The sequence below is a fragment of the Choloepus didactylus genome, chromosome 1 (assembly GCF_015220235.1).
Source record: "Choloepus didactylus isolate mChoDid1 chromosome 1, mChoDid1.pri, whole genome shotgun sequence".
In the NCBI taxonomy this organism is placed as follows: Eukaryota; Metazoa; Chordata; class Mammalia; order Pilosa; family Megalonychidae; genus Choloepus; species Choloepus didactylus.
In genome coordinates this window covers 124,943,983-125,016,071 of record NC_051307.1, presented here as the reverse complement: position 1 = coordinate 125,016,071, position 72,089 = coordinate 124,943,983, and positions in this window count along the sequence as shown.

The window sequence follows — 72,089 nt, the reverse complement described above, 5'->3', positions numbered from 1 at the left end:
CTCACCAGACCTCAATATTTACTAACTGACATAAAAACCTTTCCTGGTGAAAACTGTTATTCTGAGTTGTTTTCAAAACCTGTAGGTGGAGTAGATCTTTTCAGAGCATGGTAATTATATGTTCTTCATAAAAAAAGTGTATTTTAGGATGAGACTTCTCTATTTTTTCCTAGGAAAGCAATCTTTTCTATTTATATGATTTTTTCTCAGAGGCCCTCAAAACTCTTTATAGAATTAGCACATTCATGGTGTGCTATGAATGACCTATCATTATCTTGTGATTAGATATTGGAAAATTCCAAATGCAGCATGGTTAAATAAAACTCCTCAAGATTATCAAGCAACACATAATATAGTTGAACTTAAAATTACATACTTATTTAAAGTATATTTTCCCTAACAAGTAAATAATGATTGCCTGCTACCTATGCAGAACTACAGGGGTCATTGACTTTTTTCAAGTTACTGTAGTTAAAAGTTGCTCGTACTTGCATCAGGGACTCAAAATCTTGGCTTACTTCTAGGAACTGGGTGAATGGGAATGGCTGGAAACCACTAATCTGTTCTCCCACATTGGAGTTTATATTTTTAAGAATGTGATATAAATGGAATCACACAGTATGTATTATTTTGAGAGTATTATCTTGCTCACCATAATGCCTGTGAGATTCATCTAAGTTCTTGCTCATATCAATAATTTGCCTCTTCTTCTGCTGAGTACTATTCCATGGTATGGATGTACCACAGTTATTTTATCCATCCATGCACTGAAGGACATTTTGGGTTGTTTACAGATTATTAACGAACTGCTATAAACATTTGTATACAGGTTTTTGCGTGAACATACGTTTTCATAAATCTTTGATAAATACCTGGGGAGGGATATTAGGATCATATGTAAGTGTACAGTTAAAATTATAAGAAAATGTCAAACTGGTATTCAGAGTAGCTATAACACAAGTTATTGGGAGACATTTGTGTTTTGAAGAAAAGGTGGAAATCCAGAATTTTATGAAAAAAGCTTCTCAATTTTTAAAACATTTTGAAAGTCAAATCCCGTAAGTCAGCAGACCACCAGTTTTGCCAAACTTGACGTAGTTCAATATCTATATAAATGATCGAAAAAAAACCCTGAGGATGGAAGACATGAAATAATTTCCTGAAGATCACACAGTCATTAAATGTCAGGTCTTCCAACTTCAAATTTTGTATACTTTCTATTTCATACTGCCTTTCTCAAGAAAATATCACTCTTCCGTTAAATAGACCATACTGACTATCATATTACTTTCTCTATATATATGGTGTTTGTCTTAGTTTCCTAAGCCTGCTATAACAAATTACCAAAAGTTGGATGGCTCAGAAAAACAAAAATTTACTGTCTCACAGTTCTGGAGTCTGGAATTCCACGCTCAAGGTGTCAGCAGAACCATTCTCCCTCTGAAACCTGTAGGGGAGAATCTTTCCTTGCCTCTTCTAGCTTCCAGTATTTGTGGGCAATCCTTGGTGTTGCCTAGCTTGTATATGTATCTCTGCAATCTCTGCCTCCTCCATCTGACATGACCTTCTCCTCATTGCCTGTCTATGTCAAATATCCTCTTCTTATAAGGAAACCAGTCATATTGGATTAAGGTCCATCTTAATCTGAGTTTTCTGAATGAAAAAACTCTAAATTTCGCTCCCTCTAAAACTTTGTAACAAGAACCCTACTGTATTAATATGCGGTTTAGTAAATAAAACAAAACAAACAACACAGAATCCTCACTATCTAAAACTCCATGAAATTTGTTTGTCTATAACATGATAGACTGTTGGACATCATAGACAGACACAGTTTTTAATTCATCTTCTTACTCTTACTAGATCTGTTATCTTAGGCAAGTCTTTTAACCTTCCCAAGCCTCATTTTTCTAATCAGTTAAACAAAATCTTAATGTCACTTGTAAAATTTCTTGGAATAATTAGATTAACAAGTATGTAAGATACGTTGTGCAGTATAGGTATTCAAATAAATGTACTTATTATAACTTCATTTAATTACAATTATATCATTCCAAAAAAATTTTTTTAAATGAATGCAAGAGTATATCTGAACTTCAGGTACAAATGCAGTCTCAAAGAGTAAACATTATACAGTAGAAAATACACTCGTTTGGGAAATCTGTCTTTTAATTCCAACAGTGTTGTAAATGATATTAGAGAAGTAACACCATCTCAACAGACCTCACTTTTCTCCTTTAGAAATGGACAAAGGTTGACTTGATGGCATCTAAGATACCCATTATGATTCTTAAATACTTTAAAATGCCTCTTTATAAGAATGGCATTGACAAACATAGGTAAGAAAAAATTCTCAATTCTATATTGTAAAGATACATATATATGTATACCTCCACCACCATAGCCATAATTTGAAATATGTCTACCTAAAAAGGAACTGTTAGTAAAACATGAAAAACATCAGTCTTCTTCATTATTTGAATCTTCCCTTCAGCTTGTCATTTTTCTCAGTCCTAAACTAGCTGTTTATAAACCCAAAGGGGTTCTTGTTTTCAACAATAAATTGATTACCATAATCCTTCTTTTGTTTATTCAGTCATTCAAGACTTATTTTTGAACATCTGTTATGAGCTGGATAATGCCAGCTGATGAGGGTGCAGCGGGATTGAACGCCATGATAAGGATGTGCCCTGGGTGTTGTGGGAGTGCAGAGGGTTGCTACTACCCACAGGGGCTGGGCATGGGGGGATGATTTCTGGCACTATCATAGATATCTAGGCAGTCTGAATGATGATGGATACTTTCAAGGAGTGCCACAATCCCAAATGGCCATATGCTTTCTCATCTTTCTTTTTCCAAAGGATTCACAAGAATGGGTGGAAAAGAACCAATGTAGACAGTCTCAGTGAAAAGAGCAATGCATATGCAGAACCAAAGATGCCAACATAAAAATAGAAGTCAGAGTATCTAAATTCTTATGTTTAACGTGATTTGAAAACATGCTTTTATTTCTCTTCTCCTCACTTAGAAAAAGTGATGATAATGCCTGTGCACTCAGGACAAATGCATTCATATGCTGAGGCTGATACCTACCAACATACCCCAAATTAGTAGCATGTGCCTGGATTGGCAAATCTCTTTTCAAAGTGATTTTCATGTACTGTTAAAGTTGATTAGCACACCAAAATGGCATTAGTTTTTTATGCAAACCTTGTTCCGATGCTGTTTTTTAAACAGCATTTTCATGTACTAATAACACCTATACAGGACAGATAATAATATACCATCAGTTCAGGTACTGAAATGTCATTTGACAAGCAATCTATGTGCCTTCTGACCATTGCTTTAGTACACATATCTTTGATCTGCTGAAAATACAGGGATTTTGCAGAGGTAATTGCACTTTGAGATAAGTGTTTAAAACTACTAATGGACTCATCATTACCTTCCTGCATCACTTAGTTGTCAACTTAACATTATTTATAGGTTTATTAGTACTTTGATATGTTATAAGCACTTACAGTGATTAATAGTCCTAAAAATATATATAAAAGTGAAACTTTTACTTTTATATGTGTAGAGTGTTGATAAATTTCCAATAAAGTTTATCATCCTCCTGAGAGAGAGTACTGTTGTTGACATATACTCCAGTTACTCTGTTACACTAATTCTGTCTTGTGCTTGTTTTGGAAAGGGGTTGAATTGGAAATTGTCAATAGCTGTGTAAAGGACAATGGTGGTTTTTCCCATCACTGTGAACACAAAATTGGTGGGCCCCACTGTAACCATGTAACCATGGACACCTGCTTGATTCAGATGAAAAACATGCATAGGTAATGTATGGTACATGCCATTTTCATTCAGAGGTTGCCTTGGATTTATTTAGCCTTTTCCTTCCTAATACTTATTGCTGCAATGTGAGCCACATCCTTCAAACTGAAAGAATAAGTAGATTGACAGCATCTCTAGTTCCTGGATAAATGTAAAAGAAATATTTCTTTGGCAAAAGATGTCAGGACATTTAAATATTTACCTGGAAGTTAAAGGAGATATAAAACAATTGAAATAAATATATGGACTTAATAGATTTATTTAAGGAAAATATTCTAAGGCCTATCTAACCTTCTAATATAATTTGTGATTCAAACAACAAATGTTTTCTCATGTACTGCACTTCTTCAGACTTCAAGCAGAAATTAAATCAGGTGCTTTTTTTTTCAACTTGGTAGTGATTTCATGCGTATTCAACTTTTGTATGGCAATTAACTATATTCTAAAAGAAAACTTTAAAAAATAAATTGTTCTTTGGAAATCACAGTTCAAATTCACTTTTTAAATTCAGTTTATTGAGATACATTTACATACCATATAGTCATCCACAGTGTACAATCAGTTGTTCACAGTACCATCATATAGTTGTGCATTCATCACAACCAATTTTTGAACATTTTCATTACTTCAAAAAAATAAAAATAGGAATTAAAACAAAAATTGAAAAGAACACCCAAAATATCCTGTCCCCCCTATTATTCATTTAATTATTGTCCCCATTTTTCTACTTATTTGTCCATATATTGGATAAAGGGAGTATGAGCCACAAGGTCAAACTCATTTTTAATGGATAGTTTTTCCAGCTTATTATCAGAAATTGTATTATTTGGGGCAATAAGAAGAATAAAGTCCAACCTAGACTTGCTACATAATGAAATGCTTAATCTAGAGACAGAGAAAAACAAATATCTGCCATAAATAGGGATAGTGAATGTGCCAGTTTGGATATATTATGTCCCCCCAAAAGCCATATTCTTTAATGCAATCTTGTGAGGGCAGACATATTAGTGTTGATTAGGTTAGAATCTTTTGATTGAGTGTTTCCAGAGAGATGTGATTCTATGGACTATGAGTGAAGAATTTGATTAAATTATTTCTATGGAGATAAGGACCCCACCCATTCAGGGGAGGTCTTGATTTAATCGCTAGAGTCCTATAAAAGAGCTCACAAACAGAAGCAGTGCAAAGCAGCTGAAAGGAACATTTTGGAGAAAGCTAAGAGCTGACACCGATACTGACACTGGAGATGCTTGGAGACATTTGGAGATGCTATCCCAGAGTTTGCTCTGGAGAAGCTAAGAAAGGACCCCAATGCTTAGATGCACAGGAGCCGAAGAAGCTGAGAGACCCAGAGACATTTTGGAAAAAGGCATTTTGAAACACAACCTGGGAGCAAAGAAACAGCAGATGCCAGCCAGAGGTTTTCCAGACGCCATCAGCCATTCTTCACTGAAGGTATCATTTTGTTGGTGCCTTAGTTTTATACTTTTATGGCCTCAGAACTGTAAACTTGTAACTTAATAAATCCCCTTTGTAAAAGCCAATCCATTTCTGGTATTTTGCATATTCTCTCTCTTAAGAATTTTAATGTGAATACCAAACAATCTTTGGTCCATTTCATGATACTCAATTTGTTTAAAGAAAACTCAGAGTATTGTAAATCACAAGAGGTGAATTTCAATGCTATAAGTATTAGGGAATTTTTTTATTTTGGCAATGTGATGAGACAGAGTGAACATCAAGAAATTTTGCTGTATTCTGGTTTCAAAAATTATTGAAGCCAAAACAATGTCATTACTTGTATTTCTTGAAACAACATTGCCTTCTGGATTGCTTTCAGAGTCTGCAGTGGTCAATTTATTGAAACCAAATTCTTTCCTTGCCTCTTTTTTTATAATGAAAAATATCTTTACATTTTTTGTGCCTTGCTAACTTTTGTATCTATGGAAAAAATTCTTTGTTTCTTTTGTTTTTTCATTCAGTCATTCATTCATTCTTTTGTTCTTTAATTCTGTCTGTCTTCCCTAAAAAATTCTTTGTTTCTTTTGTTTTTTCATTCAGTCATTCATTCATTCTTTTGTTCTTTAATTCTGTCTGTCTTCCCTTTTGACTGTTGGATAAAAGAAATTGGAATTTTGCTAAACCTTATCTTTGTAACTTGAAATTTGTTATCTTTCCTTATTCTTTGGAAAGTGCAATTCAGTAAAGTGCCCAGCTCTCTATCAACTATTTAGGAAGCTATGAATGCAGCTGTAAGAAAAGCTTTTGAATCAGTCTTGAGGGTTGTGGATGTGATGGTAAACTCAGATCTAGCGTAAAATGAATGCTGTCACGGGACCATCAAAGGAGGATGAGGATTCTGAGGCAGATGGCTAGGGTGGGAAAAGAGATGGCTTGGACCCTAAAGAAGCCTTGATTTCTATGTGATTCTGTGATTTACTATCGTATGAACTTGGGTGACTCTTTGAACTGCTCTGAGTCTCAGATCCCCATCAGTAAAATAAAGACAATAATAGGCTTAGTGTGTATATTAAGGAAAGTAAAAGTTTCAAAATGCTTAATACAGTGGTTGACATGAAGGAATCACTTAACCAGAAGTCGCTATTATTATTATTATTATTATATTTGGCCCATAATCCCTTTCAGCTAATTTAATATGTGTAGGCAAATGAGATATTCTGGCAGGCCACAACAAACTGCTATTGGAATTACCACTGGCAAGCTTGACTAGCATTAGAAAGTCAATTATGAAAGGTATTTTCAATATGCTCTTTAATTAGAGAGCAGTAACAAAAGGATTACCAGTTTGTGAGCTCAGTCCTAACCTATACCAGTGAACCCCTTATATATGTGATGTTAATATGGCTAATGTAAGTTTTAAGATGAGTCATATTATAATTTTTTAATTTATTTGTTAAATTGTGTTAACTTCCCTGTCAGATGATTTCTAGTTTATGCATGTTTTAAAAATATCACAAGAAAGTTTGAATTCAGTGAGAATTAATTGACTTTTATATCATTAAGAATACCTTATGGAAATCATTGCTGTGATTTACTTTGAAAAGTATGTGTTACAATGAGATATCATCTCACACCCACTAGAATGACCATTATCAAAAAAACAGAACATTACAAGTGCTGGAGAGGATATGGAGAAAGAGGCACATTTATTCACTGTTGGGGGAAATGTAGAATGGTGCAGCCACTCTGGAAGGCAGTGTGGCAGTTCCTCAGGAAGCTGAGTATAGAATTGCCATATGATCCAGCAATTCCATTGCTAGGCGTATACTCAGAGGAACTGAAAGCTAAGACACGAATGGACATTTGTAAACCAATGTTTATAACAGCTTTATTCACAATAGCCAAGAGATGGAAACAGCCCAAATGCCCATCAATGGATGAGTGGATAAACAAACTGTGGTATATACATAGGATGGAATATTACACAGCTGTAAGACACAATAAAGTCACAGAGCATATAACAACATGGATGTACCTTGGGGACGTTATGTTTGAGAGAAGTTAGCCAGAAACAAATATGAACTAACATTAATGAGCAAACTTTGAGAGTTAAAGATGAGAACACAGGTTTTCAGGAGACAGAAAGAGGGTAGAGATCAGGCATTTGATGCTGACGGAGTATAGAATGTTCAGCAGGATTGATTGTATAGATCCAGAAGTGGATAGCACAATATTGGGTAATGGTAGCACAATATTGTAAGTATACTGAACAAAGATGACTGTGAGTATAGCTGAAAGAGGAAGGCTAGGAACATGTATGACACCAGAAGGAGAGATAGAAGATAATGATTGGGACTGTATAACTTAGTGAAACCTAGAGTGGTCAGTGATGGCGATTAAATGTACAAATATAAGAATGTTTTTACATGTGGGAGAACAAATGAATGTCAACATTGCAAGGTGTTGAAAATGAGATGGTATTGGGGAAAATATAGTCAATGAAAACTAGAGTATATAGTTAACAGTAACATTGTAATATGCTCCCATTAATTGTAACAAAGGCAATATACCAAAGCTAAATGTCTATAAGAGAGGGTTATAAGGGAGAGGTATGGGATTCTTTGTGGTATTGTCTGATGTTTCTATTTTATTTTATTTTATTTTTTATTTTTTAGATTTGTTTTAAATTTTTTTTTTTTTTTTTTGAGTATTGAATGTGTTCAAGGGCTGATTGTGGTAATGAATGCACAACTATATGATGATACTGTGAACAATTGATTATACACAATAGATGATTGTATGGTAGGGAACATATCTCTATAAAATTGCAGGAGAAAAGTAAGCAGAGGGATACAAGTGCTGGAGAAAATGTAGAGAGAGGAATGTACCTATTCACTGTTGATGGGGAAGTAGAATGGTGCAGCCCATCTGTAGAGCAGTGTGGTGGTTCCACAAGAAGCTAAGTACGGGGTTGCCGTAAAATCCTGCAACCTCATTATTGGGTATATACTTGGAAGAACTGAGAGCAGGAACATTTGCACACTGGTGTTTATGGCAGCAGTATCACAATTTACATTGGATGGAGACAGCCTAAAGTACGTTGTCAACTGATGAACAGAATGGTGAACTGTGGTGTATGCAAACAATAGAATACTGAGTGACTACAAGAAGGAATGAAGTTGTGAGGCTTGCAACTAGGTGAATGGATCTTCAGGATGACATTTAGAGTGCAATAAGCCAGAAACAAAAAGACAAACATTATAATGGCTCACTAATACTCTGAGAATTGAATCTTGAAAGCTCTTGCAGCAGTTAAATCTATTCCTGAGTTGTAATGGTTACCTCTAAACTCTGAGATCCTGAGCTTTCTGTATAAAACCTGGTCAGTCCCTGGAACTTTGAGTATCTGTGTGTCACCTGAGACTCAGAGCTAGAGTATGCAGCTATGAATGTCAGTCTTACCTCATACAGCAACTGTTAAAAAAGCTGAAAAAGAGTTCAGACTTCAATTAGTGATATGAATGAAGTGGATCTGGTTAGGACTGAGGCAAATAAGACTAATTGGTAAAGAGCGAAATTGACTGTGTTTTAAAACTTCAACTTCTATGTGAGACCAGGGGAAGAGATGTTTATTTGGTGCAAAATCTATATTTTTTGTAGCACACTAAATAATTTAACCGTATGATAAGTTTATTCAAACACCATAATTACACGGAACTTTGAATACAGAGTGAGACCTGGTTGGTTTGTACAGGTTACTGTGAAATCCTGATACATCCCAATGTAATTTGGGCAGAGAATAAAAATGTATTTGCAAAGCTCCCCTGAGGGACTGGGGGAAAATGTGGAAATATTAACCATACCCACCTGAGTTATTACTGATATTCTCACAAGCATTGGAGACTACCAATTTAGAAGGCCAAGACCTTGGTCTTGAAGCTTGCCCTTATGAAGCCTGTTACCACAAAGAAGAGGCTGAGGCTATTTATAACTGTGCCTAAGAATCTCCCCCAGAGAACCCCTTTTGTTGCTTATATGTGGCCTCTCTCTCTTGAAGCCATTCGGCAGGTAAACTCACTGCCCTCCCCGCTACATGGGACATGAGGGGAGTAAATCTCCCTGGCAATGTGGGACATGACTCCTGGGGATGAGCCTTGATCTGGCATTGTAGGATTGAGAAAGCCTTCTGGACCAAAAGGGGAAGGAAAATGAAACAAAACAAAGTTTCAGAGGCTGAGAGATTTCAAATGGAGTTGAGAGGTCATACTGGAGTCCATTCTTAAGTGTTATATAGATATCCCTTTTTAGTTTTTAGTGCATTGGGATAGCTAGAAGGAAATACCTGAAACTGTGGAACTGCAATCCAGTAGCCCTGTTTCTTAAAGATGATTGTATAACTACGTAGCTTATATGGTATGACTGTCTGTTTATCCCTGTATCCAGTGTATGGACAGATGAATTTAAATGACAGACAGAAATTAAATGAATAGAAGAGGGATAGGGGAATGGGATGTTTTGAGTGTTCTTTACTTATATTTTTATTCTTTTATTTATTTATTTATTTATTTATTTATTTATTTAAAGAAATGAAAATGTTCAAAAATCGATTTTGGTGATGAATGTACAACTGTATGATAGTACTGTGGACAAATGATTGTACACTGTGGATGATTGTAAGGTATGTGAATTTATCTCAATAAAACTGAATTGAAAATAAAAGTTTTTGTTAAATATATAATCTTTAAATTTTCATTTTTTACAATTATTACCATTTTTTGAATCATATTTTTGCAATCAAAGCAAATATTAGAAGATTGATATTTAATCTGGTAACAGTCAAATTATATAAGAAATGCCTCAGAGAAAATTGTCTTCTTTGCTTATAGAAACAAATTCCTGAATTCTGTTGAGGATGATAGGTGTGTTTCTTTGTGTAGATAGCCAAACTCTCCAGCCTTGCAATGTCGATAATAGCAAAGAACACAAAACTATGAAATGTATATAGTCTAAACACAGTCCAGCATATTATCATTTACCACATTCCATCCAATTACCCAAGCCAGAAAAAAACAAGCTCAAAAATCTGAATTTCATGTACCATCTGCTCTTAAGTAGGGTGAGCCAAGAAAAGATTGTATGGCGTGAATGTACACACTTGGGTACATGCATCCAAATGGAAAAAGTAACCACAATCCAAGGATTATCTTAGATGCTCTGCTTCATGTATGAACTTACAGCATCACAAGCACATAGACCTAAGTCTGAATTCAGACTTGGACATACCAGTAAGTAAGCCACATGAGATCAAGGCCTATGATTCTTTCATCTCTAAAATTCTCCACAAAACCTTGTACAGAATTATGCGTGGAATAAGTGCTCTATCATATATATTGAAAAGTCAAGAATGAATGAACATTCTGAGAAATGGTACACAGCCTGAGTCTATTTAACTCATTTTAAGTTTCAAGTGCTCATCAAAACCTCATGAACTCTAGGTTTAAAAAGATCTTGCCAGTGTAAATGAGCTATGGTAAACTTGGAAATGTGGGAAAGAAAAACAATTGTCCAGTTTGTACTTCAGAAAGCATTCAAGGCTACACTTTCTATAGGATAGTGCATTACTATTGTTATAGCATAGGAAATGCAAGTCACAAAAGGAATATGCATATGCCCATCAGTTCATAATGTCTATTGTATCGCTTAATGACTAAAAGCAGATATCTCTTAAATTTTCCTAGATGTGTACGAGTGTCTGGATGTCAGCGTAGTCTGTGACCAACTATGTATTAATTCTGTGGGAACATATGACTGTCCTTGTGAAGAAGGCTACACAACTGGAAGTGACAGAAAAACTTTCATCTGTAAGTCACTGTGAAGAATTTATTTTATCTCTTCTAAACTATTTCTTAGCTCTTCTAATCTACTTCAACCCTTGTCCTGTTCTTACAGGAGCAATGGAGAATACATGTTCCTTAACTCATCTGGTCCATCCTTTTCTGTTTTCACAGACTGAGATCGTTTTTCTTTCTTTCCTTTTTGTTCTCCCTGCTTTATGCTTGCTACTTCTCACCTTCTTTTCAATAGACTTTTTGAAATGGCCTTCTCAAAGAGTTTTACCTTTTGGTCTCCCCTTGCCTTTGCTGTCTATTTCAAACTCTCCCATTTTGCTCATCAACCCTTGCGCAGTTTTCCCTTCTTTTAACCAGCATGTTGAATTCAGGCATTTTCCTCTGTGGTCTTAGCTTTAGATGATGATGAGCTAGAGAAGGAGGAAGAGGAATAAATTGTGAGGTTTCAGGCCTTCTGTTCAAGAGACCACCTTGGCTGCTTCATGACATTGCCACCTGTCCACCTCCCACTGATGAAGACAAGGAGGGCGAGGAGAAGAGGGAAAAGATGGTGAGTAAAAGAGTTCACCTCATTACTCTCACCTTTTTTCTTTATTTTTACATAATTCATATAAACTCTTTATGAGCAATTTTATTATCATTTAATGCCATCAAATATTCTAACATGATGTTAGCAAGAAAAATGGTGCCAAAAGAGCTTCATCTACGCTTCCTATCATGTTCACCATCTTTTATCATTCTTCCCTTTGCACAATAAAGGGATGCTTTGTAGGTGTGTGTAGAAGTGGGGATGCAGGAAAATGGAACTGAGAGATGTCTTTAAATTAGCACAATGAGAAGGATTTGGATCTTTTCATTCTTCTAATTATTAAGACCCCACTAGAAGTCTCTTTAATATTTATTTAATATTTATCTTAAATAACCTTAAAATTCTAGCCCCTTTCTAGATTATAAAATACACAGAATCAATTGTCCAATATGCTTATGTAGGCCAAGAAAATATCTTCAAAACTGTGAGCAGTCTTTCTTATATAGCCAAGCAACAGAATTCATGCTTCAAATCACTTCTGAGCAAAATAAATTAGCATAACCTCTCTCAAAAGTAACAGTTTGCAGCCAGTCTGCAGCCTCTTTTTCTTGGCCTTGTAAAACAGAGCTGCTCTTTTTGTTCTCCTTTAATGATTGTATTTTAACAGTATTGAAGCTTAATCATTGCTTTAGAAAGCACTCAGTAAAATGGCAGAAACCATTTATGTACCCTGGTCAATGATAATAATAATATCAAGAGATGCTTGATGCTTTAATGTTTCTTGAACTCCTAATACTATGGCTACTCAAAATCAGGGAAGAAAGAGTTCAGGGATGTAAAGGCATTCAAGACTTGAGTGGCTAAAAGTACCTGCTGTATACACAACGTGTGTGAGTCTCACAAATGTTAGGTTCGGAGCCGTTCGAGGATTCATACAACACAGAGAGTCAAAGTTTAAGTATAAAGTTTAAAATTTATTAGAGGAAGAAAGCAGGTGGGAGCCAGCAGAAAAGAAGAAAAAGATAATGGCTCCCGCTCTCTATCTGAGAGCAGCATTCTTTAATGAAAAAAGGGATCCACATTGGGTAGAGTGTCTGCTGTGATGTTCTGTGCCTTGCTTGGGTGAGTGCCTGTCTAGTTTTGGGCTGATTGGTTGGTAGGATTCTGAGGCAATATTCTTTTTAGGAAAGCAGCTGCATTATCTAGCTAGGGAGAGCAGGCCTTCTTGGTTGTTTATTTTATGGGCATCTCTGACCTTGCCTTACCTGTCTTTGAGGGGCTACTGTGGCTGGAATGGCCTTGAACAGCTTTGAACAGCCTTCATTCTTTAGTCTATGGGGCACCTGTTTTCTTGTGAGATAAGCTGTGGGGCCCCTGAGTTAGAAACTCCTTCTACATGTTAGTTTCTTCTTCTGGGATCTAACGACAAACAGATCATCAAGTGAAAGAAACTGGACATCAAATAGTATATATTTACAATTCCATTCACATAAAGTTCAAAAAATGTGGAAAAATAATCTATGGTGATAGAAATCAGAAAAGCGTTTAATTCACGAGGAAGCATCAAGTCAACTTTGGGCTTTTTAGGGTGCTGGTAATGTTGTATATTTTGATCTGAGTGGTATTTACATGGGGATGTTTACACTGTAAAAAAAACTTTGAAGTATACAGTGGAAATTTGTGCACTTTTCTGCATGTTTATTAATTTCAATTAAAAGGTTTACTTGAAAAAAAATACCTGTGCATAAAAAAAAGTCTAGAGGCAAAGACCAAAGTGACATGAACATTGATTATTTTTTGTGTTCTGGAATCAATGGTAATTTATTTTCACCTTTTTATTTTCCTAAATATTCTTTTGGGACTACGTGCTTCTTTTAATCATTGCAAAAAATAAAATAAGCTCTTGGCAACAAATATCACTTTGCTGTTTTCCTTTTCTGGGACTCTAGGAAGTGTGTTAAGGATCGTGGTTTCTTTGGGAAGTTAAGGGTTTCATTTGCATTTTTAGTTAGTAGAGCTTTTATGAGCCAACTAAGATGGTATCACATTCCAGTCTGTTTAGATCACACCCTTGGCCATGATTGCATTTGAGCCATGAGGACTGCATGGATGGAGGCAAACACCAGGAAGGAAAGTGTGGGTGCTCCTGTCCGGTTGGCTGGGTTGGGGGCAGGGGACATTCATTGTAGCAAAAGTGACACCTGGAGAACTCGAACTGGCATACAAAACGCAGCAACGATGCTCCTTTAGTAAGTTCTCCCTAAAATGTTTTGATGAGATAAGATATGAAATGAGTGAAAAACCAATTTATTTGTTGTGCTTAAAGAATGGCTAGCGAGCACTGAGTTTTTAAACTGAACATGTGATTACAAAGGGACATTACATGTTCCCTGGGAAACTTGATGTGCTGTCTCTTGTTTATCCATGAACTGTAAAAGTTAATAAAGGATTCTAATATTCTAGGCCTACAAAAATCCGTCCATTTAAATAAATCATTAGGCCCCAGCAAGTTATTCCCAGTGAAGGAAAAAAAAGCATTTGTGCTATGAAGTGCAGTTAAATGGAATTGCACTACTGTTTGCTGCTTGTTTTGGTTTGTGTTGGTTTTTTTTCTTTTTTTAAAAATGTTAGCACTGCCAATGACGTTTTTGGAAATTTTATACATCTCTCATGAGAAAATATGAGGCTTAAAAATGATACTAATCCTGAGCAAGGGCTTGCTGCCTGACATGCACAGAGGCCAATACTATAACATTGGGACTTTGAGAAAAGAAGGAGCTTTAATGCAAGGTCAGCTGGCATGGAGACAGCAGGCCAGACTCAAGTCCATCTCCCTGATCTTAGAATTCAGGGAGATTTTATGTGAATGGAAGTGTGTGTGGGGGGCGGGGGGGAGTAGAAGTGGAGAAGTTTGATTTGGCATAGTCCAATTGGTTAATTATAGACCTGTGTTCATATGTGGTAGAGTGCATTTTAGATGGAGCTTCCTTACTGAAGGACCTCTAAACTTTGATTTGCTTCTGATGTCTCCCTGTCCTTGTAATCTTGGTTCCAAGGGAGGTGTCCCTTGTTCCTGGTGTCTCAAAGGTCATCTGAAGGACAAGAGTCAGTGTTTTCTGTGCATTCTCAGGTTGTATACTCTGCAGTTAAACAAGCTCAGAAAAAAAGGTTATAGGAACACAAACCAGCTTTTCCTGCCCAGGGTTTCAATACCCTTCCAGAATATTTTTCTTTATATTTTGAATGAAAGTACCCTTTCAAGAATTAAAACTGCTGAGTGATAAAATATATTGAATGTCTTTGTTTCCTCTTTCTCTTTTCAAAGTTTATTTTATAAATTGTTTCATGGAAGGGTTTGTCCTAGTCTTTGTGATTTGCTTGGAAGATGATATAAGTAGATTTTCTTTTGAGCCTCCTGCATATGGGAAGAACAAGTACAAATATTATTTCTATTAAGATATAGATGCATGACGTGAGACATTAAATTGTGAGTCATTAAACCAAAATATTAGAGTTTTGAGGACCTTCCTCTGAACACATTTCTCTGTTGTTCAAAAAGCTAAGAGTGTCCCATTTCCTATCATAAAAAAGGGCACACTTACTATCTAGTCATTGGCAACCACCTAAAATCAAGCCTCATAAACATATTTCTTTCATCCTACCCATAACTCTGTGTCCAGCAGATTGTTTCCAGCAAACTACTTAATACCTTGCAGTTTTCAGCTTGTGTGCCTTTTGTTAAACTGATTTTTCCTTCCTTTGTATCACAAAGAAGAGGTTACTCTGCTTGTTTAACTTCTCTATTTTCTTTAAAGTTTGCTACCCAGAGAGCAGTGGGAAAGCATGTGGCTGCATCAGTAATGGTCTGAATGGAGGCTTCTGTGATCCTATGACTGGACAGTGCCAGTGCCCCCAGGAGTTCATGGAAAAACCTGTGAAGACGATGCGAATACCTGTTGCAAGGCATGTGAGACAACTCTTTAAGTCCTTGAAGGTTCTAATGGGGGAAAAAAAAAAAACGAAGTGAAAATTACATCTGTATTTTTCAAAGGTGAACTCTTCTGAAGAAGTAAAGACCATGTCTATATACAGCAGTGTAGTTGTTTTGACAGATGGTGTGTTACAGAACAAAACAAGTGATACTTTAAAACTCCAACTTTGATCTAAGCAGGATGAATCCTGATACAGAAAAGCCCCTTTGCTTCTGTTAAGCAAAAAGTTGAGTTTGTGTGTGCAGGTTTGGACATAGGTGCTGGGGAGGATTTATTTGCCCTGAATAATAAAAGGAAGACGAAATGAATCTCCTTGGACAAACCAGGATGGGAAAGAGAACATCAGAGAAGGAAAGGAGGGGTAGGGAGAGAAAGAGAGAAGAGAAATGCTGGATGAAAACTCACAAAATACATGTGAACATTGTGTGTAGATTTTTCATGAAAACCAGTGAAGAGGCCATGGGTTCATAAAGCACATTCATACTCACAAGTAGCTTGTAGAGCACAAGAGCTGAAAGCAGAGTCAATAAAGATATAAATCCCCAGAGATTGGCAGAAATCATGGAGAATTTATTAGATTCTCACAGATTATGGACTGGGGGGAGAAGGAAATCAAATTTATTTCATTCTCTGAGGTGAAGAAAGTTCTCTGGTGACATCCCAGTTACTTATCCCAGTGAGGATGTTTATTCATGTATTCAAAAAATATACACTGTGTTTGCAAGGCACTGTGCCAGGCATTATGATATGGTAACAATAAAGAAAAAAAAAATCCCTGATCCTTTAATATAGAATTACAATCTTGTTCAGGACAGAAGTTGATTATAAATGTTGGAAAGTATTAAAAAATACACATTAACGTGTATTTGGAGGTAAGACCATGAAGACAGTGCAGACTCTGTGAGCCCCAAGAAACTTCTGGAGAAATGACACTTAAGCAGAAGCCCACAGAATGAGAAGTGAAACAGAGGAAGAGTGAGGGAAGAACTTTCCAGACTGAGGGAGGCACCCCTGGCCAAGCTCTGACATGAGAAAGAGTGTGATGCATTGGAGGAAACAGAAGGTGGTCAATGTGGAGAAGCAAAAGTCAGTTGGGAAGATAACGATTCAACATGAGGCCAGCTGGTGTAGGTACTTACATGTCTTGTTAAGTTTGGGGTCTTTAGCCTGCCAGTAATGACAAGTCGTTGGAAGATTTTAATCAGAGGATAAAGAATCATATTTGTGGATTTAAAAGATCTCCGTAGCTTCTCTTCAACCAGATTGCAAGTAACATCTCATCTCTTGCAAGTTCCTTATTTTGTATAACAACAGCTATAGCCAATTTTGCATGTGGATTAATATTTGCTTTGTTTGTCCTTCCACTCTCCAGGATGCACAAAAGGATTCTTTAGGAAGACCTGCAAAAAGAAAATTCAAATGCACCAGCAATAGCCTTTGCCACACAGTGTATGGGGCCTGCCTGTGCGAGCCAGGGCACCAGGGGTGGTTTTGCCATCTCAGTAAGTCACAGGCTTTCAGTTCATTCTCTGCGTGAAGCGTGAAGGTTCAGAAAAGTACAGTGAATATATTATACAAAAGAAGAGTGTGACAGCATAAAACATTTTATACGGGCATGTCATAGATGATGATTATGTCCTGGTCTTCATTAAGATGACTCTTATAGTCTGGATTTTGATGAATGAAAAAAAATTCTAAATTCTTTAAATTGTTTTCTAGTCAGTGTTTACTTCAATTTTTGAGAGGATTGTTAAGTTGATATTTGACACTTTACGGGAGTTGAAAATCAACGCTGATAAGTTTCATTTCTTTCTGGTTTCTAGCACAAAGCAAAATCATTCACTTACATTTCTAAACGTGCTCTTCTTTTTTTGCACTTTGACCATCAATCACCTTTTGCAAAAGATGCAAGAAAACAGAATCAGCAAAAATTTTAGCCCATGGGTAACTTTTAGAAATTCTTCAATGGGATAGCTCTGGGAGCTTACCATCCCACCTTGAAGCCATGCAAGTCTGAAATGATCTCCACCTTGCCTGTTCCATATTCTCTCCCCACTGAAGGGCCAGATCCTCTAAAAATCCTTTGTGAGTGAACCTCACTAATTCCATGATCCATCCATTCTTAACAGAACCTTTAGAGCCTTTTACTGTACTTTTAGTTGACTGTCCATGGGTCTTACCTATTTTATAAAATACATTTACCTTGAAGACACATACTAAATTGTGACTACTCCAACTAAGTGAGCCAGGGAAGGCATCGTGGAAATGGAATCTGATCTTGTGGGAAGGTTAGGCTTCAACAAGTGAAAAAGAAGGGGAAGGCATGGACAAATGTGAGCAGTGGAAGTGCCGATGGTATGTTCAGGAGCAGTGGATATCTCCCAGAACGTGCCGAGGGAAGAAGACTGACCCAGAAACAGAGATAACATCATTTCTATTATTTTTCTTCTAGTGTAAAAGACAAGCTGTTTTCAGAAATAACTTTTGAATATTTTATACGGTAATGACAGATGTCATAGCAAATAACATTTAAATTGTTATTGATCTGGTAAAAAAATTAAAGTGCTAATTTTTTTTAGAAACATGAAATTGGAAGTGTTCAGAGAATTTGCAATTGGAAAGTCATGGAAAATGTGATAGAGTGATTGGATAAGTTATCCTCCAAATTAGACAATTTTAAGAGTGAAAAGGGGCCCTTTAGTGATACTGTTCTGCTTTAGTAGTAATTCTGGATTGTCCATGGCAACTGGGACTAGAGTCACCCTACCTGGTGGCATTGCAACCACCGCCTTAAATTTTCTGCATTAATTTCCCTTTCCATCCACTATAAAGGGGAATTGTGTACTTTGTTCTCTCCAAGCAGCTTTATAGAGCAAAGCCTTTATTGGCATACAATATTATTACCTCGAACCAGGAGGGCACTTGAAGGATCTTTCATTTGATAAGTATCTTGCACATCTGTAATAGGAGAGACAAAAAAAAAAAAAACAGTCAGAGGTATATTTTGGAATAGGAATTGAATTACTCTAAGTAACTGCTTAAGGAGAGATCTATGGGTATGTTTTCCTGCATGTCAAGATAGGACTTTTACAAATCAGAATTACTGTGCTGGCCACCATCCATAGAACTCAATGGCATGGGGGAAAATAATGAAGGAAAGGCAAGCACCATTTGCCAAAGATGTGGCCAAGATAACTCTGCTGTCACGATGAAATCTGTGTGTTATCTGCATGATGTAAAATTATTTCCAATTATTGGATAGTCAGAGGGAGTGAAAGCAATGGAAAGCCTTCACATAAATGCTTGTCCATCATCTCCATGCTATGGCAAGATGAATATAGGGCCTGGCAGGCCCTAGCAATCCTTGGAGAATATTAACTATAGGCACCAGTGGAGCACATGGAGAAACAATTTCTCTCACGGAGGCACCAAAGCTTTTTAAGTAGTTCAGTGTTCACGTCCAGTTGCCAAAAAGCAAATGAATTGCATGATTTGAAAAGACATGTGTTTCCCTATTTTTTTTGGCAGGCAGGATGATCTTCTTGTTTTTCTCATAATCAGACCCCACAGAGCTACCTGCCTGTGCACTAACAATTTAAAATAAACAGTGTGTGGCTTTCATGAGACCGATTTGCCTCAGTCTGCTTGCAGACTGTCCCAAAGGGGCATACAGAGCTGGCTGCTCTTCAGAACATCAGTGTGTGGAGGACAACACCCTGGAATGCAGCACCAAAAATGGTACTTGCACCTGCAAATCTGGTTACCTAGGCAACAGAGGCCAGAAAGGTACAATCTGATGATAGATTTTCTTTCATCCCTAACAACGCTCAGCCTTTGTTTAGCACCATATGATCATTAATTAGTTAATTCACCAGCATTCTCAGGAGATGGGTAAGCTCTATTAATCCCCTGTTTGCAGGTGAGGAAACTGAGACACAGGGCAATAAAGTTATTTAACCTTGTCTTCTCAGTATCAGCTGTTAGCCATGCCCGTGTAAACTTGAGCAAGGGAAGAAAGATCACATTGTGGAAAATCTTATTCTAAGAAGATTAAGCTAGCCAATCACTCCTTTAAACTGAACTAAGCAACCCAGGGCACTCCTAGTTTTCAGAAATTTCTCTGTTTCTAAAGATTGATCATTCAAACAAACACATTTCAAAAATTCCTAACCATAGAAAAACTTTGGGAAATTTAAACCTAGTTATCAGCATTGTCCATTGTAAAATTTTTTTATATTCCATAAATACATTTTATAAACAAACATAAAAAATTACGGCAGTATGATTCTACTTACAAATAACATACACATATATATGTAGATTTGTGTGAAATTTGAGAAAGTGTATTTTAAGATGTTAGTGAAGGTCATCTCTGGTTTTTAGACTCATGTAATGCTCTTCCCCACATATCTACGTGACTAACTTCTTCATCTCTTTCAAGTGATCTCATGTCACCTTCTCACTGAGACTATCAGTACCACTCTATTTAAAATCACAACTTGCAGGTCTCCTTGCAATGTTTTTCTTTTTCTATGGTGCTTATCATCTTCTAACACACTATGTACTCTATTTATCAGGTCTAATATTTGTTTTCTGTCTTTCCTGCTAGAATCTCAGCCCCATGTGAGAAGACTCTATTTTTTCACTGGAGTATCCCCAAACTCCTAGATCAGAGCCTGGCATACAGGAGGTACTCAATAAATATTTTCTTAAATCAATATATAAATATGCATGGTTTAATTTTTCTTCTTTATACATCTTTCTCCTGTTTTGTGTATTCTGCATTAAGCATTTGATACTATTATATTCAGGGAAAATTATCACAGTGTTTTTTTTTCTCTTTAATGCCAAGCAATACTGAGCGTATAACAAGTAAAAATTATTATAACTCATGCAAAGTGAACTTTTTGTTTTGTAGTTATTCAAAGGGCAATCTTGTTTAAAATCAGCAGGAGATAGTGGATTTGAAGAGAGACCATCATACTTCTGGGTCCATTTACAGAGGCAGGCACTGGTATTGAGAGTTGTCTTTAACCTTCATGTATCACATGTTGCTCCTTGCATGGCCATTGCCAGAGGATCTGCAGGGCTTTTCTGTAGCTGAACGAAAACAGAAGTATGACTCTTCCAGGGCTGTCCTGTGGCTGTGTAACCAGAGTATGTGAGCAGCAATGTCCATCTAGATTTCGTGTAGGGGGAGCTGTTTAGGTAGCCGGCTTATGACTCTCTAGCCTATGGGGAAAGGAACTTGGGGGAAATGTAAGCCTGGCATTACAGGAATGTGTTCAATAAATGGTATGACAGTAGGTCCCATGGCGATGTCCTACTTCAAGTGTCTGCCCCTTACTCATTTCCCCACTGGAGAAGTCATGTCCTAGAAGTCAATGCACAAGGAGACAATACCATCTACACACACCTGGGAAAATTTAATTTATTCTGATAACATTTTCTTAAAGCAGCTGCTGAATATACTATATTGGAAAATGTTTCTGAGATTCCTACTGTGAGGGAAAATGAGTTGAAAGTGTATGTAAATCAGCAAAATAGAGAGGTCACCACAATCTCTGGAAAACATATTATTTTTCAATCAGATAACTTTGTCCAATTCTGATATTTTTGTCTAACCACAAAATGAAATTATGAATCAGATGGAGCGAGTGAATGGGATTGCCATGATTGGCAGCTAAAATCAAGGCGAAAAGAGCTCTCCAGGAGTTCTGCCTGATGAAAATCATACCTGTTGTTGTTTTTCATTTCCTTTTTTAAAAGAGTGAAAAAGCCCAAGTGCCCCTTAAGCCAGGCAAATCTTTAAAAAATCTTAACTCTAGATCTGTGTCTAGATTGCAGATGAATAGTTAATTAAAGATTGCAAATCATTTCAATGGTAAAAATGAATAGCACTCCCCACAATCAGCACTCGGCCTTATTTAGCCTTTCAGCAGTGATTGCTAAGAGCAGAAGAGCTGGTTTCCACAACTAAACTATGAAATGGCAATCAATCAATCAACCATTCAATCAATAAAAAATAAAGGCAGCCAGTGTTTTGTTTTGATTAGTTTGTAGCCTCGGGTATCCTGGATCCCAGCTACAGGTGGACCTGTGAGTGCAGAGGAGGATTCCATGGCCCAGAGAGCCCCTGATTCCATCTAAAAAGGCCCATATAACTGATAGTCCTCATAAGATGGCCACATTTTTGTTACAATAGTCCCATGCTGCATTAACTCCAACTTTTGAACCCTTGTGGGTCTCTAAAAGCAGGTTAATTGTCTCAAAAGTTGCTGAGTACTTAGTTCTATAGACTGAGTTGCACTGGGTGGCTGAGAGCCCCAGTTTCAGAAGCTGGCAGATCTGGGTATAAATCCTGATTTTGCTACTTTTTAGCTATGTGACCCAGAGTAAGTCACTTAACCTTTCAGAGCTTTGCTTTCTCGTATAAATTAAAGATGAAGTTGCTTCTGTTAGAGAGTAATTTTTATGGAAATATGCTTGGCACAGAGTGGTCAACAAATCCCACAGGAACAGTAGGCACATCACAAAAAATGAAATACTTCTGCTATTCAGAGACTTTATCCAGGACAGGAAGATACTTCACAGACTAGCTTGGTTTAATGTAGCTTTCTTCAATTATCATATATTTAGGGAAGTTTCACTTTTTCCCTTGTGCTAAGAACATGCTTTCCACCACCTTTCTAATTTCTAATTCCAGTGATTTCAGCATGAGGATGTATGCTGAAACATCTAACTGAGCCCTTAGTTGTCCTTATGGCCTCACCCGTCCTTTTCTAGGTCAAAGGCCATAGAACAAAGCAGCTCATGATTCCTCTTTCCCCACCTTATGCATTGTATGTACTTATAAGACATACAAATCACGAACCTCCTTTGTGATAATTCTGGTTATCACAGGCAAAGTCAGGTGAACAGGATATATTCAATTGTTCGGGGGAAAACTTCCTTAGCCCTGCATCTTCTGAGTTTCCTTTACAAATTACTTCTCATTTTCAGGTTTTGTTTTGTGGAACTGCCTCCTAAGATATGTATCAAAATTGCTTCTATTGTTACTGTCTGAAAAAAACACATTTTCAGCCAAAAGCCAAACTCAGTATCTGTTTCCAAAGTGACAAGCTATACCATCAGGTTGATTTCTTTAGGGACTATATTTGGAAGTACTATAAATCCTCGGAGGCTACTAGAATGTTCCCTTTTTTTGCAGCTTGGTCACACACATACACATACACACACACTTTTCCAACTCACTTAGACAATAGCAGAAATCTGGGACCATCTTTAGATATATGACAAATTTGAGCTGTTTTCTTTCTCTGTTTTTTATTTTATAAGCCCGCCCCAATGGTCTCTGGGGACCAGAGTGTAAGTTCTTCTGTAGAATTTGTGAGAATGGAGGTCAGTGCAACAAAAAAAACTGAGAACTGTGACTGTGTTCCTAGTTAAACAGGAAAATCTTACACCATATGTAAGTCATTAATCTAGACAACCAACCAACCACGTCGATAAAATTGTCAACTTTATAAATGATTTTTTTTTAACTTTCTAACTGCTGTACAAGATATTGCTATTAGGATATATGTTTCAATCATCTCTTATGTAACAAACCAGTCCACTACTTAGCGACTTAAAACAATGGTTTATTATTTCCCTTGATTCTGTGGTTTGATGAGGTGGCTCTTCTGCTAGTCTCAACTGGTCTCACTTAGGTGGGTGCATTCAGCTGGTTGATCACTTTGGGACTGGGCTTGGTTGGACTTTGGGTTTTCTTTACGTAGCCTTACAGTGGTAAGCTTGGGCTTCCTCATAGCATGGCAGTCTCATGGCAGCATTCCAAGCAGGAGCATTCCCAAAGTGTGAGAATAGAAGCTATAAAATGTTTAAAAGCTTAGCTTCAGAAACCACACATCATCACTTCTGCCTTATTCTATTGGTTAAAGCAAGTCATAAAGCCAGCCAAGGTTTAAGGGGAAAAGAAAGATTCTATCTTCTGATGAGAGGAGAAGCAACATCTCATTGCAAAAAGACCTGCAAGTTGGGAGATGTGATTGAAACCATCTTTAGAACCAATCCATCATAGTATACTGTTTAAAGTTACACTGAAAGTTACTTTAAGAACCTACTAGACTGGATTTATCATTCTTGTCAGAGAGAGAGGGCAAATTGTAGAGTGATTTCAAAAGTGATTTGCTAAACTGAACCTGCTTCAAAGAGCCAATAGAACTAGGACACTACAGTCTCCTTTACTAGTTGTGATTCTTACCCACTGTCTATATTTCCTCTTCTATTGGATCAGCAGTGAAACCAAGAGCAATTTGAGAACTTGAGGAAAGCTATGGGTCAGATGGTAATGATGATAATTTTTACCTTGCTATTTCAAATGTGTCTAATAAAAGTTAGCAAAAGTGTGTTGTTTGCAATTGTCTATCATTTTATAAGGTGTGACCAGTGATCTGAATTAGCTTTTGGTGCTTAGGACTTACTATAAACCAATAAGCAAATAAGACCAGAAACATAAACTATAAATGTAAAATCTAACACCAAGATGGTATTTAGCACTTAGCTAATCATCTGATCATTTGGGGAAATACATTCTTCCCTCTAAGGCTAACCCTCAAGCAAAAATGATAGGACAAGGTCTTTACTTGACAATTTTTTGCTATATAACTAGGTAGTTTTTACTCTAGGGCTGTCACTCTAGCACTGTTCACAAGCATTTCAAACATTATGAAGTTTGCCAGAGCAATAATTGGCTATCCTTAACCTACATGTTTGCTTAAAAATAAAATTTAAAAAAAAAGCTTAAAGGTAAGAATTTACATATTCAAATGATAGTTACTTGCTATTTTCACAGTGAAGTGACACTTTCGCTTATCTAACTCAGCTTTAATGGAGTAATTATTAAGCAGATAGCACTAAAGTTGACAATGTTCCAATTGTCAGGTGATATAAATAGACTATTTAAAAATAAGTTAACAGAAAGATACACTGTTCATTCTTTAAAATATTATATTAATATTTATGTTATAGCTCTCTTCCATTCTTGGATTTAAAACCATAGGAAAATATTTCATGTACATCCTGAGAGATTTTTGTTGATGAATAATAGTATTCTAATTTTATTGGCAACCCAATTGTGATCCATGAGATAATGTAATGAATTGAATAGGCAAAAATAATTCCCTACTCTTAGTCCAGTTCAATTTTAGTGTTACATGCTCTTATCTGATTTTACATAAACAGACATAAACGCAAATTATATAATCATTATAATATCTTTAGGAAAATGAATGGAACCAAAAGAAAGAACTCATTAAAAATGCCTCACACATACTTCACAAAGAACGTGTGAGGCATTTAAAAAGGGACTTGTGTTTGAAGAAAAGCATACAACATTTCTCTAAATATCCTGTTATGGTGCTTTAAAACCTAGTTACTCTGCATAATGAACTGTAAAAATACTTATAGGCTATACAAGGTAATATGTTTTAGAAGCAGGAGAGACCAAAGAGCGATTTCTAAAGATGTTGGCTTACATATAAATTCCAGTATTTGGACATTATAATTTTAAATTTTAAAATAAAAATAAAGTTTTATTTCACTGTGTTAGAAAACCTTCTGGGCTGTTTTTTGTAGGTGGTTTTTTGTTGTTGTTTTTCTCTTCTTTCTCAAAAGTGTTAGATGGAGGCTATGGTTTCACAGTCACTCACTACTCGCTGGTAAGAAAGTACCATCTTTGTGAAGGGAAATTTGGCGTTATATATTTCAGACCTTTTACCAATTCACTTCTCTTCTGTGAATTTATCCCAAGGAAATATTGGTCCAGGTTTTATTTATCCCAGAATTATCTATCATAGCAAAAGTAAAAAAAAAAAAAAAATAGAAACAAATGAAATATCCACCATGAAGAGAATGATTAAATAGGTTATATAGTACATTAAGAGACTATTCTGAGAACCAATAAGATTCATGTTTTGGGAAAATGTGCAATGTGAGAAGACTTGACATTAAATGCTCTTTGCAGGGAATGATCCAAATTTGCAGAACTTGTATCCATGTGTGTAAATGGAAAATTGTAGTAGAAAAGAACCCATGATGTGAACAGTGGTCATCTCTAGGATTAAGTGTATACAGAATATTTTTCTCCTTTATACATTTCTGTACTTTCCATATTTACTGTTCTATATACCAGAAAAAATAAGTGACTTCTTTAGAACAATCATCGATCAAATATCCAAGCAGGATAATTGTCTTCTTTTCTTAAAATATTGTCTGGTGGCCTTAACTCTTCCCATATCAGTGAAAAAGATCTTCCTTCTGCCTTGTTGAAATTGGTCCTCTTTTAATTTAAAACTGTTTTACCCTGTTTCACCTGTTGTGGCTATTGAGCATAACTTGAAAGCACCACCAAACTCTTGAAAAACAAAACTGAAAGAACATGGTAATGTTTCCTCTGAAGTCTTCATTTCCCTCTCTTCAGAAATCACATTTTCTAGCCCTTAGTCTTTTTCTTATTACTTTTCTGAATTTTGCCATATTTTTCATGGGCATTTACAAAATAGCATTTATAAAAAAGGAGGGAAAATTAGTGAGAATGGGGGAGAAGACGTGAGAAGGGATATACTAATTCCATGTACAAACACACTTTAAACATCATATGATCATATTATAAGAAAACCATATTGAACACAGGTGTGAGCCTTCTGCAGAAATGAGCTGGTAAATGTTGAGCAACTGGCTCTCTGAAATATGAAAACCCTCATTTACAGCATTTGCTGACTTCTGTGGTATACTGCTCCCACTATGGCTGATTTCCAAGCTTTCAGTGTGGTATCAACTGGCTGGCAAAATTCCTGAAGATTTAACAATTGACTTTCATGACCTGGTAGCTTACCAGCTCCAGCACACCACTATCTGGTAAATATTATATTATGAGCGCATCAAATGATTTATTAACCTTCACTTTCTTTTTTGATATAAAGAAATGATTAGTTTTCAAATGTCTGTTTTCCTTTGCTGTTTCTAAACTGATAACCAGTTTGACCTTTTTGATTGAATTAGTCAACAGATAGTTCATTCACAATTCAGCTAGTCTGTTTCATTTTTAAAACGGAAATCAAGATTCGAAAAACAAAAAATGTTGAGTTGCTGATGTAGACATAGACTTCTCAGTCTTTTTCTCCAGAATTCTTGAAGTTGAGGTATTGACTCAGAGCTAGATGAACCATTTTTCCCTTTAACAATATCAAAGCTGTTTTCCAACTTCCCCCACTACACCCGCCATGAACCAGTGCTGGAATTTTCTTTATGACACCTTTGTAAAAATGAATCTGGTCATCTAAGGCAGAAAGTACATATAAAACAAAACAAAATGAAAATCAGAACAAGTCTTAAGCATTGCCCAACAAGAAGCAGTGAGGTGCCAGAAAATGCTTCTCCCTCTCTGAAGCAATGTTAAATCTGATTTTTAAAGTTGCTGTAAAATAAGTTGTATTTAAATAATACATCTCCTATCCTTCCCAGCAGTAAGATGCATTTCCCTCACTAATCTGGTTTTCAACAGGCAGTCCATCCTGATGAAGTATCAGGAAAATGTCAGCTCCCACTGAGAAGTGTGACAGAGAGGCACACTAAAGCAGTGACAGGCCTTTCAAAAGGCTATTGTGCTAATTCGGTTATAAAATAGGGATGTGCTTGAAGACTGATGGGTAAGCCATCACCAATGCGTTTGCCTCCCCATTGTCCATGAATGGAATGGAGTCATGTTGCAGCTAAAATAAAACTGGTAAGTTGTGTGATGGTGGGTTTGGTTTTCAGAAGATTTTCCAGTCTCTTTCCCCAAATTAGCTAATATTCAATATTAATACTGAAATTAGCTAGCATTTTTGAGCTCATACCCATAAAGGGGGTCCGAGAGCTGCACTCTCACCTACTCACATCACCTTTCAGAATGCTACAGTTAGAGCTTTAAAACACAAAACTCATACTGTTAATTGCTATAAAACCCTCAATGACTGACCAATGCCTGTATAATGAGGTTAAAACTCCATAGTACTAAAGGACCAACATCAACCTGTGCCTAACTTTATTTGTGACCACCCCCATACATACCCCACATTCTATGATCATTCCCCCAACCACTATATAATTTAAAAACATGGAGCCATTGTTTATGGCTCCTCCCTCTAATAATTTTTTCTGGCTGCATTTTTATTGCTGTTAAAACTCTTCAAGGATTTTGTTTTCCGGTACATGCAAAAAGCAAACCAACAAACAACAAAAACCCCACTAAATCCCTTCTTTCTATGTCGCCAACCATCATACTGTATTATACTTAATTGTATGTTTGCATGTGATTAATATTATTTCTTATTCATTTTGTCCTCCCCAGCTCTTCACATGCAAGGGATGCACAATAAAGATATAGTGGATTTAATTAAGAACATTCTTGACATCTTAGTGAAGCAGTTTAGGGTTAAAGTTCCAAATACATAATCTAACAAGTTAAAAATCTACATGTTGCTGGAAACCTTCCATACACTTGGTAAACTGGATTGGATTATGGAATCTTTTTAGAGCAGAACTTGACAAAGAAGGGAAGAGAAGCTGCAGGTATAGCTACAGGACCACTGATTCATTGTTCCTGCTCCATTTCTGAAAGCACCCTTTGGAAGAAAAGTTTTCAAATGATAAAAGACTAGCAACATCACAGAATGATGAAGTTTTATGATTTTTAGCTTCCTTTCATGATTACAGATTTATTTCCTTCTGTACTCACCTTCAATACATGCAAACTTTTCTTTTAGAAATAGCAGGGCCTCCTTAGAGAAGTAATGTATCTTTCTGGATCTTAGTTTCTGTATGTAAATGGAAGCAGCTCAACTAGATAAAAATATATAACTGAATGTGTAAAAATTAGTATATTGTATAATACAGATGGTAAATACAGGCATATATATAAATTAGGTTGTGAAAATATGTAACTCAAAGCTCATATTAATTGAGGACCTACTTTTTGCATTATGCACTGTGCTATGTATTTTACATCAGTTCACTCAATCCTCAGAACAATCCTGAGTTTGGCACTATTACTATCTCCAAGTAATTAGTAAGTGAGAACTAGATAATCAGTCCTACATGTCTATAATCAACATTACAAATCTGTAAACTGAGAAAATGATCTTTGTTAATATTAAATATTATAACTGACTACTTGTAAAATTTAGAGAAAATTAGGATTCCATGGTAAAACCTAAGAAATCAAGAAGTTTGATAAAGGTTGTTTTCCTTTGGGCTCTGTATTTGTAGGTTTGTAAAAAGATTAACACAGCCAAGAGCCTGTTGAAATGTCAAGAGCCACAATAGCCCATACCCAATTTAATGGTGAAGGGAGAGATACTTTTGTTTGTATGCAGCGTGCTCAACCTATTTCTACAGCCTAAACTGCCTGCTGCACCACATCAGTAATGATAGTTCTCAGTGGGACTGTGATACTAGCCAGTGCATGTGCCAGTCCAATTGGACTAAGCCTGATGACAGATGCTGTAAATCAGAAGCTGATTATAAGACTTGTTCATCATCTAACATAAACAATGACCCAAGGAATTTGATCTACATTCTACAAATGTTGAATGGCCTCAGTCCTTTTTTGTTTTTATAGGACTGCCCAATCTTACTGTGTTTAAAATTCTCTTTGTGCTTTGGTAAATATAGCTGGCTAGCTGACTACAGTATCTGTGATTACTTTTGCTACTTGCTTCCAGAGTCCTGAATTGAATATCTGGCAGAGCACAAAATAAATTCTTATTTGTACAAAGTGAGTCATCCAGAAGTTCTACCCTCCATTACACACTCCTTTCATAAAAATATATATGTGTGTGTGTGTGTGTGTGTGTATATATACACACAAATATATTTTTACTTGGTTGAAATTAATTCACTCTAGTACTTTAATTCCTTAATATTCAAGGATAAGAACAGATTAACATGTAGAACGCTTTCCTCCCTAATTATTTTCTGATATCACTGTGTCTAGGTATAACCTTTTCTTTTACAAGCAAAGATCTTAAAAAGATCCACATTCTGAGTAGACTGTCCTGAGAATTTTGCACAGTTCATTGTAGTTGAGAAGGGACACAGGTCATTATACACATTAAGTTTTAATTTTGTAATCATTTACTGAGTCTTCTGTGTGCAAACCATTATGCTAAGTGCCATAGGGGATGTTAAAAGACATCTTCCTGTTCTCAAGGAGTTCATTCACAATATAGTGTATGAGAAAGATGAATAAACCACAGACCTTAGGTATATTTTAAAAGAGAATGAGATAATAGATGCTAATGATAAAAGGTTATGATTAATTCTACTAAGGGGAATCCCTGAAGGCTGCATTGAAGAGATGGCATATCCTCTGAGCCTTGAAGGATGGTGCGGGGGAATGAACTATGTACCCCAGTGTGGATATGTTTTTAGTCTTGGTCCACATTCTTATGGGTGTGGACCCATTATAAATATGATCTCTGCAAGATGTTACTTCACTTAAGGTGTGACCCAACTGAATCAGGCTTTAATCCAGATTATTGGATTCCTTTATAAGGAAAGTGAAAGTCAGAAGGAGTGAGAAGCCACAAGGAGCAGTCAGAAACTGAAAGTCAATGGACACAGAAGAGAAAAGGGAAGATGCCACCATGTGCATTGCCATGAGACAGAAAGGCCAAGGACCAAGGATCGCGGGGCAGCAGTGTCCATTGCCTTCATGACAACTCAATTTTGGACTCTTCCTAGACTCAAAACCGTGAGCCAATAAATTTCCATTGTTTAAACTTACCCACTCTATGGTATTTGTTAACAGTGAGGAGACTCAGTTTTTGTTACTAGAAAGTGGGATGCTGCAAAGACAAATACTAAAGATGTGGAAATGGCTTTGAAATTGGATAATGGGTAGAGGCTGGAAGAATGTTGAAGTGCTTAATAAAAAAAAGCCTACATTAGGTTAGTATAGGCTGGCGTGAAATAGTGACACATCCCAGAGTAATTTGGGCAGATAATAAAAAATATATTTACAGCCTCCCCCTCCCCAGCCCCGAGGATCTGGGGGAAGGTGTGGATGTGTTGGACATCCTCACCTGAACTGGTGTTGATGTTGTCACAAACATTGGGACTGGCAGTTTGATGTGCTGAGCCCTCGATCATGGGACTTGCCCTTATGAAGCTCGTTACCGCAAAGGAGAGTCTAAACTTGCATATAGTTGTGCCTAAGAGTCTCCCCCTGAGTACCTCTTTGTTGCTCAGATGTGGCCCTCTCTCTCTCTAACTGAGCCATCTCAACAGGTGAACTCGCTGCCCTCCCCCCTACATGGAACCCGACTCCCAGGGTTGTAAATCTCCCTGGTAATGCAGAATATGACTCCCTGGGATGAATGTGGACCCGGCATTGTGGGACTGAGAGTATCTTCTTGACCAAAAGGGGGATGCAAAATGAGACGAAATAGTTTCAATGGCTGAGAGATTTCAAATGGAGTCGAGAGGTCACTCTGGTGGACATTCTTATGCACTATATAGATAACACCTCTTAGGTTTTAATGTATTGGAATAGCTAGAAGTAAATACCTGAAACTACCAAACTCCAACCCAGCAGTCTGGACTCCTGAAGACAATTATATAATAATGTAGATTACAAGGGGTGACAGTGTGATTGTGAAGACCTTGTGGATCACACCCCCTTAATCTAGTGTATGGATGAGTAGAAAAATGGGGATAAAAACTAAAGGACAAATGGGGTGGAATGGGGAGATGATTTGGGTGTTCTTTTTTCACTTTTATTTTTTATTCTTGTTCTGGTTCTTTCTGATGTAAGGAAAATGTTCAGAGATAGATTGTGGTGATGAACGCATAACTATGTTATCATACTGTGGACAGTGGATTGTATATCATGGATGATTGTATGGTGTGTGAATGTATTTCAATAAAACTGAATTTAATTTAAAAAAAAAAAGCCTCCATTTCTTTGAAAAGACTGCTGGTAGAAATATGGATATTAAATGTACTTCTGAGGAAGCTTTAGAAGGAAATGATGAATGTGCTATGGTAAATTGGAAGAAAGGTGATCCTGGTTATAAAATGGCAGAGAACTTGGCAAAAGTGTGTTCTGATGTCAGATTGGAAGTGGAATTTTTTAGCAATGAACTTGGATATTTAGCTGAGATTTCCAAGCTAAGTGTGGAAGATGGAGCCTAGCTTCTTTTTGCAGCTTACATTAAAATGTGAGAGGAAATGGATAAACTGAGAACTGAACTCCTAAGCAAAAAGAAACCAGAAATTGATCCTCTGGAAAATTCTGAGCCCATGCAGACAGTGTGCTCTGAGATGAGGGCCAGAAGTGGCTCTATCAGGGACCTCACTGAACTTCAAGAAGTGAGTACTCAGGGGACAGGATTCCATGTGAGCATTTACTGAATGACACTTTGCTAAAGAGGGTGTGGCTAAACATGGATCCAGTCAACCATTTTAGAGAAATTCAGGATTGGAAATGCAGTTATCCATGAAAGATCTTGGAAAGTTCTGTTGCTTTATGGTTTGGACCACTTGACCTGCATGCCAAGCCAACAAGTTTCTTGCATAATTGCTAAGAGCAGACCACCTTCAGTCTTGATGGAAAGGCACATAAAAGGGATGAATTGAAGGAGGGAAGATTTAAAGGGCAGAATTAGGGAAGATCTCCTTGGGCCCACCCATGTGTGTTGAAAGGGCAGGCTTATCTCTGCACTTGCTGCCTCACTGCTTGGAGGGGTGGGCCCTCGTCCCCATTGTCCAGGGAGAGTGCCAGCACCCCAGTGCTCAGAGAAGGTGGGACTCCAGTGTTCAGGGAGTCCATAGCCACTGAATAAGTGCTTGGAAGGGGTGGAACTGCCACTCCATCAGGCCTGGAGGACAAAACATCTATCCATAGATGACTCTCAGACCTTGAAATCGAATGGAATTTGCCCTTCTGGGTTTCAGATTTGTTTGGGACCTGTGATGCCTGTTTTCCTTTCAATTTCTCCCTTCTGTAAATGGGAATGTCTACCCTATGCCTGTCCCCACCATTGTATGTTTGGAGCAGATAACTTGTTTTCTAGGTTTCACAGGCCCACAGAGAAGAATTTTGTCCCAGGACAGACTATAGCCATAACCAATTTTGATGAGACTTTGTACTTAGCATTGCTACTGAAATGACTTAAGGCTTTTGGGATGTTGTGATGAAATGAACATATTTTGCATGTGGGAAGAACATGTATTTTGGGATCCAGAGGGTGGACTGTGGGATATTGAATTGCATACCCTAGTTTGGACATGATCTTAGTCTTGGTTCACATTCTAGTGTATGGACCTATTGTAAATAAGGTCTCTTCAAGATGCTACTTCAGTTAAGGTGTGGCCCAACTGAAGCAGGTTGGGCTTTAATCCAGAAGAGAAAGGAGAAGACACCACCATGATCATTGCCCTATGTGACAGAAAAGCCAAGGATCAAGGATCAACATCAGTCAGCCCCAGAATACCACAGTTTTCTGGGAGAAAGTATGATCTTGCTGATGCCTTGATTTTTGGACTTGTCTTAGCCTCAAAACCATGAGCCAATAAATTCTAATTGTGTAAGCCAACCCATAGTACGGTATTTGATTTAGCATCTAGCAAACTAAAAGAATTGAGTAAGATTTTGAAGGATGTTCAGGTGTGAAGTTCATCCCAGGTAGTATGACTAGCATACGTGATGCCCCAATGATGTAAAATAACATGCCTGGATAGAGTATGAATGTATTTGGATGTAATGGGAGAGGAAGATAAAGACTTATAATAAGGGTAAAATGATTGAAAACCCACAGTGTCATGTTAGAGATTATAGCCTTGTTTCAGAAGTAGTAAAGAGGGTCTAAACTTTTTGAGGAATTAAGGAAATGTGATTCTAGCCATTCAGTGCAGCACTTCCTTGCGTCTCTGTTCTGTTAAACTTCTATGTGGATTTGTTCTTCCCTACTTCTAAATGGGATCCCAGACAGACATCAGGGCTCTTCCAGTCACTCTCAGTTTTTATTGTATAGTCCATCTAAAAAGTATAGTCCTATCTTAACAAAACTTCAATTTCTCATCTAGTTTAAACTTGTTCCCTTCTGTAGCTCAGGCTTAACTCAAGCTCTGAAAAGGAGAATGGAGAGGTGGCAGGATTCTTCATGCTATCCTCACTCTGCTCTTCTCCTCCTTCATCCCCTTCTCAGTGGGACTTCTTTCAAAACAACCTCAATGGGGCCTGCGTCTGGCCTGTGGGAAGTATGCATCTTTACCTTGCTGTTGGTAGAGTGGCCTCTCTGTGGTCTCTGATCTTCAAATGTGGGTCAGATACCAGCTCATGAATCTCCCAATTTCCAAGAGACACATACCAGGCTCATAAAGTGGTTCTCTTAAATCCCTCTACACCTGGCTTGAGGTGAGGGAGGCACCTCATGGAGAGAGGAAGAGAAAGGCAATAGCCCTCTTCAACTCCAAAGATGCTGTCCACATGGTAAAGAAGAGCTGCAAACTGGGACCAGAGTACCTGGCCTATTACCATGGCTTCTCACTAATGCGCTCTGTTACATTGGATGAGTACTTAATTTGCCTTTGTTTCCTTATCTGTAAAATGGAGCAATAGAGGAATTATCTCATCAGGCTCTCATGAGGATTAAATAGAGTAATACATATTATATGTCAGGCCCTTAGTATAACATTTAGTACCCAGTACCTACTCAAAAAATTCTGAGTTAAAAAAAAAAAACTCTCCTTAAAGAAAAACTCTCTATCAATCTTTAAAAATTAATATCTAACCTTTATTATGCAGCCTCAAAGTGGCTGGTAAGCTAAGAATCTCAAAACCAACTTCATACTCCCTTAGCAAGATCTGAATTAGTTATTTGGCACACATTGCTCTTGGATTTGAGGTCTCTTCTGAAAATCTGGGAAAACAAAAAAAGTTCCATTTTGTATCCTGCTATCCTGTCAATAAGTGTTTAAACCTCATGATAACCTTGTGAGGCAGATACAATTTTTGTCCCCATTTCCAGGTGTAGAAAATGAGGCACAGTAAGGTTAAGTAATTTGCCCAAGATAACACAGTTAGTAGGTGAGAGAATCACAATTTGAACTCAAGTAGTTGATTCTAATGACTGATGTATATGTACAGATAGAGAGAGACGTTTCAAACAAGCACAACATCCTTGAGCAATAATTTGTTAGAAAATCAGATCCAAAGTGTTCAAAAGAAAGTTCAAAACCACTAAGAGTGTAAATGTGAGAACCACGAACATAGAGATAATAGTTGAACCCTTTGGGATGGATGTGATGACTAAAGAGAAGATTCTAAAGGAGAAAACCAAAAGGACTATGAAATGAAACTTGGTAAATTCCTTACATTTAGGGGGTATGCTGGTTTGAATCTGTTATGTACCCATAAAAGACTATGTTCTTTTAATCCACTCATGTGGGGGCAGATGTATTGTGGGTGGGACCTTTTGATTAGACTGTCTCCATGGAGATGTGACTGTGCCCATTAAAGATGGGTCTTAATTAGTTTACTGGAGTCCTTAAATGAGATGAGGAAGAAAGAGAGAACCCAGAGCCAATACAGACCCAGAATCTTAGAGATGCAGACAGAAAGATGTTTGGAAATGCAAAGCTAAGAGAGGAAGCCCAGAGTTTGCCCTGGAGAAACTGAGAACCCACAGATGCTTAAAGAGAAAGCCACTGGAATCAGAAGCTGAAAGCAACGCAACCCAGGATCAAAGGACCAGCAGTTGTCAGCCACATGCCTTCCCAGCTGATAGACGTGTTCTGGATGCCATCAGCCTCTCTTCAGTGAAAGTATCCACTTGTTGATGCCTTAGTTTGGACCCTTTATGGCCTTAGAACTGTAAATTTGTAACCTAATAAATCCTGGTTATGAAAGCCAATCCATTTCTGGTATATTGCATTCTAGCAGCTTTAGCAAACCAAAACAGTGGGATAAAGGGAAAGGGAAAACAGTGAATGAGACCAAGGTTTCTTTAGAACAGAGGTTACAAACCAGCCGTCTTAGACTTAAATTTGACTTGCAGATGTGTTTTGCATGGCAGGCAAATTCCCTTTAAAATATGTTATTTAACATTGTAAAATTAAAAGATTTCATATTAAGTCTTGATTTTTGCGGTGCTTAAAAATTCAGAAGATTGAGAAACCCTGTGAGGGAACAAATAGCTACATTTGATTAGCTCTTACCTCTTTATGTGAGGCAGTCACTGTCCAGTCAGTCGTCATCACTTGCATTCCCCGTGGCTACACCGTCTGATACTCTGCCAGCTTACTCCTGTCGCCGTCCTGGTCTGTAGGGACCTGTGCATGCAACGCTTGATTTAGAAAGATGGACAAGGAAATAGGAGAACACACAGATGTAATTCCAGAGAAGGATGAGCTTCAAGAAGAAAAAGATAGTCACTGTCTCCCATTGTGCTCAAAGAAAGAAAAGGAAAAAAAAATGGAGGACAAGAGAAGAATTTGTGATTCAGAACTTGGGAATTAAAAAAAACAACAACAGAGACTGGAGGGTGTAGAAAGAAGTTGGCATTAAAGAATGAATGGAAAGTGAGAAATGAAAATAGTACCTACAGACAACCCTTTCAGAAAGTTTCACAGTGAGAGAACCAAAATGGCGAATCACCCCCCTCCCCCTTTTTTTCACTATTAACAGAATCCTTAAAATCCTCTGCACCTCTCCATCCCACCTGGTCATCAAACTACATTGTTTGTCTAATGATGAATGTTATTTATTCCCAATTCCTCTGAATCTAGAAGGTCAGATCCAGTGTAATCATAACAGAGAAGAATCAGAATCTGTGAAAGTTAATAATGTCCAGATGAAATCAAATTACAAACAATATATTGTAATATTTGAGCTGATAGACACTTCCAGAAGTAACTTTTTAACTCTTTGAAATTGTCTCCTAACATCAGAGATTTGTCTTCTCTCTCCTTTCATACACACTAACACACACACCCTATATTTATATTATGTATCACAAGTCTAAATTTTTTTCATCATTTTAACACCTTTGAAATTAGGGAATATTTTACAACTTATAGCATTGTGTATTGGGTGAAACATAGTAATCTAGCTAAATCTGTAACTTTCTAATGTAGTCCATTTTCTAGGAACATACTGAAGGAAAGTGTCTGTGACTACATTAGGAAAAATTCCTATCTCCTGGGCCGTGGGCCCAGAAGGAGATAGAATATGAAGGGAAAAACCAGATGAAATATGTGTATTTAGTCAATTTTAAAACAGCTTGAAGTGGCTAAATTTTAAATGCCTGATTGATCATAATAGTTTTTCTAAGTTGGAATAAATAACTGCCTGTTGACTTGAGAGACAATAGTGGTACTCAATCTGAGATATCTCTATTTGCTTTTTTCAGTAATAAAAATGACAGGCCCAACTAACTGAGAAAAAAAAAAATCCTTCTGCTATTTTAAGATACTGTCGATCTTACTAACTGTGATTTGTGCCATCATTAATCAACTGTCTGAATATGGAGAAGAAAGGGAAGGAAGCCTGAAGACCATTTAATGTACCTTACTTTAGCACAGCAGCAAAGAGCAGACTTCCTGGATGTCTACTTTTGTGTGAGACACCACATAATTAATAGAAGCTCAACCTGAAACTTTCTGAATCTTGAGGAAGAAGCTCTGATAATATCATTGAAATTGCCTATATATTCCCACAAGGATAGTGTGTGTTAGTTATTGCAAGTGAATTATGTTTTATCATATGTTAGATTCTGAAAAATAGCCATCGTATATTTCAACTGTAGGTTGCTAAATTTTAATTAGAATTTAAGAGAATGCAAAATGATAGTGCTAACATACCCATATATGATATACATAGTAGTTTGTATTTCTACAGTGAATGTCTATAATTCAAGCTACGTGGTTTGATTTAAACCTTTAATAATTGAAATCATGATAAAAAAGTATTTAATACTTTAAGCTTTACAAAGCATTTTTCACATTTATTACCTTGTCTAATCTTGGAAAATTATCTAAGGGGAAACAATGATGCCCATTTCAATACTGCATTACTGTTGAAATGGTGAAGAAGCGAATTCCAGCAATATTTAGTTTCAAATTATTATTGCTATCAAACTTCAATTATGTGCTATTTATAATGGCTAAATTACAGTCTTAACATTGCACTATTTTGGATTTTATATACATTTTTCTCTTCTATTAAAGATTTTTGAAAATGAAGAATAAGACAATTCTGGTTGAAAGCATATGAAAAGCTCATGCAATAGGTGATGACTAGTTTCAAGAGTGCTGAGAAAATGTTTGCAAAAGCAACCCTTTGCAAAGTGGTACAGTTCCACACACTTAATATTCAAGTACATTATCCATCTGACAAGATAGTAAAATATCCCACTCATCTGTTCAGAGCTAATTTTTCAAATTTTAGTAATTGTATTAGTCCCTAGCAAGGCCTTTTAAAACTTTGCAAAGAATATTAATAACTCATTAAAGATTAACTACGTGTCAGCTTTAAGGTCATAGAGTTGGAATGTTTTTTAGTCACGTGAATTAAAATGCATCTACTTTTAAGAGAATACATAGTACAAGATTCTCTGCCCTCCTTACCAAACCTAAATTATTATTTATTAAAACACATGCACATCAATACTAACTTACATCTTTGACAACAATTAAATGAGAAGGTGATGATGATATATATGCTGATAAAAAAATTTGATACTGTTGGGTAGCCTCAAGGGAAGACAAGTTACTCCTCAACCTTGTGAGCTTAGTTTGATAATTAGAGGGCCAATAAGAGGTCTTTTGGACTAAATTGAGTTTGTAATTGCTAAGGTGACTAATATTGATATGTGTAATTTGTATAGTTGGTTGAATTCATGGGTGTGTGTGACATCATGCATAGCTAGGGCCTGTGTTAGAAAGAATAGAGTAATGGAGCAAATTTGAACCCAGGGAGAGCTGTTACCAAAAGGGCAAGATTTGATACGAAACCACAGAGAGCTGTAGGGTGGCCAAGAGCAGAAGAGAGATAATGTAAACCAAGTGAAAAATGAAATTTGGAAACCTAGTCCATTAATAGTGCTAAATGACAGAGAGCGAAGAGAATGCAGATAGGTGGTTTTGGCCATGCCAAAAATATGTATGGTCTAAATATGTACCGGTCATATGTATATTGTTTTCAAGGGATGTAACCATGAAATTTAATTGACTAACTGTTTGGTAATAAGAAGATAAGCAAGAACTATATATCTAAATATGGAATAGAGGAATTGTGAGGATTCTGAGCTAGGAGAAAGATGGGGAAAAAAGAAGTCTCGATGAGTCCTTCGATTATTCAGTAATTCTGATTTTGTTATGTTCTTAAAGCCAGCAAAAATGCATAATAATAAATGTGGAAGGAAGTAAAAACCACCATTAATATTGTTTGAATTTCACTTAAATCATTACTGAACTTCAAATATGACCTCTGATAAATCATACATCATTTTCCCTTCATTGTCCTCATCTTTCAAATGGGGAAAGTGATAACATCCATGTTGATTGATCATTGTGACAATCAGGCTTACTATATAAAAACAGCTGCACAAGTCTTCACATGGTGGATTCTCAATAAAAGAGTTACTATCATTATGATTGTTAATTTTTTAAACATCCAGATATTGCTTTCCAGAAACTTTAAGTTAAAAAAAAAAGATAATCCAGTGAATTATGCTGTTCTTTAGCATGAATGTGAAAATTCCTGTAGTCATTTTCACTATCAATTCATGGGAAATTATAGTTTTCTGTCTCTAAAAGGTATTTTTCTCCCATTGTAGGTGCTTGAAAACCCATACCCTAAGGTGTACTGGTTTCCTTTCTTTGCAAAAATTGCTTTAGGAGAAATTGTAGTTCCTTCCTGGAATTCTGGAAAATGAATTAAAGACTCTGCCAGTCAACGTTGCCTGTTTTCCCTTGGTCCTGGCATAGAGAACACGAATTAGTTTCCAAGGCAAAGCATTCAATAATCTGTATGCAAAGTAGTATTTTTACATGGCTCTGAATGTCATATCCAAATGTAAAGCTGCCTGTTGCCTCAAGTGTGAAATTCATTCTCATTTAAATTTTGCGGTTCTTTGCACTAGTGATGCTGGTATTTGGGGAGGAGGCCAAGAAAACACATGCTAAAAGCTGTAGTAGCTGTAACCCCCCACTATTGCCTCTGTCCTGTGAAGACAGTTTCATGTGAAAGCTACCCCTGTGCCAAAGCAGTACATCTGCAGGAATCGAGGGATAGAGATGTTTATTTTTGGTCTTAACGAAATTTTACAATCTCTTCTCTTGTAGATATTTTCAAAATGTCGTGAGCACCAGTGTTTCCAGAGAGCCCATGTTTTAGCATTACACGGTTTCTCTTATCATCTGAATTCAAATATGCAATATATTGGATACCAGGTTATTTTCCAATTTCTTTGTCTAGAATGATCTGCTCAACAATTAGAGTTCAGATTTTAGGAAAAAAGAATATTAGATGTTTGTCTTTGCTCACTTACAGAGCATCCTGTGACCAAATGATCACAGTTGGTACCTGTCCATGGTGATTTAAATTCTAGTCATTTTTCTGGATGCATTTCATCTTGAGCTTTTGAGGTTGATTTCAGTTCAAAGTGCCAGTTAAGGATGAAAAGGTTACTAGAAGGCTTGCCTATTCACAATGCAACCCCCTTTTCATCTGGGTTCCCAGTCTCCCCATGCCTGGATCACTTTTAATCTTCCCTCTGCTTTCCTCTAATGGTCACTGCTGCTTTCCTCTAATGGTCACTGCTCCTTTGAACTACCTTTTCTAATGCAGAGTCAAGGACAAGGAACTAGTATCTCCATAGTTAGAAGAAGACCTCCCATTAAGATAGAGTGTTATGCCAGAAGTCTGGATTTCTAAAGCCATTAATTGTAGTAACTACGTGGGTACTAAGAATTAGCACCTCACATCAGATGGCAAAAATTATAATAATGGCTATACTTTAGGACAAAAAAAAGTAGTTTACTTAAAGATGTAACATATTCACCACAATGTCAGGCAAGATTGTGTAGCCATTGCTGTATAACGATGACATGAAACGATAAATACTTCTTATTTCTCAAGAATCCCTGGGTAGTTTGGGCACTTCTGCTGATTGAGGTCAGTTTCAGCCAGACTCCCTCATGTGTCTGTGGTCAGCTGGCAAGTCAGCAGGGGACATTTAAGGTCTTGTCTGGGAACTGGCACAAGGTTACTTTTGCTGCCGTCTATTGACAGAAGCAAGTCATGAGGCCAGCCAAGACCCAAAGAGTGGGGAAATAAACTCCACCCTTGAAGGAAAGAACTGAGAAGTCACATTGCAAAGAGCAGGGATGCAGGGTTGAGTGGAGACTTTAGGTTACTTTTACCATCCACCTATCACAATTGCTTTCCCATATTATGAGCGCCAGTATTGGTGGACCTTATCAGCCAGGTCACACCAACTCTCCCGTTCATGATGAGCGCCACACATCAAAAGTGAGGTATGAGGTTACCTCAGGCCCTCTGTGAAGTTATCTGTTAGTATTTGAGAAAAATAACTAGATACCTTCATATTGTTGGTTTGCAATGGTCAGTACATTTTTACAGCATTTGGTTTAACACAGATGTAATTTCTCTATTTAAGCATCTTGATTTTAAAACAACTTGTTCTGGAAGCGTTTCTCTTTCCCTTCCTTCTTTCCTTCCTTCCTTCCTTCCTTCCTTCCTTCCTTCCTTCCTTCCTTCCTTCCTTCCTCCCTCCTTCCCTCCCTCCCTTCCTCCCTTTCTTTCTAAATCTAGACCCACACCTCACTTGGGGGCTCATATTATTAGGGGACACTACAGAGGAAAAACCAAACCCCATATGGTAAAGTAAATGGCATGCTTGCTTCCATAGCTACCCGTGGTTTATTACTGCCTTAGGTTATTTCCAGCAGTACTTACAACAGTGATCATAGGGGACCTTTAGAGACTTGCTGATGCCTCTTGGGCAGTTTCAGAATAATAGAGTTTACAAATAATTCTGCCTACATATCTTATGTCCTCAGGATTCCTTTTGCCTTGCTTTTTTTTTTTATGAGTATATTTGCATGAAAACACGTTATTTGGATATTCGTCCTTTGGGAGCTATTGCTTATTCTTCCCTCCAAGTCAGAATCATATTTTCTATGTCAGTTATTTCCACAGCCAAGTGAAGGTTTGTGAACTGTAGTGAGGGACATACTGTAGGAATGATACACTTTTGAAAAATAAGTGTGGTGTGGAATTTTTGTTTGTTTGTTTCTTCTTTGAATTTGTTGTTAATTGAGGATTCTAAGTTGGCTATTTGGATTGCAATTTGTGTGCAATTTGTGTGTGTGTGTTTGTGTGTGTGTGTTGGAGGTGGGCATTTCACATTAGAGTAACATTTAATTTTACAACAGCTGCATATCTTTTGTAGCTATGACCACTCTGCTTGCAGAGTGTATATTAGAGTCCATTAAGAATAGATGATTCTTTCTAGTTCATATAATTTTTATTCTCCAAAGACATTTAAAATGAGTTTGTATATTCAGACTTTACTTGTTGTTTACCTTAAATTCAAGGGAAGTTCAAAAAAATTACCAAATACCATGTGCAGTTAAATTGTAATTTCTATTTAGAATTCAGAAACACAAGTATATGCTCCAAGTTTACAAAAATTCTCCTGTAATTTTATACCAGTATTTTACAAAGTGTTGTCATTGGAATATCTGTTAAAATAAAAAATTTTGGTCCATCCTCAGACTCTCTGGGAGTAGAGGCAGGGTATCTCCATTTTAAGCAAATCCCCTAGGTATTTCTTATGCATATTGAAGTTTGAGAAACACTGCTAAGCTGATCTCAGAATTAAATTTGATAATTAGAAAACCATATACTGGGACCTCGTCAATTTAATTCCCTATAAAATGGTCTTCATGGCACAATGATTTACTACTATGTGCTTGATTTTTATCAAGGATAGGTATAAGAAATGACAATATGTAAAATGAATCTGTACTTCTAAAAAACTATCATCAAATATTTGTTCAGTAGGTTGATCAGAGATGGTCACACAAAAATTCATATGATGCATTCCCTTTTAACCTAAATAAACTATATATTTAATTGGAACATGCATACAGAAAAATGAACAAATAATAAGTGTGCAACATAAATTTTTCAAAATTAGCACATTCATGTAACCAGCACCCAGATCAAGGAATATTATTAATAGCCCTAAAAGCACCTTATGCCTCATGCAGTGGTAACCACTATCCTGACTTCTATCACTGTATGTTAGCTTTGGCTGCCTTTGAACTTTATGTAAATGCCATCATGATATATGTACCATCTCTAGTATCTGGTTTCTTTCACTAAACATGTTTGTGAGATTTGTCTATAAGGTTGCATGTAGTTGTAGTTTGCTAATTCTTACTTCTGTATAGTATTTCACTTTATGAATATTCCACAATTGACCCATTCCACTGTTGATAGATGTATTAGTTATCTATTACCATGTAACAAATTACTCAAAAATTTAGCAGCTTAAAACAACAAACATTTATTATCTCACACAGTTTCTGAGAATCAAGTCTGGGAATGACTGAGCTGGGTGGTCCTGTCTCAGAGACCCTCATGCGATTGTGAATAAGATGCCAGCCAGGGAAACAATCTCTGAAAACTTGGCTGGGCGCGAATGGCTCTACTTCCAAGCACATTCAGGTGATTGTTGGCAGGAGTCTTCAGTAATCACCATAAATAGCCTTCATGAAGCTGTTCATGGCATGGCATTTGGCCAACGGAGTGGTGAGCTAGAGACTGATAGAGAGAGAGGGAGAGGAGGAGGAGAGCGAGGGTGTAGGGGGAGATCGAGAGAGGGAACTATGGAACCCAAGACAGAAGCTGCAGTCTTTTATAAGCTAATCATGGAAGTGGCAGGCTGTCACTTCTGGTGTATTCTCTTGGTCATACAGAACAATCCTGTCACAAAGTGGGAGGGAACTACACATGGGTCCTGGGAGGCAGGGATCATTGCGGGTCATCTCAGAGACTGACTACTGCAATGGCTTTTAGAATAATTTTAAATTTTTAGCTAATACAAAGAGTGTTGCTTTGGACACCCTTTACTTAAGGGATATTTTGCAAGAATATTATGCATTTCTGTTACATATAGAATTTAGTAGTGGAATTGCTGGATCATATGTTATGCATACATTTAGCTATTGTAAGATATTCTTGTGGTAGGTAGAATGATGGCCCCTCCTCCAAAAATGTTCACGTCCTAATACCCAGAACCTGAGACAGAGGCAGATGTTGACTATAGAATGAAGGCAACATCGCTGGTTTTAAAGCTGGAGAAAGAGGGTTGTGTGTCATGGAGGGTGGCCTCATTTGTATCTACAATTCATCTAGCAATACATACAAAATATACCAAAAAAAAAAGAAAATCTTACCCAGGGGGCTTATAACAGGAATTCAAAGGTGGTTTTTCATCTGAAAATTGAATCAGTATAGTGCACCATATTATAGGAAAAAAATAAGAAAAATTATATATCATATTAATAAATGCAGAAAAAGCATTTGATAAAATTCAACACCCGTGATAATAAAACATTCACACAAATATGTACACATACTCTTAGCTAATGAGGATAATGAGAAACTTTCTAAATGTGATAAAGAATATTTATGAAAATGTGTATAGGAAACACCATACTTAGTGGTGAAATGTGGAAACCATTCCTCCAAGATCACAAAAACAAGACAAAGATGCCTGCTCTCACCACCTCTATTTGATATTGCACTGGATGTTCCACCCAGTGTAAAAATGGAGAAAAAGACTTACTGGAACGAATGATATGAAATTGCCATAATTCCTAGATGCCATGATTATGGGTGTAGGAAATCTAGAAGAAATAACGTACTATTAGAATTAATAGGTAACTTTTGCAAGTTCACTGAATACTATCTTATTAAGCAGACATTAATTGGATTTCTATACACCAACAACAAATAAGACATGAATTTTTAAAAAGATACCATTTGCCATAGCATTAGAGAATATATAATATAAAAAATTACATTAGATGAAAGACATATGATGTCTCTAGCTTAAAACTACAAAATACTAGTGAGAGAAATTAAAGTAAACCAAAAGAAATGGAGGCATATGCCATGCCCATGGGTTGGAAAATCCAAATCAAAGTGATCTATAGATTTTATCCAGTCATAATCAAAATTGCTGCAGATTTTTTTGGAATCAATGAACTGATTCTAAAATGTATTGGGGAAAGAGCCAGGAAAATCCACAACAATCATGAAGAAGAACAGAGCTGGGGATGCTCTGTTCATTAATAGATAATACAGCAATAATCAAAAACTGTGATATTCACTTAAGGATAGATAAACAGACTAATGAAACACATTGGTGAGTCAAAAAATGACCCACTAACATAGGGTCAATTGATTTATGACGAAGATGAACCTACAGTGCAGTGTGTATATACAGACTTTTCAGTAAATGTTGCTGGGTTCACTGAATATGCATGTAGAAAAAAAATGAATCTTGACCCTTATCTCAAACCAAATTAAAATATTTAAGTTTAATTCTGCAGAGACAATTGTCTTCTCTAAAGAATTAACATTTGTTTTATCAGTTAGAGAACTATAGTTTTATTTGTTCATTTGGTTTTGTTTTGTTTTAGCTATCCAGAAACTCACAGCTAAAGCATGTATGATTACAGTAATTTTCCTTTATCTGAGGTTTTTGACACAACTCTCTTGTCCTTTTATTTCATGGCTCTTATTCTCACCCTTGCTTCAGTGATCCGGTTTTATGGGTCTCTCTTTTGTGTGTAAGTTATTTTAAATCATTTTTTGAAATAGGGTATAAATAATGAATGTATCAATCAATGAGTCAAGCTAAACTTCTTTTGAAATTTTGGATCCAGACTGAATTGTCAAAAAGAATTATAGCTCATATAATATTCCTAGTAATTGCTCTTTTGATAAAATTGTAACTGTCCCACATCATATTGCTAATACATATTATGCATTTAAATATTATATGGAATGTTCTTTGCATGTTAACATATGCGTCAGTATTAAAAATAAGTACCATTTACATGGAGAAAAATCTACATTTTAAAAAATGTTTGTAATGAACCAAAAAAATAGTTCTTTTGTTTCTCTTTAAGAATAATTGTCTAAATAGTGAAATAACTTCCTCATATAGAAGGAATACATAGGGGAGAACGAATAACTCATTTGAAGGTGGTGAGTGTAATGACTGACAAGAGTTTCTGACTCTGTTAGTGTTTAAGAGAATAGATTTTAGAATTATCAGACCAAGCTATATAGGAATCCCAGATCTGACACTCAGTAACTGTGGTCTTGGACAAGTTTCTTGACCTTTCTTAAGCTTCAATTTCTTTATATAAAAAATGAGGATAACAATACCTACTTCACACAGGCTTGGCTCTGTATAGGGCTGAATGTATACCTGATACTGATTTTTCCCCCCAAAGTATAATTTTACTAAATTTTAACGTCCATCTTTTAAAGACTTGATTTTGAGATTCTGGAAGAGAATAAAACGTGGAGACCTATAGGAAACAAGCTGATTGAATATGGAATAGCTCAGCTAGGAGAACAGGTTAAAAACCTGGATGATGTGGGGCAAATAAGAAATTCTGAGCACTGTGCACAGCCCATCAATCGCAGTGAGGGTCTGGAGAGTTCTAACCTCTGAAATCGTGGATGCGGTTGCTGTACCGAGGAGTACTACAGTGCTTACCGGTCTCTGAGCCCCTCCCCGCCCCGTTCCACCTAACACTGTAGCCAATAAAGTGCAGTACATCTTACCCACATCAGAGCAATAACTACATCCTCAAAATAACATTTTAATGACTTCTCTTGTCTGCGTTTGTGGGGATCACTGTAGATCTTGAGCCTTGTCTTTTTCTAAGTAAGCCTTTCTCCCAGATCCCTGCATTTGGGAAAATCCCTGACAAAGTATACCTCCTAGAAAGTACTTGTCTGGTTCAGAATGACCGTAGGAAACTGCTGATCCAAAACATACATTCAGCAGCCAGAGCCAGAATGGGATGTCTCAGGTAGTGTGAGAAGTCTGCACTCACACAGGTTCGGGAGGATGGATAGACCATTTTGTAGAAAAGGTAATATTTCCTCATTTCTACTTTAGCCTGGGAGCTGGTGTTTTACGTACCATCATCTTTGGAAAATGTAGATTTTGTCAGCACACGGAACTGAATCCAGTGTGGCAAGGGGTTACTAGGTTCATTATCCCCTTCTGTTGACACCCATGTGTCTACTGGCATTTGTAGTGGTCTTATTTGATTGTTTCCATTGCTTGGGTAATGAGAAGCACCCTATCAAGATGCAAAAAAGGGAGCATTTCTAATATATTTACTATTAAGCTATCCTCTTTCCCCATCCCCAGGAAACTGCCATTTCTGTTAACAGTAAGGAGTATTGTGCTACAGGACAGAGAGTGGACTAGTTAACTGTGTCCTTCACTTTGACAGGACCCTGTTCTTCTGAGAATTCTATACCCCTTATATCAGGGTTATATAGATTATAATATACAGATTAATAGTCAACTGACCAAATTAAAGTACATGAACAGCTTAACACCATCCTAAAATCCCATTGTAGAAAGAAAGGGCCTGACGAATACTTCAGTAAACAAACCTAAGACAGTTCAATTTTACTCAGTTGCAAGAAACATAGGCATGCAAATATCTAAGATTAAGCAATGCTAGAGAAAAAAAATAAATTCACTTTTCAAAAATGATTAAAGTCTAGAAATGAAATTGCTATCACACAGTAATTTGCTAAAATGAAGCAGGAGTTATTTTGGATTGAATTTGTTACATAGCTCATGCATGAAATGATCTGTTGCTTGTTCTTGTGAAGTTGTTTTCACACCACAAAACTGCAAAGGGAAAAAAATGTATTCTATCTGAGGCATTGTACAAATATTGAAAGCTCTGACTGAGGTTTTCATAGAGATATCTGACTACAACTTGTCATTTATACGTTACAGGCCAATAACTGTTAAGCCAAAATCGTAGATGCTTAGCTTTTCGTATTATCTCTTAATTTATAATGGGTGCAGAAAAGCAACGCCAGCACCATGAGCCTGTCACTCATGAGATTACACTGCCACCATGTGGTTTTCAGGGTTCCTTTCAATTTTTAAAAAACATCACCAGAAGCAATCTCTTAGTTACCAACCAGAAAATACCAACACAGGTAATTTCTCTGTTTTTGTTGTTCGTTTGTCCACAGTTGCAATGCCACAGTCCAATCCAAAGTGATCTACAGTCTTGATTCAATCATAATCAAACTTGCTGCAGGTTTTTTGGAACTTGACAATCCGATTCTAAAATGTATTTGGGAAAGCAAATCCAGTATGTGAATTATCACAGGTGGTAGAGCAGGGAAACAGCAACGTCTAGGTGACAGTGCAGCTGACAGTTCTGCATAATTCTTCAGGGATCTGGCTTCTTCCCAGTGAATGCCATCAACACCTTTGCTAGGAAATCCTTCATTGACCTTCTCTGCATAAATCAGGGTTTTAAAGTGTCTGGAAGAATCTGAAGAGTTATCCATTAGTATCTATAGGCAAGTGATTCTCAAACTGAGATCCCCAAACCAGAAGCATAAGCAGCAGTATCACCCGGGAACTTGTTAGAAATGCAAACACTTGGGCCCTGCCCCAAATGTATTAAACTACAAGCTCTGAGGGTGGGGTCCAGCAATCTGTGTTTTCATAAAGGCACAGGTGATTCTGATGCATGCTTTAGCTTGAGAACCACACTATATATAGAGATCACACTTTTCCTAGGAGAGATTAACAGATTTCTCTAGATAGGGCTAAAGCACCAGTTAGTTGCCAAAGAGACTTAGCAGCACCTGTCCCTGCCTGCTGTACCAATTCCATAGGGAGATGGAAGAGAAGGGTCACAGTTTTTTCTGTTAATATGGTTACCAAGCACCCCGATTACCCAACAACTGAAGCCTTCCCTGGGAAGGACAAGGCCAGAGCATCTCTGGGGGATTCCCACTCACTCCAACTGTGGTGTCAGCTCCCTTTCTTCCCTCTTTAGCTCCACCTGTGGGAGACGCTACAGTCAATCAGAAATAAACTGTTCAGCATTTGGGGGTTATTAATAGCATACTGCAGCAGCAGTCTAATATAAGCAGATATTATATCTAAGGCCACTTTTTCAGACATTAAAAATACAGTATTAGGGAAGGAAGTTGGGACTTTGAAAGCCCACTGGGGCCAGGCTGTAAGAAATATTACGAACTACCAGGATGGCATGCATGGCGATTCACTGACCTGTCACAGGGCCAGGCTTAGTGCTGCTTCCTGACTTTGCTGACTGTGGCCATGCAAAAATATTAGCCACATGCTGCTACGACTTCTAATATTTTCAAGAAAAGTCAGATATCAGAATTTTTATGGGAAATATTCTTATTTTAAAGCATGGATTCAGTTTCTAAGTACATGTTTAATTTAAAAAATGAAAATATCTTCTGGTCTGATTCAATCTATTGACCTCCAGATGGGACCTCTGGGACAGACAGCTAAAGAAAATTGTGGGTGTCAAACTCAACACTTATTTATAAGCATATTCATGTCTTATATTTAAGTGATTTGTGTCCATGTGTATTCATCTCTATACATGCCTTTATACATATATAGAAAGCATGAAAATCTAGTGCCTCAATAAGCAGGAGAAGTATTCTACTCAGCAATGAAGCAGATTTAAACTGAATGAAGGGCAAGAATCTGAAGAGACCTGAATATAGAAACAACATTCCTGAAGTGCCATGCTTTAAGAAGAAAATGCATGATGCTTATACTGATGTGAAAGAAGCTTTCACAATATTTTAAAATCTTAAAAATTTCACAGCAAACATAGAATAAAAATACTGAGAATATAAAAATTACTTGCAAAGTATCTTATTTTTAGTGACATATAAAATATATCAGAAATATCAAGTTCAGGAATAAATTTAGGCACTCATTTGGAGCAAAGATCATGTTTTAGTTCTCTCTCTATGTATTTTTAGCCCTGATTTCTGCTATGAAAGAAGAGCTCAGTAAATAGCTGTCGAATTAGTGGAAGAAGAAATAGAGGTTAGTTCAGGTGTTACCAAGTTGAATTCTCTTTTCTAGTCAGATTCTCTGTGGCTTTACTCACAGTGTTGTCACAACATCCAGGATTCAGAAGTACTGTCTTACTTCATTGCAATTTGTAGGATTCCTTGTGAGACTTTAAGGATAAAACCAGCTAATACTGGGACAACCTGTTCAAATATTAATTACTTTGTGCAGTCATTTTAGATCTCTTGGGACAGAGTTCTTTTTTTTTTCTCTCAGTGGACGTCAAACATTATTTTCACACCATAATTATACTGTCACACAATTATTTGTTTTGGTTTCTCTGCTCCTCATGGTCAGGAACCATGCTGAGGTCTTCATTGTGTTCATTTGGGTCCCTCCAGCTTGAAGGCCAGTTTCCCAATAGTATTTGCTGACTGGATGAGAAAAACATCAAGTTTTAATCTCTACCAAGAGTACATGGGAACTCTATATTTTTGCAAGATTTTTCTCTGAACCAATAGCTTCTATAATACACACACACACACACGTGCATGCATGCACACATTAAATAAACCCCCCAAATCTATCAGGAGTAAAAATAAAGAATCACTATGGTCAGAATTCTAAACACAATAATGGACTATAGGGCAAGAAGGTTTGGCTAGGCAATCTTCGTTAAGTCTGGCAACATGTCTGAAGAATTAGTTCCCCAAGAGTCTTTTTTGTATGGCAGTGTAGGAATATATCCAAGCATTGGCACCCAGTGGCCAAAATGAGCTTCAGATCAGAGTGAACATTGCCACATACTCCCGAAGTATGTCTCCCACCGGACAATCTTAAAGTGTTGTTGTCAGTGTGGCCACTTGAATTTCACTAAATTTGGAAAGAAAACACAGAAAAAGCAAGAGTCTATTAACCAAAGAATTCAGTGTCTTTTGCATTCTGTCAGAACCGCTGCTGGAAGCAATGCACACTTCCTTAAACATTATTTTTTAAAAACTTTTTTGGGTCTTCAGCATCTTAGAGTACCTGTTGAGAGCTATGGATATCCTCCCTAGAAAAAGGTTTATGCACATTTATCTTTACTGACAATTTCAGGCAGATCACAAAACTCCTGAAATTAACTCATGGACTCAAAGTAGTAACTCCTGAAATCAAGCTGGCTAACAACCAAGTTAGAGCAAACTCCATGAGAATCATAGTTACTTACAGTTAGATAGTTTAGTGAAGTCGAAGAATAAGGGCTAACAATTTCTTTTGCACAATTTTGTCTAGAATCAACCTAGTCTCATCTTGTCAATGTTTATTATAAGAACAAGATATTCATGTTTAAAAAGAAAAAAAAATGCTGGGAGCTTGGAAGCTTCTTGGTCATTTCCATACTAAGTAAAACATTTAATGAAAACTTGTAATGTTTAAAAGGAAAAAAAAAGTATTTATTGAGCATTTGGAACATGATATGTTGTTTTGCCCTGTGTCAAATAACAAATGAAGTTATTGGCATTCTAAAAAATGTGTATGTTAACTATTGATATAGCTTCATAATTTAGATCGTATCTAAAAATGTTGGTCTCTTTCTGATGGTCCTGCATTTATGAACCACAGTATGGTTCTGTTTCCACCAAAATTGAGAGCAATATCTGCAAACAACAACTAAAATGGTCTATTGCTGGAGATACGTCACGTGGAACCAGATAAAGTCTATGAAAACAGCCCTTTAGAAAAGTCATGGCTGAACTCTAACGACCTAGATTATTTAATGCAAACATTGTGTGTTTTAGGCAGCCTTCACTATAGTCAACTAAAACAAGTCTGTTTCTGTGAAACGTGGAAACAGAGTTCAGAGGCACAACTTGCTATTCTTTTGTACCCGGGTCGGAGTCACTGAACTTCATCAAAACTTGGAGTGGAGTCAGAAACCTGGCAAGATGCAGTACTTGAGGCTGAAGGACCAAGTCTGGTGGAATATGGGAAGCACTTTATAAACCGCCATAAAGAGTCAAAGAGTTCACAATGTATTAACAATGTATAGTATTGTTTTGTAAGCTTTTAATCTTTGATTAACAAATAACATCTCAACCGGCAACTTGGTTTTTCTCTCAACATTGTTTTTGAAGTTAGTGTTCATACATGGTAAACGAGTTCATTTCTTATAAGTTCTTAAAAGTCTGCTATTGTATGAATGGGTCACGACTTAGCTGTCCATTCTCCTAAAGGGAGACATATAAGTTGTTTTCAGCTGGTTAGTATTAGCAACAGATATTTTTCAAAAAATATCTCTGTGCATGTCTCCTTGTGCACAGGTAGAAGTATTTCTTTAGGGATTACACTGGTGTTGGATTTGATAGGTCGTAAGACATGAACATTTTCCACTTCATTAAATGATGGCAAATTGCTCTCCAAAATATGTGTACCAGTTATGGGAGAGCATGTGAGAATTGCAGTTGTTAACCTAACTTTAGTCAGACATTTTAAGGAAATATTATTCTTATTTTTATTTGTATTTCTCTGGTTGCTGGTGAGGTTTTGCACCTTTTTGTACATTGTCTCTTCAAATATACTCTTCCATGAATTGCCAGTTAATATCCTTTCTCAATTTCCTATGTTCCCGTTTCTCTAGTGAGAGGAAATGGATAATTAGCAATGAACATAATAAACCAGTACATTTTATAGCATGATAAATGGTGATAAGTGCTATGGTAAGGTAAAGGGAATCTTGAATGGAGGGTGAAAAAAACAGATTTTAGTAGCAAATAGAGTGGTCAGGGTAGGCCTCCTTGAGAAGGCAAGATTTGAGTCAAGATGAGCAAGTTAAGGAGCAACAGGAGAACAGAGGGGAAGAGTTGTAGAGATGAAGTCAGAAAAGTGGGGAAGGGGTTATCGGATGGGGCCTCGTGAGCCAGTCGTAGGACTTAGACTTTTGGCTAAAAGATATGGGGATCCCATGGAGGGCTTTGAGCAGAGGAGTGACATGATCTGGCTTATGTTTACCATTCACATTAAATTCCCAGATGCTTATGTACTCGAGTTTCTACATAGTGAGCAACATGGTTAAATCTTTCCTTCCTGTTGGAACAATTTGATTATCCAGGAATAGACCATCAACTAAGGGTGGGAAACACTGAAATTGATTACTCTTTGTGCTTGATTGAACAACTAAGGTTTAGGACTTGGTGAAGCAGGGTGAGTTCTAATTGTGATGATACACTTTTCCTTTAGGCAGCTGTGGACAGCTGATTTTGACTTCTGCTCCATAGTTTCCCCATTTGTTGCTCAGGGGTAAAGCTATTCATCACATTATTGTTGCCCAGCCCTAAGCTCATGGTTGTTTAAACATTATCTCAAACATCTGACAGTACAATATGTGGTAATTATTGCCATCTTTATTTTGCAGTGATTGGATAGAAACCAAATCTGTCCAAGTGCGCTCTTATTTTTTCATTACACTATAGCACACAATGTATGTGGTAAAGCTGTTACGAGTTTTCTCTTAACTAATAGTAATGAGAATTAAAAGAATGGTCTCAAACAAGATGAAATGTGGATAATGCATAAAGTTTTTTTTAAAGAAGTAATAGTTTTTTAATGTATATAATTCTTTGAAGTATTGAGCTTCTATTGTCTTTGAAGCTGGCATGTAACAAGAGCTGCTTTTCCCCTTTCTTCTTTGATTGGGTTCTTGAAATAAATTGGAAATTATGGAATGAATTCTGGGCTTCCAAAAAGATGTATCCTAGCTCTTTAGTGAAGAATGTTTCAATCGAATACACTAATCTGATATGCTAATGTATTATCAAAACCCACTGTAAGTGACTAGTTCAAAGTATTCCAGCGTATTAAAAATTTTGAAAGAAAAATAAATTTCTACTGCAGTGTATTGTGAATAACAAACAATGTCTTATTTTCTTTTATCTGAGTTGAAAATACTCCATATGGTGACAGGTTTATTCCCTTCAAATATATTTCCTTCATGTAATGGTAATACACATAGTCCCAGCTCCAAAAGGATTCTACAGTTTGCAAATTAAGGCAGCAATTAAAGTCTCCAATAGGGACTGTATAAAGGTCATCTTAGCTACAAAGACCTACGTTATTTTTTTCCATAACCATTTAAAGGCCATTTAAATAATAAGAGTATCTTTTTCTGAGCCTGGAAGCGATGGTAATTATAAATTGCCTTTAGGTACACTTTATTTTTTTAAATGAACTTCAGAATAAACAGGATGAAATATAACATTTCAATGTAAGATTATGATAAATTGTTGCACATCTCATTTACTGAAAATAAATTTACATGTCTGAAATAAGGAACCTTGGACAGAAGTGAACTTAACCACCCAGTCATTTAATAGTGACAAGAAACAGTACTGCTCATTGCCAGGTTTACCTTCTTGCTTTCTGGAAGAGCTCTTTCAAGTTCACCTCAGTTGGGTGGGTTTGGAATCTGGAGTTTAAGATGATATACATATGCATGTGTATGATTGTATCCATTCTGGAATGACATGTTCTCTTTGCAGATCATTTATTATAGTAAAAAGCATACAAAAACAAAGTTTGTTAAAATGATGTCAGTTTGTTTACTTTAAGAAATCTACCTCTATAAATCCATATGATAAAAAAAAAAAAGGAAAGATAAAAATGAATACAATGCCCTTCAGAATGGACATGGCTTAAGAAAGAAAAATAATTAGCAAATCTTATTACTTATCTAAAAAATAAATTGCCTCTCTGGTCATGTTTCTTCTATTTTTGAGGTTGTTATAACCAAATTGCCCCTCCTGGAAAATATAACTGGAAATATTAGTATTCTCTCTGGGTAACATTTCTGCCTAAGAGTTTAAAAGGCAAGGTTACTATTTGCAGTAGTGTGGTAACCTCTTCCTTGCAAGGGCAAAAACACTAGTTCACTTGTTCAAGGTGAGAAAGAGTTAAGACCGGAGTTCATAGCATGAACTTATCCCATGACACCCCCTCCCCCTTTCGCTTGATGAAAATATGCTCATGTCAAGTGAATTCTGAAACTGAACTCTCTGAACACACTCAGCATTTGGTACCAGATTTGCACTGTGACATTCAAACTTCTGCCATGGCTGCTGCAATGTAAATAGGAAATTCTAAATGTGATTTGAATTGCCCTTTGGGGAGTTCTACAATGAGAGACGGTACATTTCCATTGCTAATACGGAGCAAGCCACAGTGGTAGGGTTGGAGACTGTTCTGCTTCAGAGAGCAAGTTGACAGGGAACTCTGCACACCTTCAACTGGATCGCGGGAATTTGGCGGTTGACATAGCCATATATAGTTTTGAAATATTTTCTCTTGTTAGAAATGTTTTAGATTAGCCCATGAAAATAAGCACCTTCATTAGTCACATACAGTGGTGACAGCTGCCTACATAGATTCCAGTTTAGAGACTGGCATAAGCAGTGACTGGTTTTTAATTAGCAACAAGCTTTTGTAAGTATTAGAGATCAGCCTTTCCTGTACTTGAAACATCTATGCTAGGGGATACACTCTCACAGCAAACTGACGAGCTCAGACCTATCCTATGAAATGCCACTGAGTATGTGGGTACTGTTGTGTTGCACACAGAAAATGCATCATAAATTCAAATATTATCAAGGGGCTCTAGGCTTTTGACAGTAAGAATTCAATGCAACGGCACTGAATTATGTATATTTTGTTGTATTATCCAACATAGAAATCTTGATTCTACCCTAGATCTTAAAGTGCATTCCTAAAAGTCTCCACTAGAGGGCAATGGCTCCCTCATTTCTTGTGAGTGTCGGGACTCAAAAACACAGTAAATATTATTTTCCCCTCAAGCTTATACTTCTATATATAATATCTTACATATATCATAAATATCTTATAAATAATAATATTTTCTTAAATGATGAATGCAGAAGTGTATAGAGTGAAAATTAAAAGCCTGTCTTCTGGTTTTCCCTTCCAACACACTCCTCCAAGATAACCAAAGACTGAGCAGGTCTCCTTCCACGTTTAAGCTTATTACATTTTTTACACAAGTGCGATTGTGACAAACATTTATTTTATGTTTTGTTCATTTCTTTATTCATTTAACTGTATGTTATGGGAATCTTTTCCTATCAGTCCACACTGAACTTTTTTTCTTCCATATGCTTTCAGAGTATTCTATTCTACATTCCCAACGTGAATTGTTTAATTGCTCTGCTGTGAGTGGACATTTAGAATGTTTTAAGTATTTTGCTATTACAAGCAATGCTTCAGTGGACATTCTTGTATGTATTTCTTTGCATGTATGTGAGAGTTTCTCAGTAAGTTAAATTCTCTAGGTGCATAGTTGTAGGGCCGGTTCATTTAAAAACATAATAGATATTGCAAATTGTAAATCTCTCTGAAAAAAAAAGATTACACTGATTTACACTAACACCAACTATGTGTGAAAGTAACTTTTAGCCCTGACCTTGGCAAACACCAGTTATGTCATCTTTGCTAAACTGTTAGAGGAAAAATATTATCTTGGGGCAGTAGTTTTTAAATTTCTAACTCTATGATAATTTACTTCAACTACTGAATTAATTATTCTAATTAATTTTTTTATTTGTAAAAATTTGTTTTACAAATTTATCCGAAAATGAAAGAGAATGTGCAGTGATTAATAGGCCTAGAAAAGACTTTGGGCAAACTGACCTGGCTTCTATAAACTAGTAATAATAAAACCAGTGCTACATCTAAACAAATGCTTAATATTTTCCACAATACCTTTTTATCATTGGAAAAGAAATTTGATTATCACAAAAACTCTGTAAAATAAGGTGGGCAGACATTATTATTACCATTGCATGGATGAAAAAAAAAAAATCTGACAATGTTCATTTTACTTCACTGTGAGCAGCCACCTTCCGGATTTGGCCTAGTAGACAAGCTGCAGCCTGCCCTTGAGTTCCCCCCGCCCATCGAGTGGTGCCAAGATGGCGCCCACATCCTGCTTCCGGCTTCTGATGTATGTAACCACCCGCTGTATTCACCAATCATGCTTGTGTGCGTGGCGTTAGCCCATTGGATACACGCAAGGTTTATAAGAAAGTTCCCGGGCAAAGCTCGGGGAGACAGCCCACAAGGAGCCGTACCTGACGGCCGCATCGAGGTTGTTCTCCCCCGAGGTGTCTCGCCCCGGGTGGAACCTGTAAAGATGATGATTGCCTAGTCCCATTAAAAGTTTATCTGCTTTACCACCGCGAGTCCTGAGTGATCACAAGTGCTCCGGGTAAGACGTTGTCCGCACCCTCTCTCCCCTTATCTCTCTGGTCCCCATCGCCGGCCGACCGAGGACTCGAGGCGGGGCGGAGAAGCGCCGGACACTTCACCACTATTAAGATCTTCAGGTTTGAGAACTTCAATAAGGAATCTTAAAGTTTCTTATCTGAATTTTACTTGACCTCTGAGCCCATTTCCCTCCTTTCTCCTTAGAGGCCGCCTATCATAATTTGCTCACTTTTCTCTCCTCTCTGAACTACGACACCCACCCTTTCCTCTTGGTTTTTGGCAAAGAACAAACTGCCCAGAATTGAAATGTCAAGTATTTTTTCCCTAACAAAATATTTTTATTACTAGGTTAAATATACACCCAAGTAGCAGATTGAAAATAATTACAACAAAAGTTGCTTGTTTGTTGTACCAGTTTTGTTTATTTCCCTCTGAGGGAAAACTTTTGGTGATAGCCATATGTGTCCTACGTGATCCAAAAAGATTCCCTCAAGGGACAAGCCTCACCTTAAAAAAATTGTAAAGCAGGGCTTGTTTACTCTACCCCTGTATTGCCCCATCTGAGTAACTCTTTCTCCTTCCACTCTTCACCTAACTGGGATTAGCTTTGCCCCAGTAAGCTGCCCAGTCAGGGAGACATTCTGAACTTCAATATTAGCTGAATCTGCTTTCCAGGGCCTGAAGCTGGCATGTAAATGGAGGGCATTCAGAGATTCAGAGACCTTCTCTCAAGAGGATGCTTTAGAGAAAGGTAAGCAGGAGATGCATTTTCAAGCATAGAATAATTTATAGGTGGTTCTCATGCCTGCTTACACAGCGTATCTCTGGCTCTGAATAAATATGAAATTCCAGATACAGAAAAATAGAATGGCAAGGAACTATTAGATGTATTGCAGTATAACAATTTCATTCAATTTAATGGTGTGTGTGTGTGTGTGTGTGTGTGTGTATGTGTGGTTTGTTTGTGTTTTTGTGTCACCCATACTTCAAAATTTAGAATATTTTAAATCCACTTCCAGTCTTCCTGGATACGGGATTTTGTTAGACTCTGGCTGGTGCTAATTGAAGAAACAGCCCCCTCCTTCCTGCCACCAGGCATCTAAGAATCAGTGTGACAGACGTATCTTAATTTCTGATTTTACTTTTCTGAATTCTTAGGTTGTCCTATATGCATTTCATTTTTAGTTATTAACCAACACATATGAAATAAAGGAGGTGAAATGAGGCAGAATTGCTATTAGTTTCCAATTTGTGAACTTAAGAAATACGACATTGCCAGAAAAAGAAAATACACATGAATCAGGAAAATGAGTTAGTTCTGTACATGGTTATGGTTTTTGTTTGTGAGAAATGAGTTATGTATATGGGTTGAATTCCTGGGTGTTAGTGTTGTTGAAAAAGTAATAATTTAATAAAAATGCATTTATACAAGCCAGAAAGAGAAGAGATTTGAATGGATAAACTTGAATTTATTTCTACCTAGCACAGTAACTTTCTGCATTGAAAAAAAAAAATGTGACTTTGGATTATAAAGTTCCAACTGTGCAATCATTTCTTATCAATTGTGTAAAATAATCTTTGGGCTGAATATTTTGAAATTGTATATTCTCCATAGCAGATAAAGTGCATAAAATTCCCCATGCTCTATGATAAAGAGGTCGTGGAGAGTATGACAGAAAGTCAATAATGAGTGGGGAAACCATTAAAAAAATTAAAATGTTTTCCAGTGCTTGAAAACTTTGCGTTCAGAATCCTAGAACCAGAGTGGGTTCATTCACCAGGCTCTATAGCAGTACAAAGAAACAGGAATTACATTAAAAAAAAACAAAAACAAAAGCAAAAACAAAATGCTGATTTGGTTATTTTCTATTTTCAGCTGTTCTAAATGGGCTTTTGGATCTTGAATTGTCATCACCAGGTGTGTGACACTGTCAGTCCATCTCAAGGACAACCCGATGCCTGTCTGCCTGGGTTGGTGCTAAAGGTGACAGTGGACACGGACAGGCAGCTCTGGCACAGCCTCGTATGGGGGAACTTTGCACTTGGATCTTTGAAGTCCCATTTATTTTTTTCTTCCAAGAGATTCCTGTAGATTAAAATTAATAAAAATCTAGTTTATAAATATATATCCAAATAAGAAGTTTTTTTGACTTTCAAAATTCTTGGCTTTAAAAAAAGAAAACTTTACATTGACATTATGGGAAGGAAGTTCTATCTTTTCCATCCTTGAAGATGATGAAGATGCAACTCCCAAACACCAATACAGCTGATCAGCTCAATTAATTCCAAAGGGAGAAAAACAATCAGACCAGTTCCAGTTAGGGCAGACAAAATAACCAGATGAATAACTGAATTTTTCATGTTGCAACCAGCACTTTTAGCAGTGGGTTGGCAAGGTCAATGAATATTTTCATATCCTGAGATGTTCATGGATCCTTCTGGCATCCTTGGGTGCATGTGCTTGCTGTTAGCACACTCAGGTGCATGTGATGCCATTTGCTAGTATGTTGCATTTTCCAGAGGCACAGAGAAATGCTCATGTGGTTATAAATTACTACCAATGATGAAAAACTTCAGATTTCACAACAATTTACATTTTGGCCAACTATTAAAAGGAAAAATATCTCTAGTGTTTCTGAGATGTATCATCTTTTGTTGGAAACCTAGGATTACAAAGCATTCTGGGAAGAACCCTCTGAAGGACTTATTTGCTGCTTGTGCAGAAAAGTGCTTTGTTTTCTAGAATGATTTTCAGAAAGGTTTTGTTTTGCAAAACCAGTAGTCTCCTGGAGATACCAAGAGCAATAATACTGAGTTGCCACACCTTTCCTGACTGATATGGAAAGTCCTTCTTCCCAGAAATGAAGCAGAAAAGTAAATAATAAATATCACCTTCTAAAGCAATAGGATCAGTATTATTCTAGTGTTTGGCCATTTAATTTTAATTTACTTTGGTTTTAAAACTGGATTTTATAAGCATTTTTAAAAATCATATACTTGTTTTAGTTTCCACTTCTAGTTTCTAGTTAAAATGCAGTGGAAAAAAGTATATATCAAAGATAATAATGATTTATTATTTAAACTTCCAAATCTTTCTTTTCCTCAATTGTGGATCCATGCTGCCTCAGTACATTTCAACCAACATTTAATAAAATTGCAGTTTAACTCATGACATGAAGAGATTTACCATGCTCATAAAATTCTTATTTGATGATCAAATCTGGCCTGGACTTAGCTCTCCTCTAACCTCATGGCACCTCCTTCATTTACCAGAATTGTTTGTCTTTTCTGGAGCGAATTATTTCTCGTCTCCCTATTAGATGTCTTTTTATGCCCTTCACCCACCCCATCTTGCATTAAATCCTTCAAGTAAACCAGTTGAAAGAATATAATGCACTTGCTTGATTTGGCTTCAGCAAGGAAATTAAGGCAATATTATCCATGTTTTGGACAGTTCACTTTTTCTGCCTCACTCATAAGCTTACAAAACTTCCCAAGAACTATGCAGTTGGAAAGCTCTTGGAATGTCCCTATTTATACATCAAACTTTTTGAAACCATGACAAAGTTTGTTCCTCCATATTTTATAAAACTCAATTAAGTAATGAGGCCTTTTGTCATCAGTCTCAACTTCATTTTCTAAGGAAAACCCACTGCACTTCACAGTTCATAAGATGCCAACCATTCATTTCTTTCTGGTGTTGAAGGTAATTTGATTTATGTCTCGCTCTAGTTAAGATGCCCAGGTCTTCAAGCATTTTAGACTTCAAGTTAGAGGCTAAGGTCAAGTTAACAATGGTGATCTGTCTCTTTGTTTGCAAACAATGAATCACCATTTGGATTTTAAGACTGCTTGGTAAGCTTTGACTTGGCAGCTTGGTTCAAAGGTTGTCAGCAAAATGTATGAAAGTGGCCTGTGTCTGGAACCTGTGATCATAGATGTCAAGGATTTTCTAACAAGGCCACCAATATAGTCCTGAATAATTGGTAAGAGGGGGGTGTGGTTAAAGAAGCATTAGTCCCATGCCTGACTTTAGACTGGATTGATTTGATCTAGACTTAATAATATTAAAAGCTCCTCTAGTCATTCCTAGGGCACAAATGAAAATGCTTTCAAATTATTAAGAAAGAATGTGACTTATTCAGGACATTAGGTAAGGAGAGAGTGATAAAAAAAAAAAAGTAGTTTATTTCAGTCCCTTACTTGGGATCAAGTAAACTGCCACTAGGAAGGGAAAGCACTTCACAGATGGTTGCAGTATTTTATTACTAATTGAATTGCAGTTTGCTTTGGAGAGTTGGCAGTTAAAGTAGCTGAAATTTGGATGAACAATTCATAAAAGTTAGAGGCCAATTTCTTTCAAGCATCTTGTTATTCTTATTCTTAAGGAATTCAGGCAAAGTGGTGACTTGAAATAAAGAAAACCCTGGGATTTAGTCACCTTTGTGTCTTTTCTCAAATTACCCCAGCACCTGCCACATAGTTAAGTATTGAATTAGTATTTGTGAACTGAATGGAAGAATTTTTAGGGGCTATTTAAGGTTAGGGTTAGGGATGTTTAAGGGATGAGTGAATATTGAATATCTGTCTTAAGAATATTAATACTAAGAAATGGGCATTTGTTTCCACATGCTATAACCTGAAAGCAATGATTCTATGTTTGAACTGACAGGAATTTACTCACTCTACCATGGCTATTGGATTATATTGCACCATGCAGAGTAAAATTATTGCTATTCCTTTATTTCTAATTTTGCTGCTTTATTTTTCTATAGCGATAAAGAGGGAATAATACAAGATGGCCAAATAGACATCTCTTTACCAGGTCAAGATATGAGCTGATACAGAGGGTTCATTATCATTTATTGATTTTCATTGACTTAATCATTGATATGAAGAATTATTTTCATTAAGGAATCATTTTACATGGGGATACCTAAAATTAACACTCTAGGATTATGATCAAAATCATTTGTCCCTCTTATGGTAGCAAATCTGATAAGAGGAAATAATTACTATTAATTATGATGCTCTTATCACTGGATTCTGTAAACTTCATGTACATTTAAGTAAGAATTAACACACTTGAGCAGAAGCACAAATAATTAAGTATTTTGGATTCCAGGATTTCTTGCCTACCATTTAAGTACCCCATCAACCTGGCCCTGCCTTCTTTATCTAATTGCCATATTGCTCATCATCCAGTTTACGAGTTCTAATATACCCTGACATTATTCTGAAGGAAAATTCTTGCATCAAGTATTATTGGTGCAATCTACTAACTCAGTGCCCTGGACATAGGTGCCCTTCTTTCTGTGTATCACTCTTAATCTTCAAATTTACAGGCCTTGAAGACAGCAGCAGTTGGTGACATTGCATTTCAAAACTAATACCAAATTATTTCATAGAGGAACAGAAAAGTATAAGGTCTAATCTTGCTTATCCATTAGAACAGTTTCAAATATGATAGCCTATCTATTATACATTCGTGCTGAAGTAAATGCACCAGATTATCGTCATTAAAGATGCTTTTCTGCTCACCTTCATGATAACAATCATCTGGAATTTAATTCTAAATGGAGCTATGGAAGTGACAAAACATGGTAAGGCCCTCAGAGATGAGGTGACTTTCACAGAGGAACATGGGTAAGAGCAAGAATCAATAACTCTCAAAGTTCAGTTCAGTTCTCTCCTCACTGTATTATACTGATTCTGTGAAATGAGGTGAGGGCAGGAATCATAGATCTTTCTGTAAGGGCCCATGAGCTGTGTGGTGTGTTTACATTCCCTATTAGTATAGTAACTCCTGGGGAGAGGAATAATATCATTTTAAGAATGCTGGCTCTGGCTGTGTAACCTTTGGGCAAATGACTTCACATTAGTTTCCTTCGTTTCCTCTCTAAAATGAAAATAATAATGGTTTTTTCCTCATGGAGTTGTTTTGGTTATCAAAGAAGATAATACAGACAGAAGGCCTATAAAAGGGTCTGGCACATAGTTTAGTACTCAGAAAAGGTCAACTCTATAATTGGGATCCTTTCCTCAGGTCTCCACATCATCCAGTTTTGGTACCTGACATCTGGTTGTTCTTACATTCTCTTGTTTATGCAAACTTCTCTCCCCACCCCCCACCCCACTTGAGTTCTTGTATTCTGAACATTCATTAGAGGTTACAGTCTCCTAACCGCAGGTATTTTAACCATGCTACTTATTTTTGCCTTTTAGTAGCTGGACAAAATGCAAGAGAGATTGGAAAGCAAGAATGGATAAGGTAATCCTTGGTTTTCTGAATGAATGTATTTTCTTTCAGGGGTATTACTATAGTCCATTAGCAATGAATTGAAATGATAAAATTCTAGAATTTTGTTTTATTGCTTATCTAGAGCACTACTGAAGGGAACATTTTGTTTTCTAGATATTTATTCATATCTAGAATATGACAACCACCAAGTTCCACAAAAGGGGGTAGCAGTGTCCTGGTGAGATAACATCTGATGTTGGTATGGATGGTGTCCACTGTAAAAAGGAACACATTGCCTTGAAATCAACACTGACACTTCCAAACACTCCCTTAGGAATTCTACTCTCTATGAGCAAGCCTTGAGAGCAAACCTAAAAGAGATTAACCAGATAGAGTTTGTTTACAGAACCTATCCCTGTTTCCTTGTCTTAGGACCATCCCTCTTTTCTGATCCCACTGCTCATGCAGCCTCCCCACTCTGAGCCCCCAGAATATCCACATTCTGTAGCTCTTTCATTGCCTCTGCCCTGGTGCCTGCCCTCTCCAGCCAGTGCTCTGTCAAAGCAAGCTGAAAAGGCCTGTTATCAAAAGCTAAGAATGGCTGCATGTTGAGCTAGGCTTGCCTATTTATTGAGACCTTAGGAAGGCAGTGCCTCAATATTTTTTAGCCCATGTGTAATTAGAATGTGAACAGCTTAGGCCAGTTTAGAAGAAATATTTAGGGAAAGAAAGTCTTTCTTCTGGTCCCTCATACAGTTTCCCAATACTTTTCAGTCCATCTCAAAAAACATCTCTTGCTTTAGCTCCTCATCTCCATCCCTTTTCTGCGGCCCAGCTCAGGTTCTTGTCTCTTTCCAGGATGCCTGCAATGGCTTCCTGATGGGATCCAGTCCTCCAGTTCAATCCACACATTGTCACCAGACTGATCATGACATTTCTATGGGGACCTACCGCCACTGGCTTAAGTCTTCAGCATCATGTTAAAAACTCTTCACTTTTAAGGACCAACATACCTCTCCAACATCATATCATGTCCCTAAAACCCTCATACCCATGCTCTTTCTTCTATGTGGTGAATGTCTACTCACTCTTCTAGTTTCAGCTCTAATGCAATCTCTCCAGGTGACTCCCCCAGATAGTATTAGCAATTCTTTTCTGGACAGTGCCCAAGTCTTTTTTCTTGTGTCTCTATTGGTAGTACTTGTCAGATTGTTCTGTTCACATATCTTTCTCCTGAATCAGCCTGTTAGGTGCTTGAAAACAGACACTGGTCTTCTTCAATTGCATATCATTAGTGCCAAGAATGGGACCCTGATATATAGCAAATGATGAATAATTATTTAATAAAGTGATGAATGTATGAACTTGCCAAACAGGGAGATAGTTTTCCATTTGTGTGTAAGATAAATCTTTCACACAGTTTTGCATGTTGGACTAGAAGAATCCTTCCTTTCTTCCTCCTTCCCTCCCTTCCTTCCTTGCTTCCCTCTTTCTTTCCTTCACCAAACATTTATTCAGCACCTGCTGTGTCCAAGATTCTATGAGAGGTGTCAGACTCACTGAGAATAATAAACCATTGCCTCTGCCCTAGAGTGACTCTCAATTTTAGTGTGAAGGAAAAACAGTAAAGTAATAATGCAATTTGGTTACCAATAGCTTAACAGGAATCTTCTTTGTATTTGGCCTGTGGAGTTGTCCTCTGATCTCTAAAGGCTTGCATTTGAGATGAGCCTTCGTGCAAATGGTCACTTCCATATTGTGCCCTGACACGTTAGTATGTGCCGGAGTGACTGGCAGACTCTCCTCAAAGTGTCTCAGTAGCTCCTGGAGAATGGAATCTGATATTAAGAATGAAAAAGTCATTGATCTGAGGGGTCAGGACCCCTGAGTTCCAGTCTCAGCTCTGTTATTAATTAGCTATAACCTTGGACAAGTGATTAGTCTATTAGACATCTTATGACATCTTATTCATAAATTAAGGGTGTTGGTCTAGACTTTCAATCAGAAGTTTATACCAGGATTTAAAAAATACAAATATTTACTATTATATTTAAATGCGTATATTTAAAATCTCCAAGGGTGAGGCCAGGCCATGTGTATTTTGCAAAAAGGTTGCCAGTGATTCTGAGTAGCTCTGGCCTGAGCTAGATCTGCTCTTGATAATATCTTGATATCTGAGGTCTCCTGGGCCTCTGTGATCCTGTTACATAGTCTAGGTGGGCCCCCACCCTGACAGCCGAGGAGACTCTAGGCCCATTCCAGTCTCTCTCCTTTAATGGGCTGTGAGAACCAGGAACATTGTTTCAACAAACAATCAGATCAGTAGCTGACATCATAGGTCTTCCTGAAAGAGAGGAAAGATGCAGAACGGAGATAAGACAAAAAATCCCCAAATGCTTGTGAGACCCTGGTAATCATAACCGGCATGAAGGCTATTCACAGCTTCTTGTACTCATAGAGGGACCCAGTCACTTTGATACCCTGACTCCCTTGTGTTTATTCTCTGACCGAGGAACAAAGATTCGGGTGAGCTAATGCATCAACCCATGAAAAATGAACAATTAAAACAATGAAGTTGTCAGTTCTTTTACCAGATTGCAAATAAATAATCTGGCTGTCAGGCTGGCTGCTCTACTGGACCATTAGTTTAATACAAAGACATTCTGAGGACCAGGCAGATGACAGCTGATCTATCACCCCAATGATTCCAGGCCTTTGATAAAGACCTGAACAAAATATGCTGTCATAAACTACAAAAGGTCAATCCCAATTTGTGAAAAGCAAAATGCTAGATAAAATTTGACTTCACCTCTCTGCCCATCATAAAAGCCATATGCTTAAAAAAAAAATGATGAGGTGATAGGTACTTCTTTTGAAAATCTAAAACATTTTTCAGCTTATTTATCTTGTCAGAAAGACTGTAATGGTCTAGATAGTCATAGCACTTGTAATTGCCAAAGTGGACAGTCTGTGATCTCGGGACGTCACAATGTAATTTCTTACCAAGCCTGACAGGGTCTACCTACAAGAAATTACTCTATACCATGCCAATGCTAAAATACTTATGGCTTTCCTAACAAAAAGTCAATTCATTGTATTTTCTTGCTATGTACTGTTGGAATACTACATGCCATCTAATAAAAAATTTGCCAGCGAGAAATATTACTCATGCAAAACAATTATGTCAAGAAAATAATAAATTATTTAAATTCCTTAGCTGATAATTTTCTCTAAATTTTAGTGGAAAAAATAAAGCCATGAATTGCCTTAAAAAAGATCATTCTTATTTCTCAGAAGTATAAAGTACTATTAGAAAATTTTAGTAGGTTAGAGGTTGACAGTGTTAACCAACTTGAACCTATAACTGACTTTGTCTCAACTTGAATCTTAGCAATGCTGACTCCTCCACTTTAATAAAGTCAATCAAATGCCTGAGAAGCCAACAAATCAAAACAACAAATTTTCCCCTTCCAAATCTTCTATAATCTGTATTCAGGTTATAACTTCATGGACAAAGTGATATCAGTTCTACCTAAATCAAAAACTGTCACTGTAGACACATTCCTATTTTTGAGTACATGCACTGGTTAATTCAGAGAGTAAAATTCCACTTGAATATGAAAACTCAGCTGAAATCCAAACAGAGGCCACCAATAGAGATATTATGGTCATTTTGGTTGTACGGAAGGATTTTAATGAGGAAGAGGCATCAGCTGCATTACTTCAAAACAGTTTGATCCATTCTTCCAGTGACCTGATGGCTAATTAGTAAACATGGGGAGCAAGAAACTTTTAATGTAAAGCTTTCCAGGCTGATTTTCCTACCCAGTGAGGTAAGCCACAACTTTGCCTGTTATCCTTATTTGTGATCTCATAAATGTTATATTATATTAATGCACCTCTCTCTCCCTAAGAAGATGCCCTGGGAGAGTGGGAAAAGCACAGAACTCATCCTGATAACACCGTGGTTTTGTTTCTGGTTTTACACTTATTAGCCAGGTCATTTCTCACAAGGGGTTTATTTTCTGCTATGTATAGCATGTGTACAATAAAACCTGCCTAAGGGAGACCTTATACATAAAACAAACATTATTAGGTAGCTGTAGACAGTCACTGGCTTTTGTTGTTGTTTTTGTTTTTTAAACAGGGAAATAATGTTTACACTGAGCACTAAGAAGAGCAAACCGTTTACGGTTTAGAGACTTCCACTGGGTTTAGGCCTTCATTTCCCTGAGTTTTAGTCCTTGCAGTGTCTTTCTTTTTAATGTTCAGGTTTTCTCCCTGGATCTCCTTTTAAGTGTCTGTGTCTCCTCAGCTGCTTTTCAGGGTTCTCATGGAGTCCAATCCCAAGTCACTACTAATGTGATGTATTAAATCCTCTCCTTTGGATCCATGAAATAAACAAAACTATTATTTTAAATAATTGGTAAAAGCTGTTTTTCCATATCATTTATTTTTATATCACATAGTTTAAAAATATATTTTAGTCATTTCTAGATGATAACATGGTCTCTGAGGGGTAATCAGAAGCTGCTTGAAATATTGAGAAGTATAGAGATTGTGGTAGGATGATTAATGACCCCTCAAAGATGCCACAATCCCCAGAACCTGTGAATGTGTTACTTTACATGGTAAAAGTGACTCTAAAAATGTGATTAAGTTAAGGGTTTTGAGATGGGAAAGTTATCCTGGTTATCTGGGTAGTCCTGATGTAATTACAAAGGTTCTTTTAAGAGAGAGGTAAGAGATCAGAGAGGAAGGAAGTTGCTAGGCTGCTGGCTTTGAGGATGGAGAAAAGAGCCACAAGCCAAGGAATGCTGGTGGCCTCTAGAGCTGAGAAAGGCAAGAAAACAGACTTCTTTCTGAAAACTCCAGAAGGAATGGAGTCTTACCAACACCAAGATTTAAACTTCTGACTTCAGAACTGTAGGAGAATAAATTTGCATTGTTTTAAGCCACTAAATTTGTGGTAATTTTTTATAGCAGCCAATGGAAACTGATAAAGAAATGCTTGTAGTAATTTAAGCTTGACTATTGTCTTAACATCCATACATACATACCATGGCCAATATGTTCTTTGGTAATCATACCAGTAACTCGTATGTACCTTGATAAGAGATGGGGTCTTTCCTTTTGGAAATTTCTCCTCCCTATTCTTTTCTTCCCCCTCTCCTTAGTACTACATATACTCTCCCGAGTGTTTCAGATCTTATTTAAATAGTAATCTCAACATCTGGAACTAACACCTCCCATCTCTCCCCTGGGGTCCCTGAAGTCATTCTCCCTCATTATGACTGTTATCTCATTTAAAAATTAGATGTATATTTGAATGATTACTTGATTGTATTTACCTTCCCATTGAGCTTGTAATGGGTACAAGAATCGTGACTGTTTTTGCTCACCATTGAGAACCTGGCACATAGTAAGTACTCTGGAAGTATTTTTTGGCCAAATAAGTACATTCCAGAATTCTGCATGTCTTGAGATATATGGACTGAAATTATGTAGAGTGATACATTCTATCTGTAAAACATAAGACACTAACTAACAAGAGCAGTTGCCTTAGTTTCTCAATATCTTCTTTTACAGAGAGTGCAAGTCTGTCCAGCTTTGCACTAACTTATTTCCTCTGAAGTCACAGTCAAAGGCACCATTACTTAGCTGAGTGACAACTGATGGCTGGTCTTCATGATGAGTATATAATCTAAGAGATATTGTAATATTACTCACAAATCCGTTTTGCATAATATTTAGAATGTTTTTCTTGCTTTTATATCTTTATATTTACTTTCATTTTATTGCTTTATTTCATTATAAATGTAAATTCCCTCGATGAGATTTAAACATCTATCTGCAAAACTGACCTTTAAAAGGCTTTTAAGAGGTCATTTTTTTTCATGACCTTCTGGAGTTTTGATTCCACTAAAGTTCAATAATATACCTGGGTCCTCCTTTGAATGGAGAGGTGAGTAATATTTGTGAGTGCTTTTATGACGCCTCAAAGTTTTGGAAAATTAATGAGAACACAGATAAATTTTATTTATATATTTTTCATAAATTTCATGTAGGGTGAATTCAGTGTTTTTTAAAGAAATAAATCCCTGAACAGCAGACATATGTGAAGGCAGTCTTTACTATTAGATACATTTTTATACTAATTATTTTGAATGCTTCTTTGGTGTTTGCCCGTATATGGCACCTTTGTTGAATAGTTAATTCTAGTTTTAGACATAAGGGTTTCAATCAAATTTTATTGAGGCACTAGGAGACTCCTCTTTGTTACTACATCCACTAAGTTACTCTCCACAACAATCTGTGAGGCAGGGTGTATTAATCCCATTATACAGAACAGGAGAACAAGGGTCTCAGAGCTTAAGAAACTTATTTATTAAAGCCAGTGATATGGTCAATAGAAGTATTGAACCTACCAGATCCAAAGCTCATGCTATTTCCTCTAGACCACACAACCTTCACTGACTTATGCCAATCAGCACAATTTTGATGATGGAGAAAGACCAGCTCAAATGTCCCCTTCCTTAAATCCCTATGCCAGTGGGTCTCATACCTCAAGATGGGAAATGATTAGATAGATTGGGATATTGAAATGTCTTAGACAAAATCTACTGTGTTCAATACAGCTACTTTGACTTCTCAGTGTAATTAATCTACTCAGAGCAGTGTTTTGTGAGCATGTTTTCTGTGGGAAGATCAAGTTCCTGAATTTGTAACAACTTCCTTTTTTAATTTCTCCAGTCATCTACCAGGCCTTATGATAGTAACTGCCCATGAGGTTGCTCCTAGCATCACATCAGAGTGGAATGTAGATGACTACACCAAGGTGTTTACTGAAAATGGGTTGAAGGAAGTAAAATCATCTCACTCATACACCACTAGCTACCTCTCAAATGGCATGCGCAGCTCTTCGTGCTTAGACACTAACAAATTTAATAAGCTTTTTAAACAGTAAAGCCATATATGCTTTTTGGCATATCTGGGAAGCTCAAGAAAAATGCTTTCTTGAAATACTAGTTGAACAATTAGTGATCCTCAGATAAAAAAAATATCTAGACCAAATGGTCCAAATGATGAATCAGATCCCCACTGCTCGTCCTCAGATTTGTGCATGGCCCAGTCAATAAAGGGAGAAAAAACCCTCTTGTGAATAATTTTTGGCTCAACCACTCTGTGTTTCATCAGTCTTTGTTTATTATTAAGCAAGCAACCAATGGCATATAAAATTAAAAGTTCTACCATTGGTATCATTTTTACTTAAAGAAAGCTGGAAGATGAAATATTTTTAAGAATAGTGGATGCTACAAAAACCTGTGACACCAGAGGCATACAGAAGCAGCAAGTAAAAACAGGGTGCAATGAACAAAATAATAACTTCTCCAATATGAAGGATTTTAAAACAGATTCGTACTTTCATGTTCTCCTGATGCCAAAATACCTAGGTGATAAATAAAAAGGTCAATCCAGAAGTTACTATTCAATTTTAGATCTGCAGGATACCTAATAACCAACTTGTCTGATTTTTTTTTTCATTGAATTTGTTTGATTCGTCAGGTAGACACCACCATGAAACACAAAATGTCTACTAGACTTTGTTTTATAAGCTGCAAAATATCCAGAGAGCCTTTTTTATTTTCTTAACAAAATGGCATGATATTATTTAGAATTTGGAGGAAAAGCTTTTACTGCTCAGTCTGAAAAGAGAAAACAGTAAAACCCAGCAGTGTGGCTGACAAGTGACACAAAATACAGTACATGCTAATGTGCAGAGAAAAACAACCTTGAGAGTTTAAACCGGCTGTACAAGAAAAAAAATATCTTTATCCAGATATGTGGTCCCTCATGAATTATACTATTATTTTAGTAGATTTCACCTGACATCACCCTATGATTTTCTTCAGTGACAAGAAAATTGCAGCTGGCCCTTGACAGTCGGTCACAAATTGACTGAACAAAACAAAATCAAACAGTGAAGTAATCCCCGAGTAAATTTAATGAAACCTAAATCCCAAAGGACAGCACACTTCTGTAGGCAATGGTCTTATTTAATAAATTTTTCTCTACTTTCACTTTTAGAGCTATGTTTACACAGACAAATTCAATTCATTGGGTTTACATTTCCTCTTCCCCTTAGCTTGTCCACCAGGCACGTATGGGAGGGGCTGTAACCAGGTATGTCACTGCTCAGCCCAGAATGAGGGCTGTCACCCAATCACAGGGGGATGTACCTGTCTGCCCGGCTACCATGGAAACCACTGCCATCTCAGTAAGTGAACTGTAATTTATTGTGGACACACTCATAGGGTGGGTCATTGCTCAGAATGCTAACTGGCAAATATTATTCAATGCAAATTCTGTGGGAATTTTTATTTGAATAGTGAAAACATATACTTTCTTCTGTAACACGTTCTCTATTTGGCATTTTCTATTCAAAATATCCCCAAATTCTTCACAAATATCCAACATGGAAAGGAGGAGAGCAAGAGAAAGAAACTAAGAAGAAACACATGAACTTATTATAAATCAATATACAGCAAATGGCAATATATTTAATGTGATTAATAAAAGAAGTTAGTTCCAGGATCTGCTTAGAAACAATCAAATTAAACAAATTGTTATTCTGGAATGAATATGATGATTAGCTTAAAGGACAAATGCCAGTTGGCTCACTGTTGCATAATAATAAAAAAAAAGTCC